The sequence below is a fragment of the Micromys minutus genome (assembly GCF_963924665.1).
Source record: "Micromys minutus genome assembly, chromosome: 3".
In the NCBI taxonomy this organism is placed as follows: domain Eukaryota; kingdom Metazoa; phylum Chordata; class Mammalia; order Rodentia; family Muridae; genus Micromys; species Micromys minutus.
The window spans coordinates 15,635,774-15,707,862 of NC_137972.1; the positions used below are offsets into that span (position 1 = coordinate 15,635,774).

General features: G+C 34.3%; 3 protein-coding genes and 1 pseudogene across 4 annotated transcripts; 2 read left to right on the forward strand and 2 right to left on the reverse strand.

The window, feature by feature from the left end:
* Positions 1–18,619: 18,619 nt before the first annotated feature.
* On the reverse strand, positions 18,620–19,579 carry LOC308418621 (taste receptor type 2 member 117-like; the record flags this gene model as incomplete). The annotated part of the gene is made up of 1 exon (XM_080914022.1): positions 18,620–19,579. One exon carries the CDS (start codon positions 19,577–19,579, stop codon positions 18,620–18,622), a length of 960 nt encoding a protein of 319 aa, XP_080770148.1.
* Positions 19,580–25,122: 5,543 nt separating this feature from the next.
* Positions 25,123–26,093, forward strand: LOC308418623 (taste receptor type 2 member 136-like; the record flags this gene model as incomplete). The annotated part of the gene is given in 2 exon segments (XM_080914024.1): positions 25,123–25,150; positions 25,153–26,093. Coding segments are annotated over 2 exon segments (969 nt in total), but the record flags the coding sequence as incomplete, so codon positions are not given.
* Positions 26,094–39,448: 13,355 nt separating this feature from the next.
* LOC308418382 (taste receptor type 2 member 124-like) lies at positions 39,449–42,399 on the reverse strand (annotated as a pseudogene). The gene is made up of 2 exons: positions 41,642–42,399; positions 39,449–39,686 (listed from the first exon to the last, which is right to left on the reverse strand). The product of its transcript is annotated as a taste receptor type 2 member 124-like (transcript).
* Positions 42,400–57,664: 15,265 nt separating this feature from the next.
* Positions 57,665–58,582, forward strand: LOC308418383 (taste receptor type 2 member 13; the record flags this gene model as incomplete). The annotated part of the gene is made up of 1 exon (XM_080913738.1): positions 57,665–58,582. The coding sequence occupies one exon, from the start codon at positions 57,665–57,667 to the stop codon at positions 58,580–58,582; it is 918 nt and encodes a 305-aa protein (XP_080769864.1).
* Positions 58,583–72,089: the final 13,507 nt, after the last annotated feature.

Sequence of the window (72,089 nt, forward strand, 5' to 3'; positions counted from 1 at the left end):
CTTCCAGCAGGTCTCGAACTAAGCTAAACTATTAACTTCAGGTGTAGGGCCCCAAGTGCCTTCTTTCTATCTTTATTTTTACCTTTCTAGACATAAAGTAGAACTAAAGAGATGAACATGTATCATTTTCTTTTGAACATGAAATACAAGAAAACACAAATTGATACATATGGATAGACAGACAGCTTGGTGTGCCAAGGGACAAACACACAAGAGAAGAGAACTACATGTATTGAAGGCATCCTGTTATCTTTCCTAATGGGACCCAGAACTAGACATTTCTCCAGTGAGAACCAGAGAGCCAGGATGTCACCTGACATTCTATTCCTGCTTGAAGAGTTCTGAACAGTTTACATTCTTTTTCCTCCTCTTTCACCAAACCATCTCAGAAAAGGAAGAGGACTGATTCCCTGTTGATCCTGCCTTTCAAAAACAGGGCACTGTAAAACTAGGTTTTAAAGTTAGAGGTTTCCCCTCATTCATGTTACTCTTTAGGGTCACTGGGGGGGGGGGCAAAGTCTATACTTGACACCACTACTGGCATGTCCTCATCGGAATCTGAACTTGAGCTACTCTCCCGTTCTCTGAGGACTTGCAAAAGCCTCTCTACAAGCTGAGCTAGCTCCTTTTCTTTCATCTTCTTTTGTCTCTGAGATATCCTTGCCTGTTCCTTTGCAAAAGATACATTGGCTTATCTTTGCTCTGATGTTCTGTGGCCTCTTCCTCTGATTTGATTTTGTCTTTGGGATTAAAAGGCTTACCCCTCTTTTCTGCCTTATCTAAAATTTAGCAAATAGGGGGTGCAGATGGAACAATTTCATCTTTCTTATAACTATTTGCATCTCTCAATATCTTATTTAATTTCACACTATCATGTTTAGGGTATAAAGTATCTCTAATCAAGGTCCAGAGGCTAAAAGACATCTACAGGAATTTTTTTCAGGACCATATGTTTTATAATATTATTTTATCTTTTCTCCTACTTTCTCCTAGGTTTGCAAACTCACTGTTCCCTTCTCAGGGAACCAAGGAGAAACTTCTATAAAAATCAGAAACTAGATGAGATTTTTCTGACTTATTTTTGCTTCTCTACCTTTCAGCATATTCATATGAATATATATACGAAGAACATCTTACTGCTTTGTTGTCCCATTCTCGTTGGGATGCACGTTACCACTAGCCCCAACTTAATCTCTATACATGCTTCTTTCCCGTGGTGTCCTTCACTGTATCCAGCTTGCTGGATACCTGTTGAGGGTGCCACTGTCGGAGACCAGCTCGAACTCACCAGAGGTCCACCCGGAGCTGGAGTGAGGATTAAAAGAAAAAGACAAGTTAAAGCTGCAATGTGACTTCAGCCAGCATTGAGGTTGAAAAATTGTGACTGAAGCAAAACAATTTTTGTCCTCTTTTAAACCATTTTAATTACATGCAAAAATGGTAACAACTGTTCAGAGACAGGGATCAAACAAATTAACAGTCTTGAAGGTCAGGTGAAAAGGTCAGAGACAAAAATAGATACTGCTGTGCCTACATTCCAAAATCTACCCTGCCCTGAGCTGCATTTCTAAGGATGCTGCCTGGAGCTACAAATACGAATGTACTTCCCTATACCACATGCTAAAAGGCCCTGTAGATTTGCTTCCTTATTGCCTGATTCTTAGAGCCTGCCTGGAGCTTCAGACGTAGATGTGCTTCATAATAGCCCTCAGAGAACGTAGCACAGAGGTCAGATTTTTGCCTTGGCTAGTCTCACAATGTCCTGGGATAATATAAATATTACACTGCCATTAACTGTTCAGAGGTACAAAAACCACTCTCCACAGAACACATATGGTACTGTCTATCATTTACAAAAGTGGGACTTCAGGTAATATCACTTTTGGGCCTTGAGCCTTGTTGATGGATCAGTGCAGACTTGGAGTTTCTGCATCACAGGTGTTCCCTACAGCTTACATTGCTGTTAACTTTGACATGGACTTAATGGGTTTCTACTCATTTACCATTCCTGAGTATATAATGGATAGTCCCAGATTTGACAGGTGGAAATCACTGTTGCAGGACTTTCAGGTATGCCACATTACAACAGAGGAAACAACTGAAAGTGTTTTATTCTAGTAAAAAACAAATTGTACACACTTTGTGTCCAAAAGACATCACTTCTACAAGAAAAAAAAAATCCTTGACAATTTTTAAACATTTTATCGGTCATTTTATTTATTTACATTTCAAATGTCATCTAATTTTTCAGTTTCTCCTTCACAAATCTTTTATTCAACCCTCTTCCCTGCTTCTATGAGGGTGTTCTACCATCCATACACGCACTCCTGTTTCACTGACTTAGCATTCCCCTACACTGGTGCATCAAGCCTTCACAGGAACAGGGGACTTTTCCCATCTATGCCAGATAAGCTTATCCTTTGTTACACATCAGCTAGAGCCATGGATATCTTCATATGCATTCTTTGTTTGATGGATTACACCCTGGGTGTTCTGGGGGAGCCAGGTGTTCTGGCTGGTTAATATTGTTGTTGTTTCTATGGGATTGCAAATCTTTTTAGCTCTTTAGGTTCTTCCCCTATCTCCTCTATTTGGCTTCCCATGATGAGTCCTCTGCTTAGCTGCAAGAATCTGCTTCTGTATTGGTAAAACTGTGACAAACCCTATCAAGACACAACTATATCACGGACCTGTCAGCAAGCACTTCTTAGCATCAGCAATAATGACTGGATGTGTTGGCTTCTTAAGGGTTGGATCCCCAGGTAGGACAGTATCTGGATAGCCTTTTCTTCAGTCTCTGCTCCACTCTTTGTCTCTGTATTTCCATTATGCTTAATCCTTACACACCATGAAAACTTTGACTAATTCCAGGTTACTTTCTGTTTTACATGTACTTTATGCTCATTATAACTAGTAAGATCTTAATGCACACTATCAGACCTTTAAAAAAAAAAGCACTGACAAAAATGTATTCATATTCTTTTATGCAATAATGCTTAAAATTTATACATTTATCTTTGTTTTTAATATAACATTTTTCAGGAAAAAAGAAAATAATTATAACCTTTTAACGTTTTTTCCCCAATACTCCCACCCTTTTACTTAGAATTGCAGGCTCCTGGGGACGATCCCCTCTGGTTCTTCTCAGTTTCCAATCTTGGTGGGACCAACAGCTGAAGATCTCCATGCCGTCACTGTCACCAAGCCTTGGAGAGAGGCCTGGAGGATTGAAAAAGAAACACACACAGTCACACACATGGGTCACTCAGTAATGTGTGAATGCTAACCAGGCTTTTCTAGGGACTCCATTCATACGGGGTGGACTAAGAAGCCTGGGGAGGTCAGGTGCATTAACAAGTTTACAAAACAGAATGTCTTCAGGGTAAGGATAGCTGGGATGGACAGTTCTAGAGTGTGGTTAAGAACCACAATGGATATAAGGAAGGAGTTCTTTAGCAAGTGGGAGAAGGTAAAATATGGCTAGGCTCCAATGGTGGGTTACAATTTTCTGTGCCTCTTCTGCTGTTGTGTGATGTCTGGGTTATTTCCAGCTTCTTCATATTATTTAAAAAAAAAAAAAAAGGTTCTCTGAATGCAGTGGAACATGTGTCCTTCTCAAATGTTGGAGCATCTTTTGGGTATATGCCAAAAATGATACTGTTCTCCATTTTCCACCACAGATCTATCACTTTTTATTCCTCATCTTCATTCCTCTTCTGCCTCCTCTTTTTTTACTTTTCAGTTTCTTCGTCATCTTTTTCCTCCTTTGTCTTCTGTCTTTCCTCCTTATGCCCCACTTTTTCTCACTGTTTCCTTAGTATATTAACTTTTTCTCAGTATTTTCTTGGATATAAAATATATTTTATATTTTGATATGTTTTAAGATTTCTACTCCATTTCTGAGAAAAAAAATTCTTAGGAATTTTGATCACAATAATCTGTAGATAGCTCTTTTTAAGATATCCATTCCCCCAATGCTAATTCTGTTCACGCATGATCACTGCCTGTTTGATCCTGTGTGGTTTTCTTTAATTTTTTATCACTATATTTTTAATGATTTTCACATTACACATTGTTTCTCCTATTGAATAGTTTTGATACCAATGTGGATGGTTTGTATTGCTGATGTTTTAGGTAAGGATGATTTTTGTTGGGGAAAACTAGATTTTCTTTCGAAGCTGGTTTGCATTGCTACTTTGAACAATTTGCTTATCATATTTGAAAATCTACTGATAAGGCATTTAGGGTCTTTGTCATGTAGAAGAAGACTTGCAAAGCATGATATTTGACTCTCTCTTTTATACCCCCTTCTCTTTCTTTATATTTACCTATTGTTTTCGGTAAAAATTTAACTAATAAGTAGAAGAGAGTTGGTGGCCTGTTTCTCTCCTAATTGCTGAGAAAATGCAGTGAGTCTTCTCATGCAATAAGAATTGACTTGCATTTTTTGTCTATCATGATGTTATTGCAAAGAGCTTCAGATTGTGAAGCATTCAAGTCTTTTTTTACAATATTAAATGTCATGATATTTTTCTCTGATTATATTTACACTTATACCCTGTAAACATGACAAAAATGTGAATGTTGAATAAGCATCACTGACTTTCAAAATTTTTACTCTTTAAGGATTTTTTTCTCAGAATATAAATTTAATATACTCTTTCTCTCCCCAACTTTTTTCACATCTTCTAAATCTTCATACTGACCCAACTTCATGCTATATTTTCTTTTACAAAGCAAAACATAAACACAAAATCCCAAAACAGACAAAGTAAAAGGAAATGAAAAGAAATAAGAAAAAGTGCTGAAAGAAAACAAAAAGTGATTGGGAAAAATCATAGAGTACATTTTGTGTTGCCAGCTACTGTATGAGGAGCATACCACTGTGCATATTACCAAGATTTTCACTTTCCAACACGTATCAATTGCAAATAGCTTCTTGATTTAGTCAGGACCTTATGTCCACTTTGTGTTCTCAATATATCACTGAACTTGACTTTTCTAATGAACTTTAATGAAAGCCTGATATTTCGTTATCTTGAGGACATAGAGGCTTGTTATGACATAAAGTTATTTAAAAGCATAAGTTGCATAGAAGAAAGAATGAAATCAATCTTTTTCCTTACATAGTACTAATTGCAAGGTTGTAAGAAATAAAACAGTATTTCCTCTTTCTTCCATGTCAATTTTATGTCATTTATGACAGTTAAAGTCTCACACACTTATATATCCACAGTAATCTAACTGAACTTTTTTCTTCTGACTCAAGTAGTGCATCACACTACTGCATCATACACAGAAAAAAGAATTTGAGGAAATATCTTGACATTGATGCAATGTCAAGGGTGCTTAGATGTGATCTAAGGATGCTTAGAATGGCATCAGGGAAAATGCTAATTTCAATAGTTTTGGTTATAAACATATTGAAACAAATCTTCTTTTAAATTCTGTGGCTAATTTCAATAAAAGCAGAACTACAATGAAATAACAAATAAACGATATGTACAGCTTTAAAATGTACAGTTACTCCAAACCTTTATTTTTCACTTATTAATATAGTGAAAAACACAGCAATCTGTATTAACAGACATTGGAGTAGAACCTAAATATATTTGCCAGCATAAGAAATAAGGCAGATTTTTTTAATTGAACAACGTTATTTAAAAAAAAAAAACAAAGTTAAATGTACAGATTTTAAGCATTTTTGCAAAAAGTATACAAATACATTTTTGTCAGTACTTGGTTTTTTTAAAGGTTTGATAGTGTGCATTAAGATCTTACTAGTTAAAATGAGCATAAAGTACATGTAAAACAAGCGTGGGAGATCTTTCCATTTTCTGAAATCTTCCTCAAATTCCTTCTTTAGAGATTTAAACTTATTGTCACACAGGTCGTTCACTTGCTTAGTTAGAGTCACACCAAGGTATTTCATATGGTTTCTGACTATTGTGAAGGGTATCTTATCCTAATTTCATTCTCCGCATGTTTATCCTTTGAGTAGAGGAAGGCTATTGATTTGTTTGAGTTAATTTTATATCCAGCCACTTTGCTGAACTCTTTTATCAGATGTAGAATTTCTCTGGTGGAATTTCCGGGGTCACTTAAGTATACTATCATGTCATCTGCAAATAGTGATGTTTTTACTTCTTTCTTTACAATTTGTATCCTTTTGATTTCCTTTTGCTCTCTAATTGCTCCAGCCAGGACTTCCAGTACTATGTTCAATAGGTAGTAGGAGAGTGGGCAGCCTTGTCAAGTCCCTTATTTTAGTGGAATTGCTTCAAGTTTCTCACCATTAATTTTGATATTGGCTATTGGTTTGCTGTTTACTGCTTTTATTATGTCTAGGTATGGGCCTTGGATTCTTGTTCTTTCCAAGACTTTTAACATTAAAGGTTGTTAAATTTCATCAAATGCTATCTCAAAATCTATTGAGATGACCATGTGGCTTTTTTCTTTGAGTTTGTTTATACATGGATTACGTTGATAGATTTCCATATATTAAACCATCCCTGCATCCCAGGGATGAAGCCTACTTTATCATGGTAAATGATTGTTTTCATGTGTTCTTAGATTCTGTTTGCAGGGATTTTGTTGAGTATTTTTGCATCAATGTTCATAAGTGAGATTTGTCTGATGTTCTATTCCCTTGTAGGGTCTTTGTGTGGTTTAGGAACGAGGGTTATAGTGGCCTTGAAAAATGAGTTAGGTAGTGTTCAATCTGAATCTATTTTGTGGAATTATTTGGACAGCATTGGTATAAGGTGTTCAATTAATATCTGATAAAATTCTGCACTGAACCCATGTAGACCTGGGCTTTTTGTGGTTCAAAGGCTTTTGATGACTTCTTCTATTTCTTCAGGTGTTATGGGATTATTTAGATGGTTTACCTGGTCCTGGTTTAACTTTAGTATCTGGTATCTGTCTAGGAATCCATCTTTTTCTTCCAGATTTTCCAGCTTTGTTGAGTATAGTCTTTTGTAGGAGGTTCTGATGTTTTCTTGAATTTCCTCAGTTTCAGTTGTTATGTCTTCACTTTCATTTCTAATTTTGGTATTTTGGGTACTTTCTCTTTGCCCTCTAGTTACTCTGGCTAAGGGCTTATCAATCTTGTTTTTTTTTTCTCAAAGAACCAGTTCTTGATATATTTTGATTCTTTGATTGGTTATTTTTGTTTCTATTTCATTAATTGCTACTGAGTTTAAGTATTTCTTGCCATCTACTCCTAATGGGTTTGTTTTCTCCCTTTTCTTTTAGAGCATTCAACTGTAATGTCAATTTGCTAGTGTATTCTCTCTCCAGTTTCTTTTTGAAAGCACTCAGAGCTATGAGTTTTCCTCTCAGTACTACTTTCATTGCATACCATAGGTTTATGTATGTTGATTTATTTGTTTTCATTACATTCTAGAAAATCTTTAATTTTTTTCTTTATTTTTTCTTTGATCATGCTATGATTTAATAGAGAATTATTTAATTCCCATGTGTATATGGGCTTTTTGTTGTCTTTGTGGTTATTAAAGACCAGCGTTAGACCATGGTGGTCTGATAGGATGAATGGGAGTATTTCAATCTTCTTATATTTATTGAGGCTTTTTTTGTGACCTATTATATGGTTAATTTTGGAGAAGGTGCTATGAGGTGCTGAGAAGAAGATGTATTCTTTTGTTTTAGGATGATATGTTCTGTAGATATCTATTCCAATTGGATGATAACCTCTGATAGTTTCACTGTGATCTTGTTCAATTTCTGTTTCCATGATCTGTTCATTGATGAGAGTGGGTTGTTGAGGCCTCCTACTATTAAGGTTTGGGGTGTGATGTACTTTTTGAGCTTTAGTGGGGTTTCTTTTATGAATATGGGTGATCTTAGATTTGGAACATATATGTTAAGGATTGAGAGTTCCTCATGATAAATTTTCCCTGTTATGAGTAAAAAGTGTCTTTCCTTATATTTTTTGATAACTTCTGGTTGAAAATCTACTTTATTAGATATTAGAATGGCCACTCCTGCTTGCTTCTTGGGTCTGTTTGCTTGGAAGTTTTTTTTTTTTTTTTTTTTTTTTTCCAATCTTTTACTCTGAGATAGCATCTGTCTTTGTCTCTGAGATGAGTTTCCTGTATGCAGCAAAATGCTGGATTCTGTTTATGTATCCAGTCTAATAGTCTATATCTTTTTATTGGGGAACTGAGTCCATTTATGTTAACAGATATTAAGGAATAGTAGTTGCTGTTTCCTGCTATTTTTGATTTTAGAGGTAGAATTGTACCTGTGTGTTTTTCTTCTTTTAGTTTTTTTTCCTTAGGTATTTTCTTGTTTTTACTAGGATGTAGTTTCCCTCCTTGTATTGGGTTTTCCACCTATAATTCATTGTAGTGCTGGGTTTGTGGTCATATATTGTGTAAAGTTTGTTTTGTCTTGGAATATCTTGGTCACTCCATCTATGGTGATTGAGAGTTTTGCTGGGTATAGCAGCTTGGGCTGACACTTTTGTTCTCTTAGGGTCTGCATGATATCTGTCCAGAATCTCCTAGCTTTCATAGTCTGTTGAGAAGTCAGGTTTAGTTCTGATTGGTCTGCCTTTATATGTTACATGACCTTTTTCCCTTACTGCTTTTAGTATCCTTTCTTTGCTTTGGGCACTTGGCATTTTGACTATTATGTGTCGGGAGGAATTTCTTTTTTTGTCCACTCTATTGGCAGTTCTGTAGGCTTCATTCATGCTCATGGTCTCTTATTCTTAAGGGTAGGGAAGTTTTCTTCTCCGATTTTGTTGATGATATTTACTGTGCCTCTAAGTTGATATTCTTCACCCTCTTCTATTCCTATTATCCTTAGGTTTGGTCTTCTCATTGTGTCCTGGATCTCCTGGACATTTTTTGTTATCAGCTTTTTGGCTTTTGCATTTTCTCTGACTGTTTTGTCTATGTTTTCAGTATTGTCTTCGGCTCCCGAAATTCTCTCTTCCATCTCCTGTAGTCTGTTAGAGATGCTTGCATCTATTACTCCTGATTTCATATTTAGGTTTTCTACCTCAAGGGTTGTCTCTTTTAGTGCTTTCCTTATTCTTTCCATTTTAAAATTCCTTCTTCAATTCCTTCATCTCTTTGGTTCTGTTTTTTTCTCATTCTTTGATTTCTTCGAGTGTTTTTCTTGTTTCTTCTTTAATAGCTTCTATTTCTATATGCTTTTCTTCCCATTCTTGTTTAAGGATTTCTATCATCAACTTGAGGTATGATTTCAGGTCTGAGTCTTCTTTTTCTGGAATGTTTGGCATTCCACTGTTTGGTGTGACGGGAGAGCTGGGTTCTGGGTGTTGCCAGGTTGTCTTGGTTTCCCTTGGGTGAGTTTTCTCACTTTCCTCTTGACATCTTATTGTCTGGGATTATATTTGGTCTTGTTTTCAGTGATTGGATCCTGTCTCTCCTGTGTACTTGGCCTGTGTTTCTGGATCTCTGCTGTTTCCAGTGTCAAATGACTTGAGCGTTTTTTTTTTTTTTTTTTTTTTTTTTTTTTTCTGCATGCACAGGCCCTACAGGTGGAAACCAAGTCCCTATGGCAGAGTTCCTGCTCCCCTGGACCAATGGGGGAGAGTGTGGCTTTCTGAGTGGTTGGCCCAGACCTCTCTGTGCACCTGCTACTCACAGTGCAATCTCACCAGGCCTGTGTCCCTTGATCTCGGCTATTCCTGGTGACAGATGGCCTGAGTGCCTGTTCTACACGCAGTGGCCCTCTGGTTGGAAACTAAATCTCTATGGCAGAATTCCTGCTTCTCTGAACCAATCGGGTGCACGTGCTTCCAGGCACTTGGCCCAGACCTCATAGTGCACCAGCTACTCGTAGTGCAGTATCACTGGGCCTGTCTCAATCAGTATCTTAAGACACTAAAAGAGTCTCTGACAAGCCAATCTAATTGAAACAGGCCACAGACAACTGAATCACTTGGAAAGGAAACCATTCAACTTATTGAGCTGTGGGGCCTGATATTTATGCAATGCTCACCAATTATCCAGCTTTTTTACTCATGCTATTGTGAATATTGTGTGTGTGTGTGTGTGTGTGTGTGTGTGTGTGTGTGATGTAGCTTTCTTTGATTAACCTTTTCTTATCTGTTATTCTTTATATGTATTTCCATCAGTAACCAAATAGAACTAATTAGGTGGCCACATCAAAATTTGGGACTTTAATCTGTAGTCATTTCCAAATATGTCTGTGTAGATGAATGTTCATTTCCCCACAGGAGTATTTTCAAATCACAGTATTTAAATCCAATCATAATGTGATTGCTTACTCCCAAGTGTTTGTGGGCAACCTAAAATACAATTGTTAGTTTTGAGGAAAACTGATGACACAAAGTTAGATAGGTATAAAAATGGGTGACTTTGGGATTACTCAAGGGAGAGGGTTAAAAAGTATAAAAATACAATATATGATGTCTTCAAAAACTAGTAATATAGTTTTAAAATATGTTGCCTCAGTGATATCTGGTTACTTAGGCAAATCTGAAGTGATCATGATTCTTCTAATTCTTTTTCAATTTCCTGTTTTGTTCTATGTACTGATTTTCAAATTTTATTAGCTGATAAAAGAAACCCAAATTTATGCATAAATTTGAAAAACATAATTCAGTACAATGCAAGATAATATGCTTTATCCTCATGTTAGTACAAAAGATTACGAGCTTCAGTGAAACATTTAAGCTTGGAATATGGATAAATCAAAACATTGATTTCATGACTAAGGGCAAATATGTTCTCTTATTGGAATAATAAGCCAGCATTTGAATCACTCTATGTCACAGTGCTGTCCTTTTTTGTTTGAGGTTAGTCACCTAATTAAGAAAAAGAATTTTAACACATAACTAGTAACCAAATGGCAATCTTTCTTGTTAGACCATGAATCCCAATTGCATTACCATGGCTGGCAGCATCTTTCATACAAGAAATTGAATGCATTCTGTTTATTTGTTCTTTAGCTTCTGTTTTAGAAAAAAATTGGGGTATATTTTTATATATACAATACTAAAATATCTGAAAGTCAATATCTGAGTGGTAGTTTTTCTCTCTCGGTAAATGGAGTAGAAGATATGAAACGAGATTGCCTCTTGTTTTCCATTTATTTGTGCAAGACAGGCCATGCCTTTGAGTATGAACTTGTCTTAATTCACTTCTAATAGAGAGAATAAAACTATTTTATAGCGATTTAATTCCTGGAAGTGCTTGCTCTTTTAGCTTCCTGTCGGCAGAAAGGTCTCAAATCATCAAATTTATCTAAATTTCAGTTTCTCTAAATATAATCTGTTTTCTTCTGAAACGATTCGAAGAGGAATGAGCTGTGTGACAAGCGTAGCTTCTCTGGCCAAATCCAGTGGAGCTTTGCTTCCTCACAATGCACAAGTGTAGATTAATGTTAACATAATTGATGATTTGAGCCTGGAGAGGTAGATGAGGTAAGGGTATAAAAAAGGAAGAAGAGGTAGTAGATGGAGATTGAAGGAGAAATAGTGGCCATGACAAGATGGAGGCAGAAGTGTCTGTTTCTCTCTCGTGTTTGATAAGCTTTTTATTATTATTTCTAAGGGATTCTGTGTCTGTTTGTCTCATATGGAAGGGAAGTTTTTGTCTTTTTCCATTGGATATAAGGTTATTTTGTAGAGGGTTTGTAGATTATGGATTGTAAATATAAATATTTTTGATAATTTACCGGGATTTGGAGTCATTTTTGTGCTTGGCAGTGGACAGCGGAACATGCTGGAATGGCCGTTTCTGCTGCAGGTAGAAGCCTGAGGGTGGGCAAACTGAACTGAATTGGGAGAGAGCTACATGGAAAGGACAGCTTGCAGACTGAGAGACCATCAGTGAGCTCAGCTCCACATTTGAGTGGGGTCTGCTGAGTGAGTCCGCAGGGTCAGTAAATAGTTAAACCACCATTTAATATTTACTGCAATACTCAAGTGAACTTCAAGGTTGGTTAGCTTTTCCTTTTTCCTGAAATTAATTTCAGGGAGATTTCAAGTTTATAAAGAGGATGATGCTTGCAGCTAACCATCAGACTGAACATGAGGACCCCAGATGAAGTAGCTAGAGAAAGGACGGGAGGAGCTGAAAGTAACAGCAACCCTACAGGTAGAACAAAATTATAAAGTAACCAAACCCTCCACAACTCCCATGGGCTAAAATACTGACCAATCAGTTTGCATGTAAAAACCCAATGTGCATGTAAAAGCCCAATGGCCGAGGTATACATATCCAGGAGAGCATAGCATTTTCTGACACCAATGGGAGGAGAGGCTTTTGGTCCAGTGAAGGCATGTTTTCCCAGTTTAGGGGAATACCTAGATGCTGAGGTGGGAGAGGGAGGTTTGGAGAGGGAGCACCTTCATGGAGGCAATGGAAGTGGGAGGAGGGATGGGATTGTGAGAAAGGGATTACATCTGAAATGTAAATATGAAAATTTTCTTTTTTTTCTCCTAAATATTTATGGTTTATTTTTTTATTTAACATCTTTATTTTACAAAACAAAGATAAATGTACAGATTTCAAGCATTTTTTGCGTAAAATTATACAATACATTTTTGTCAGTACTTTTTTTTTAGATTTTAAAATAATTTTTACATAAATCTATATGAATAGTCAGTACTTGATCTTTTTAAAGGTTTGACTGTATGCATCGAAAACCGAATAGTTACAATGAGCACAAAGTACATGCAAAACAAAATGTAACATGAAAATAGTCAAAGTTTTCTTGTTGTGTAAAGATTTTTTGTTTTGTTTTGTTTTCTTTATTTCTTGGACTTCCTACAGTCTGTGAGTTGTTTCTGGGGCAGTGCGAGCCTCTGGGGGTTAGCATCCCATTATCAGTGACTGCATATTATGTCTGTTCTTTTGTGACTGGGTTATCTCACTCAGAATGATATTCTCTAGATGCACCCATTTTCTTAAGAATTTGGTCAAGTCATTGTTTCTGGTGGCTGAGTAGTATTCCATTGTGTAAATGTACCACAATTTTTGTATCCATTCATCCTCTGAAGGACATCCAGGTTCTTTCCAGCTTCTGGCTATTATAAATAGAGCTGCTATGAACATTGTGGTGCATATATCTTTGTTGTGTACTAGGAGTCTCTGGGGTATATGCCCAGAAGTGGAATAGCTGGGTATTCAGGTAGTATTATGTCCAATTTTCTGAGGTATCACCAGACTGATTTCCAGAGTGGTTGTATTAGTTTGCAACCCCACCAACAGTGAAGAAGTGTTCCTCTTTCTCCACAACCTCACCAGCATCTGTTGTCATCTGAGTTTTGGATCTTGGCCAATCTGACTGTTGTGAGGTGGAATATCAGGGTTGTTTTCATTTGCATTTCCCTGATGGCTAAGGATGTGGAGCACTTCCTCAGATATTTCTCAGCCATTCGATATTTCTCAACTGAGAACGTTTTGTTTAGTTCTGTACCCCATTTTTTAATAGGGTTATTTGATTCTCTGGTGTCTAGCTTTTTGAGTTTTTTGTATACCTTAGATATTAGGCCTCTATCTGATGTGGAGTTGGTAAATATCTTTTCCCATTCTGTTGGCTGCCGTTTTGTTTTCTTGACAATGTCCTTCGCCTTACAGAAACTTTGCAATCTCATTAAGTCCCATTTGTTAATTTTTGACCTTAGAGCTTGAGCCATTGGGGTTTTGTTCAGAAAATTTTCTCCTGTGCCTATATGTTCTAAAGTTTTCCCTACTTTCTCATCTAACAGTTTCAGTCTGTCTGGTTTAATGTGGAGATCTTTGATCCACTTACACTTGAGATTTGTACAAGGAGATGAGAAAGGGTCTATTTTCATTCTTTTGCATGCTGAGTGCCAGTTGGACCAGCACCATTTGTTGAATAGGCTGTCTTTTTTCCATTGAATGTTTACGGCTCCTTTGTCGAAAATCAGGTGACCATATACATGAGGGCTCAATTTTCCTTTTTTTTGTTTTTTTGTTTTTTGTTTTGGAAAAACAAGGAGAGGGGATTGTAATTAAATCAAGCTTTACTTCATTCTAATTGCATAAAGCTACCCTGTAGGAAGAATGGTTTGTTTTAAAGCCTTAAAATGTGCTTCAGAAGAGAGGGTCCGTGATGTATTTTTGTCAGTAAACTCAAATAGTAGATACAAAGATAACAGATAAAACTGATTTTTTATTATCATAGAAACTTTATATAAGAATTTATTTCTGAACTTGACACTCTCTGCAAGAGGTTTTACATTCAATCAATGTCAGACATGTCTCATAAGAAAAGAATATAGATAAACTAACCTTCTGTCATGACTTGGTCCCCATCACAGAGAGGGCACCCCTGTATATAATTTGTACTGTGGATATTAATTACTTTGTTGTCCAAAAGAAGTCTGTACACAATTTGGACAGCTGACATAGGAGAAAACCATCTCAGCAATTCTCATCAACACACAACAGGACACTAAATTATGTGCATTTAGTTTTCTACAATCAGAAATCAGTTCATAGTTCCTGAAATTCAAATTCTTCTACCTGGCCTTACATTCTACCTCAATTACAGTCAATGATGCAGAGACAATATTGTAATGAATTTAAATAATTGAATTGGTTCTTACTTGCAAATCTAGCTTTAAGAGCCTCCTCATTCTTCAAAATGAAATGTGTATTCTGATAACCTGGGAGCAGTGGTTAGTTTTATAGATAGATAAGGAAAACAAGGAATCCTAAATTTACATAAAAACCCAAAGAGAACCAAAAGTACTCATTTCAAGTATATTTGTGCAAAATTAAAATTTAAGGGATTTTTTTCTTTTAAAATAATATTTACTTCCTGTTTGAAGAACTTCAGGGACAAAAGTGGAGAAGAGACAGAGGTAAAAGAGGCAGAGTGACAGGCCCAAATTGGGGTCTAGCTCAAGGAGAAGCACCGAGGAGAATGTACAATATTACAGACTCTGGAGCAGTCCCCAAAAGAGATCTACCATGACTGCCCTTGGGGATGACCCAGCAAGGAGTTCAAAGAATCAGATGCAGATATTTGCATGCAACCAATGGACAGAAGATGCTGACCCCTGTTGTTGAATTACGGAAACGCTGGAAGAAGTTGAAGAGGAGGATGACACTGTATGAAGACCAACTAATCTGGACCCTGGAGATCTCTCAGACACTGGGACTCCAAGCAGGCAGAAAACATCTACTGATATGAGGCCTCCAACACATAAACAGCAGAAAATTGCTGGGTCTGTAGTCAGTCAGAATAGATGCACCACACCCTTGAGAAAGTGGACAATCCAGGCAGTAGGGAGATCTGGTAGGGTGTTGCTATCTGGGTGTAGGTTTATCCTCATGAAGATGGTGACAGAAGGCAATATGGGACATTTAACAGTTCTAGGTGGACCAGAGAGGGTTAAAATCTGGACTACAAATAAATTAAATAAAAATGTCTAAAAATATTTTCCTCTCTGCCTACCTCTCCCTCATCTTCTCTCCATGTCCCTCTCCATGTCCCTCTCCCTGTCCCTCTCCCTCCCGCCCTCCCTCCCTCCCTCCCTCTCCCTACCTCCATCCCTCCCTCTCTCCCTCCCTCCCTCCCTCCCTCCCTCCCCTCCCTCTCTCCCTCCCTCCCTCCTCCATCCTGTCTCTTTGATCTGCTCTCATGCACATTTCAACAACTCTATTTGAATGGCATGATGTGGAATTACAACATGAATAACTCCTGCTATATACTCTGTTGAGCCTGATGTAAGAGCTGAGTCGAAGCTTGTGGCAAATTGGCAGACTTATTGTCTGCTCACAGTATCAGCAGATGAACAACAGTATTAGGAATGCTTATTGAATCTCAAGACACAAGTCTTTTAGCCAAGTTTATTTAAGCAATAACTACCACTGGGAAGAGTAGAAATTTTTACTTTTAAGTTGCTTGCAAGTCATGCATCTTTCTTAACTGCTGACTGTTGCTGAGATAGATTCCTTATAGATGCAGTTACACTGAGACACCCAAGTCTATGTAAGTAAAGACCCCATATCTAACCTCCCATAAGGAACTCAAATAAAGCCAGTGGTTAAATAAGCTGGACATGAGTGAAATCTGTTCTTTGGTTTAACATTATTATTTTTCTGTGTTGAAAATCTCCCCTAGAATACATCACAGGACATCCTTCTGTAAATGTTGCTAATGACTAACTAATGGTGAAAAACATTCCCATGGGAGTTGATTTACACTCTACCTACTTATATGTGATTTGTGAAGTTATCAAATTAAAGTTCAAAATTTTGTTTTCTTCATAACTACATCTTCATCTTAATACATTATTCTATGACAACTACAATTCTTTCTAAATTTCATAATATTTATACCTCTTTATTTTTATATCATATATGAGAGTATAAAATATGACCACCAGTCTATAATACATAAAAATTAATAATATATCAAGGAAAATAAAATATATATAAAATATGTGTTCTATATAATTTGTAGTAAATTTTAAATGGCTCTAAAAGAACAATCTCCAGCAGAGTTATTGCCTGTAATTTCTGGATAAAATGAAAATGTTCTCTACATAAAAGATCTCTACAAGTGACAGGACAGTATGTGCAGAACTTTTAATATTTTAGAAAGCCAAGGAGACAATTTGTTATTGAACAGGGACAATGTTTCTGGAACATTTGGTATGTCCCTTAGGCCAGTAAGTTTGCAGATGTCAAGAAATAGTAAATAGAATTTCATAACATAGGAAAATAACAGCTATATATCATCTTATCAATTATATTTTAATATTTCATCTTACCTTGCTATCGGCAAAAGTTTCATTTATTGTTTAGCATTAATCGAAAGTCTTAAATAAAGATACATAAATTAATTGAAGATGAATCACAAAGAAATAATCACTGTTATGTATTAATTATTGTTTAGGTTTATGCTGGGTATTTCTTAGTAGCTTTCACTGAAATGAAACTCACTGTCCCACTGCCCTAGCCTAGAATTGTAATTTGTTTTCATTATCTCTTCCTTTCAAGTGTTAGAATACAGGCTTGTGCTATCACACCCAACAGCATTTAAAGACATTTCAAATTTCATATATGGTTTACTAGTCCAAACACAATTACATTTGTACATTTTGTAAGAAAATAATAATAATAATTTATAAGTAGTAAACCTGGACAAGAATTCTTAAAATTTTAGAATAATCATTTAAAACCTTAGAAAACAAAACCTGCCTACGAGCAGAATGTAACTTCCCTTAATACTTCATGTAAGAAATATTCAGTTTCTTTATTTTAGAGTTTGTGTTTCTCATTAAAATATGTTCAAATGGTAGAAAGAAAAAATATCAAATATAAACCTTTTATGAATATGTGGAAATTTTGGGAGTATGGAAAATATATTATTAATTTGGTCCAGAAAATTCTAATAATACAATTATGACTAAACAAATAATTCTTCATCTCAACTAAAATTCAGAACCATACAGAAAATTTAACTGCATGAAATAATGGTCACTTCAACAAGATCTACTCCCTCTATATCATATTGTAAACTAACTATTTGACATTACTTCATGAATTTATTTAATTTGATAGCTTTTTAAATTTTAAAGTACAATAAATAAGCAACAACAGGTACATAGGAGAATATCTGCTATTGATTGTGAGTCATCAATAAAATATTACACATGATCTTATGGATGAAGGAAAGCAAACATATAAAAATAATATTTCAAATTAGTATTTTGAACTATCATCAGCTTGTATTCCTTATAATTTTTCAATAAAATAAAATAGATTATAGTATGTTCTGAAATTTTACATACATTGAATTTAGAAATGTAAATTATATTATCTTAATAATCATAAAATTATAATGATTTTATAATTTTTATTTATAATGGTTGAGTATGTAACTAAAAACAAATAGATGTAACTCCAACAAAGTAGCCTCATGCCTCTGAAGAATTGGCAAAAATAATTGCAAATTGAGCCCTTAATTTAATCAAATACCTTTAATTCTAGTGTCCTATAATTCTATACTATATTATTCATTTCTTCTCTAAATTTTTGTTAATATACTTTATATTTTATGGTTACATTTATTTGCTTTTTTACAGTTCATTATGTAAATTAAAACACATAATATAGTGCATAAGTCATAATATCAGTGATTAATAGTTGATAGAAAAATTGTAAAATTTTGAAATATTTACATTTCAGTGGGTTACAACATTACAAAATAACCTTATAAACAACCAGCTAGTAGTAATAACTTTAGTCAGTGATAATTGCAAACAAACATCAAATTCATGCAGTCAACATGAAAGAATATTTAAAATGTACATTTTGCCACAAGACTATTATCTTAGCTCAGATCATTATGCTTAATCTATACTCAACAAGAAATCTGTTTTCATGTTACATTCTGTCCTAAATGTACTTTATGCTTATGGTAACTAACGGGATTTCTATGCATGCTATCAAACCTTTAAAAGAATCAAGTACTGACAAATTTATTCATATAATGTTATGCCAAAATGCCTTTAAAAATCTGTAAATGTATTCCTCTTTTTTTCAGTAAAGCAGTAAGGAATAATAAAAATGTACAATTTTCTAGGATACACAACACAATTTATAATATTTTAGAGTTCTAAAGTTTCTACATAATTTTGCCTAAATTTCTGCCTCCACATTACAGAGAGACAGGCCTGTCTCAATTTCATGTCTCCTAGAATCACAATATATGAATGGAAAGCAGGAAAAGCTATATTTGCAACCTCACAAAGTAAAATAAAAATGTTTTTCTTCAGTATTTTCTCTTTTGCAATTTGAACTATGACAGACAGAATGAAAATAGAGTATAGTAGGAGAAAAGCAATCACTATTGGCAATGCTTTGAAGTGTGCCTTGGTTCTGGCATCTCTGCATCCTTGAACATGCTGTTGCATCCTCTTCTGATGTGTCCACAGGGAGAAGATGAGCAAGAAAAAAGCTGACAGGGACAAAACAAAGGGGATGGACAAGAAAATAATGTCTATTTTTAACACATGCCTGTGACAGTTTGCATAGTAATGGGAACTGAAGCTGTATGATGTGTTTTTGTGATATTCTTTAATGCATACGCTAATTTCCAAGTTCATTATTAAAGTATTTACAGTCAAGAAGGCCAGTGACACCAGCAGTGTAAGTGAAACTACTTTTTCAACTTTCCACTTTAGGTAAAGAAAAAGAGAGTTAGGAAAATTGGCTATCTTGAGAAAATAAAGAACACTGAGGCACGTAGCAAGCCAGGTGTTGAAATGGTTGGCTACAATCCAAACATTATAAATGACATATATCATCCTTGAAGTATTAGTTAAATCATAATGTGAAAAAGAGATGACTAAAATTATGGAATATAAACAGAGATGAAAAATTCTGGAGATTGACAAAGCAGTGAGGATTTGATTAACTAATGACATTTTCTTTCTCTTGAGCCAGTCCATACAGTGAACCAGGGCCATTAAACCATTTCCTATAAATCCAATTATTAATTCAGTGAAGATAATTATTGTAAGTATGCTGTGAGAGATAACAAATATTGTCTTCAAAAGATGCTGCATTCTATAAATTATTTATAAAGATTTGATAACATATCCAGTTGAAATATAATTAAAAAAAATGCTATTTAGATAACTTTTGACTGTTTCTGAGTTGATTCATATATTTTGTTTTTTGTAACTTTCCCACACAAATGAACAGAGGAGCAAATATACAGGTTAGACAGTGATGGAGTCTGAATCTCTTTCCATGTAAATGTGTCTCCTCACACAGTTCAAGGTTGCCTGACCAGAACTGCTTTGCTCACATACAGCTCCTGTTATGTTTTCAGAACAATAAAGAAGGAAGGTTAGAAACTCACATGCTTGTGTGAAAATAAAAAGATATTAATTTCATCACTTATTTATATTGGCTTAAATCTATGCATTTTGTTATGACTGTGTTCTCTGCATGACACTTTTAGAAAGTCTCACATACATAAAAAACAAAAAATATATATTAACAGATATGGAACTTTCTTAGATATAAGGCTTTAAGTACAGACAATTACAGAGAACTTGTCATATGATGAAAATTATAGAGAACTTGTCATATGATGCCTTTATCTCTTATATTCTGATCTGTTTGACAATATCATGAGTTTTTTAATCTTCCAATGTTAAGTGGTATAAATAACATCCATTATTGTCTTACATGTATAAATATGCATATACAGTGCTCAGGAAAACCACATATTTATTGATATTCAAATATTTTTCTATAATATATCCATATTGTTCAGCATTTATTGTACAGGGAGTTCATGCTTAGTATTGGATACCTTGGTCAGGTCATGATTTTGATATGCTTTAAATGTTTCCTGATGCAATGGGTCTTCTCTATCCATGAATTAAAGGTGGAAAACTCTTCTGGTTCTCTGTCCAGTAAAGATTGAACATAAGCTAATCCACAAAGCAAGACACCTCCCTATTTCTGGACTTTTCTTAGACATCTCCATCCATTAGCAAGTTATGCTATCAGATTGTATCCAATACCAATCAACTGCTTCCACGGATCTTATGATCACCAAAGAAGATGAAGGGTTTTATACAAGCTTAAAAAGATGAACAATGGGCAGTTTGATACACTGATTCAAATTCTAAAGAGTAATACAGGATTTAATAAAATAAAATTAGTAATGGTATAGATGACATGGAACAAAATGAAGTGATTCAGAATCTTTGATTATACTATATTCAGTCCCTGATGGAATACTAAGTGAAGAGTTAAACAATTTGAAGAGTCAGAATTATTCATCATTTGCATGGTAAGATCCATCCATGTAGATAGCATGTTGATAACAGACTGGTATGGCATATATCAAGGAAACTTCAAACAATGGAAAAAGACACATACCTTCAGTGTAAAGGAAGGATGGTCTCTGTGGCTTCCCTTCTTCCAGGTAGTAAAATGAGCTCATGTATGATGAGAAACAAGTAGAAACAGGACAAGGGGTGGAGCTAAGTGGAATGGGTACTAATAATGCCACTCCATGGGCTTTAGGAATAGCCTCAGGACTTGTATTTCCAGCAAGAATTACAGTCACCTGCATAAACTCCTCCTGATAATTTTCATTCTGACTTGGAATCATCATAGTTTCCATTTGACCAACAATAGATTCTGGAGACAGAGTATCTATAAAAGCTGAGTGTGTCACACAGTATTATTCTACCACTTCATCTACAAAGAAAAATTAAAAGTCAACCTGAACTTTTCAAAACATAAAATACCATGCATTAAAAGGGATACACTTTTCTGGGTGTCAAACATCTGTTAACATACCAGAACTTTCTTTAAATGTAAGTGCCTCAGAGTTAACTTCACTCATTCATCACAAAACCAATGTTAAAAATATAAATTTATACTTTTATATTTTATATTATTTTTAATTATTACACTTAATAAACTGATTTCAGGAAATTTGAATATTTACAAGGAGAATTAATCATATGCAATAGTTTTTATTTCATGCCAAAGTTATTATGCACATAGAGTTATTTGAGGTATATATTTTCATGAATATTTACTACTTATTATTAAAGGTGCATCAAACGTTTAAGTGGGATACTAGAGCCTATTAACAACTGTGTCACCTGGAAAGTAATCTCTTCAACTTACAAGATCTAAGAAAGCCAAGGCTATAGAGGGAAATCCTGTCTAAAAAACAAAAACAAAAAAAAAAAAAAAAACAAAACCAACCAAACAACAACAACAAAACAAAACAAGAATAAAACACTCCCATGTAACAAACAAAAAGGGTTTTTGCTTATTTTAGGTATCAAAACTATATTATAAATTGATTAAACCATAGTGGATTTTTACTAATATCCAGAAACACAGTTGTTATATTTCTGTGATTTATGTATTTCTTCCTTGAGAGCTGTAAGAGTTGAGAAAGTTAAGGATCTTTGAACCAACCATATTTCTTTATATTTTATATTATACTCCAAGAGAGTCAGAGCTCTAGAAAAAAGATTTTACAAGAAACAAAGTTGTAATCCTGGCCTTAGATTCTGCCTCATTTGACTTGCATGATGCAAAGACAATACTGGAACACATTTAAATCGTTGAATTGGTTTTATTTGCAAATCTGGATTTGAATATCTCTTCATTCTGCAAAATTAAATATGTATTCTGATGCTATGAGAGTGGGTATGAGTTTCATAGACAGGATATATTTAAGAAAAACAAGGGTTCATAAAGAGAACTAAAAATCAAAAAGACAAATGAGATTATATTATATACTGTAAAATCTGTGGGACTTTTATTTTATCTTAAAATGGTATTTATTAAAACTCAAGAGTTGAGGGTATTCATGTCTCATTCTTTCTGTCTGTGTTTAATTCAGTATGTCTATATTTCTGAATGCCTGCCTCTCTCTCTCCCTCCCTCCCTCTCTCTCTCTCTCTCTCTCTCTCTTTCTCTCTCTCTCTCTCTCTCTCTATCTCTATCTCTGACACCTTCCACCCTCCTGTCTGAATGATATTAAGTGACAAGGGAGGTACTGTTCAATTAATCAGACTTATAGTAATCTTTTCATTTCAAATGTTTGGATACTGGTATGCATTGTTACATTTGACAGCTAGTGAAGATATTTTAAAATTCTTATTTTTTACTTGATCAAACATATTAATATTTGTATGTTTTATGAGGGAATTGTATAAATCCAGATGTAGTAAAACCTGACAAGAAGTGGTAAAATTTTAGGTGAGTGATACTAAACATTATAAAAATAAAAAGCTTGCCCCATTAAAAATGTAATCCCATTCTTCAAAGCAAATATGTTATGTATGTGTGGTATGTTGGGAAGATAATTATTTTATAATTTTATTACCTATATAAAAATCTTCTCCAACAGTATTTTCTATGCAGACTATTTTAAGAGGTTGTTTGTATACACCATAAATTTGGTTGTCAGTATTGTTGAAAATAAAAATGATTTTTTTTTGCATTTTCCTGATAATTATACTGTAAAAGCAAGCAGTTGTGAGAAAGTTCATAACACAGCTATGTAAATTAAAGGGCCTTGATTCATAAAAAATAAAGCCTCAAACTTAATCTACTTTTACATTTATTAATATTAGATTTAAAATCATAAAAATGAGTTACATAAAACTGAACATTTATAAATAGAGTGTTAACTTCACAGTATGCATTACAGATTCCTTTGATAAATATTTGGAACACTTTTGTGACTGTGAGGTTGGTTCAGTGATTGCATGCATTTGTTGTTCTTGCAAAGGACTCAAGTTTGAATTTTAGAACCCTTATGAGGGTTCTCACCTCCTCACAGGCACTAGCCACACATTTGGTACATAGACACACGTGCAGGGAAAGTACACACAGTCAGAAAAGTAAAAGGAAAATTAACAATGTATAAAAGAAATACTTAGAAAAGTATTGATTATTTGAATGCATGGATATTTATTAATTCATTTTATTAATCATGTTCTTTATTTATATTTCAAATACTAAATCCTTTCCCAGTTACCTCTTCACAAACCACCAAATCACACCCACTCTGGTTCCTCATTCCATTCACTCACTCCCAGCTCAACCCTCTAATATGCACCCCCCGGGACATCAAGCCTCCCTCCCCTTTCATTGATGTTAGATAAGTCCATCCTCCACAGTGTATGTCTCCAGGCCCATTGCTCCTCCATGTAAACTCTTTGATTGGTGGTTTAGTCTCTGGGAGATCCGGTGGTACAGTTAGATGAAAATGTTCTCTTATGTGGTTGCAGCCCCCTCAGCTCCTTCAATCCTTACCCTAGCTCTTTAATTGGGGTCACCAGGCTCAATCTGATGGCTGGTTGTGAGTCTCTGCCTCTGTACTGGTCAGGTGCTGGTAGAAATTCTCATGAAACATCCGTATCAGTCTCCTGTTATGAAAGGAGGCATCAGTGATAGTGTAGGGGTTTGTTAGCTACAGATTGGATGGATGCCTAGCTAGGCAGTCTCAGGATGGCCATTCCTTCAGTTTCTGTTTTAATTTTTTTCCCTATCTTTTCTTTTGACAGGAACATTTCTTAGTTAAAATTTTTGATATGCATTTGTAGCCTCATTTTTTAACTGGGGAGAGGGGTCAGTGCCTACATACATGAAGTGTTTTCTGTAAGTTGTATCCCCCGTCTATGCTTATTTCAAATAAAGTCATTGTCTTTGGCTCCTGGGAGCCTCTTGCTTCCATGGAGTCTGCAGATTATACCCAAGGTAATAACCACATAAATTTTAAGCATATATATGTGTGTGTTAATATATATTAAGAAAAATTTATTATGGATCAAATTGCTGAATTACAAAATAGGGTGCTCTAAATGACATAATATTCTTTGCAATATATTTCATTTTAGGAAATTACTAGGATATTAAAGGGGAATGAATGTTCTGTCAATGAGATGCATAAGAGATATGGGTATATGTGTGAGCACACACAAGCACCGTGCTCACAAGCTCCTCTCAGCCTTGAAAGAAAATAAATATGCATAGCTTTTTTCATCTGTAGTCAGACATTAGGAATGTATTTGGCTTCTTTATGGCCCTCTGAAAACAAAGTCTTTGACAATTTTCTTAGGACATTTTGGGATTTTTCTTTTACACATAGAGGTGGCAGGTAAGAATGAATCCACACTGGAAATAATTCTCTGTGTATAAAACCAAGATCAAACATATGATTTACAAACTCATTGCATATTCTGTGTACTGAGATTTAAAAATTATAATAGCAAATTAGTTAAAAAGATGAATACAAATTATGGAGGAGCTTAAGCAGGAAATTTTCTTTTTATTTGTAAAACTTTATATTTGGTTATTTGCATGCTTTCAAATGAGAATGCATGTTAACTCTAAACTCTGAAATACAGGAGCTCATAGAAGGCTGTGTAAATAAAAATTCATTTGAACTGTTTTATAAGCATTCCTGTTTCTATAAAACCTGTATCAAATTCATCCAGCAGCACCCAGGGTTGCTTCCCCACTGGAAAGTGGCCATGGGATTTCCACAAAACACGGTCTATATTGACCATATGTGAAGACCACATGAATCAGTGTTTTCATGTAATCCCAACCAGTGACAAAAGACCTACATTTTATCTTTCGTGTTTTAAAACTATTTATTCAGACATGATGCGTTTCCTGGTAAGCATTGTATCTTTTGCAATGCTGGCAGAAATTGTCCTTGGAACCTTTGCCAATGTCTTCATTGTTTTGGTGAACAGCACTGACTGCATCAAGAGAAGGAAACTTTCCTTAGCTGATCGAATTCTCACTTCTCTGGCCTTCTTCAGGATTGGCTTGCTTTGGACAATATTAATGAATTGGTGCTCAGCTGTGTTTAATTTACCATTGTCTTTGCAAGTAAGATTTAGTATTTGTGCTCTCTGGGGAGTAACCAGCCATTTTAGTACGTGGCTTGCAACTATACTCAGCATACTTTATTTGTTGAAGATAGGAAATTTCTCTAATCTTATTTTTCTTGGCCTGAAGGGAAAAATCAAGAGTGTCCTTATATTTGTATTTTTGGTGAGTTTGTTGCTTTTATTTCCTAGTTTTATGATGTTAACAATATGTGAGGCAAACCAAGTAAATGGACACCAAGGAAACTTGACTGGGAAGACCACACTGACTTATTTCATGAACCTTACAGCTATGATGACGTTCACTCTGGACAATGTCCTTCCCTTTACCATATCCATGATCTGTTTTCTTCTATTAATCTATTCCCTGTGTAAACACCTTAGGACAATGAGGCTTTATAGAAGGGGATCCTGTGACCCAAGTGCCTCAGCCCACATTAAGGCTTTGCAATCTGTGGTCTCCTTTTTGTTGTTATTTGCCATGTTTATTCTGTCTGTAATCATATCAAGTTACAATTATACAGAGCCTCTGGATGAAGCAGTTCACCTGATTTGCCAGGTTGTTGGAATCTTGTATCCTTCAAGCCATTCTTATATCTTGTTATGGGGAAATAAAAGAATGAAACAAGCATTTATGTTGTGCATGATACAGGTGAGGTCAAGGATTTGGTTGAAAGAATAGAAACCTTGAAACCCTTCAACCAGTTTACTTGACTTGGTGTGACTAGTAGTAGGGTCTGTAGTACTTCATGATTTCTGTTGCTTTCAAACTGGACTATGTATAAATTGTTTCCTGAGTAATTTTAGAAAGCATTCTGTCTCAGCCTATTAAATTAGTGAGAGTTTGTCTTTGTAAACATGTTCAAAATATAAAAAAAAAAAAAACTGTCTATAAAAGTCTTTTAATATTGTTTTTGTAAATCCTATGCAATCATTCAAACTATGCTTACAATTTTCCAGAATTATGAAGTCAGGCATAAGTAAGATGAATGTTTGTTTACCTTCAACATAATAAACTATGGAGTTATTTTATGCATTATGAAAAATTGTTAACTTGCTTTAAGAAGTTATAATTTTCCTATTATTCTTTACACCACTTAGATGTATTTAGTATATATTTACCAAATATTTTTGTATTCTGTTATTCAATTTTGTTGAAACCTAGATATGTGTATATAAAAGCAAATTTAAATGGACTGAGTTGGTTTTGTGAGTGTGCAGATGGGTGATAATTACCCTGAAAACTCTTAAATTTAAAAGAAAGTAGGGAGAAGAGAAGTAGAGGCCTAATGAAAATAATATGGATAAAATACTCATTGTATAGATGTGCATATTTCATTCTTACACCTGAACGTCCCTCAAGGATATATCAGTAGCTTTGCTCTCATTTTCATATTATACATGAGGCCACCAGATCCTTGAGAAACAACAACCAGAATATTTTGTATAAATAGACAATTTTCAATAAAAGGAACTGAAAGACCCCCAGAATTGGGGTAGCCCCTCACTCTAGTACCGGAAGAACGTGAACCGAAGAACCCACAGAGAGCCTATCTTGCTGCAATCAGACAAGAGGTTTATTGGGGGGGAAGCAGGGGAAACACAGCTCTGGGGATGACACATATCTTACGCAGAAGATAGAAGAGTCGACCCTGAACTCAATTAGGGGGACATACTATAGGGGAAATTACATAGGCAGTTAGCAATGGGTGCATAGTAATTTTATTGGTTTATTTAAATTGGAACACTCTGTCTGCTTTTGGACATGATTTAACACTAGGTTACTCTATTTTGAGGCACACTAACCTTGAATTTGTTTTATTTCAGGACTGCAGAGCCAGACCCTATCTAGTCTAGATGGTCTGGCTTTGGGCCATTTGTTTAAACATGTTATTTTGTTTTTAGCCTTAAAGCATAAGTACTCTCAAGGCAGGGTCAGTGGGCTCAACTTAAAATTTTAACTCTTTTAGAATGATATAAAAAAATGCTGCCTGGACACCCCAGAAACAACTCACAGACTGTGTGTTCAAGAAAAAAAAGAATATATTTTAATTAAAATAGAACTGTATCACATCCCCATTTCCTCCCTACAGCCCCTCCCAGTTTCTCTCTTATCCCCTCAAATTAATAGCCTCTTTTCCTATATTATTGTTACATATATGCATATGTGTATGTATATGTGCTCACAAATACTTAATTACAACCTTAAAAACGTATTCCTATACTTTTATGCAAAAATCCTTAAAAATTTGTACATTTATCTTCGTTTTTTAAAATAAAGTTTTTCAATTAAAAAAAATGCTGCCAAGGGAACTAAGTGAGAAATACCATCAGCTGTGTATCAATTTTTATGAGATTCTAGATAGAAGTGCTAAATCTAACATTGTCAAAACTAGTAATTACATGCTATCATCATAAAGCAATCTAGAATTGTATACATCGGTAAATCCCTTTCCCTTATACAATCATTATTGGGAAAATAAAACAAACAAACAAACAAACAAAAATATTTCTTGATATAGACATGAGTCTCAGTTCCAGTGAGCATCTGACACCAGAATTTTCCACACTTTGAATAAGCTACAAAACTCTTTTAAGTCTTTACAAAATATGATTAATTCTAATAGCATATTGAAAGTTCTCCAGATGTGGGTTTGTTTATCTTTAATAATTAAAAATTTTGATTAGCTCCACATGGTTATATCTTAAATTTTTCATCATGTAATATCAAGGTATCTTACATGACCCTCAGTGTTTGTGATCTCTTTCTCCAAATTAATAATTACTCATATAATTTTAGAAATTCTCATAGAATCATTATTCAGATGGATTTATTATTTATGCCAATAATTTAGAAAAAGGACTCAGAAGAAATTTATTCTGGAGAGTGAATCTGGACTCTCAGTGACCCACCAAAAGAGCTTTCTTCTCTTGACCCAGTCCATGCAGCTCACAAGTCCTATAAATCTATTTCCCAAATTTTTAGTTATATATCTCAATATGAAAATGACTCTGATGTACGTGACTCTTAATCCCTAGGACAATATCTCAATATCAAAATTTCCTGATGGATATTACTTAATGAGTTCATCAAAATACGAAGTGTATCTGATTCATGAAATTCAATTATTTTTGCCATTCTGAAAATGAACACATATAATATCAAGATTAACTTTTTTCACAAAGTGTATTTTATACATAGGTTTTATGTTTGACCTTCTGGCCATTGAGGAAAGAAATCCTGAATTCTTATGTACTGACAAGCAAAGAAATCTCAGTTCATTTGCAATTTTATTTTGTCTAAATAATCTGTTTACATTTTGGATAAAGCACTGGTAAATACATTTTTGTATGGAGTAAATAAATTTGTTCTTTTCTAATATGATCTTTTAGTCTTGGAATTTTTTAAATCTTTGAAAGTTTGGTCAATAATGTCAGTTGTACATACGTCAATCAATGATATTCCAACAAACTTTGTCATCTAGCACCATTGTATTATTTCCAAGTTCTCCAAAGTATAAAAAATTCATGTTGTAGACCTCAGTGTGTGTGAAGACATGCTTGCTCACACATTACCAAACACATAAAAATGCAAATACACACACTTCCTTATAAATTCTACATTTGTTTGCATCAAATTTCCCTATTTTGTTCTTATTGAATCAAATTAATCTCATATTCAACATACATTATTAATCTGCTTCATACTTACTGTTATATTACAGTATAAAATACATGGAGGTTCACATTATAGAAAAAAAATGTAAATGATTAGAAAACTTGACTCATTTTCTGGGAACATGAGTCCAGGAATAAAACAATAAAATGGATGAGTTTATCCAAGTATAAACATCCTTGTCACTATGTCCCCGTCTTATCAGCAGATACTGTCTTCCATTAACATCAATGATAATCAGGGCTTTTCCTATCTACTTACCAGAAACATCTGCTTCAGGATACCTATTACAGAAGGTGAGGTAGATAAATTATGTTGTTATAGATACTCAGTTAAGACGTCAGAGTAACAGCAATATACTAAGGATCCCCTTGCAATGAAAGAAATACAGTAGCATTTACCAAAATAAGATATAAGTATTTGTGTAAGAATCTGTAGTACTGCAAGGAAAATGCAAGTATTTCAGGTAAATTGTTGTTTTGTTTCTATTTAACTGAAGTAATTTTGACCAAAGGAAATAAACACAATATACCTTGACTCTTATCTCCACTGTCCATTTTAGAAGGGAATATACGGTACATTCACAGGATATTAGCTAATAATTTTAAGGGTGAACTAAGACTGGAAGCACAACACAACTTATCAGATTGAATTTCCTCTAAAAGTAGTTTACATCAAGTAGAAGAGAGGGTGGTTTTATAGGTATAATTTAAATATAGAGCTGAAGAAATCAATAATGTCAGAACGATTGCAGACAGGTAAAAGGTCTCTAAGTTTTGTGCATAATGTTTGCTTGTTGAGAATATAAATTATGACCAAAGTTGAATTTATAGACAAGAAAAAAAAAGCAGGAGAAGATTGTATTACAGAATCCTTTGATCTTCTTTTATCGCTCCTAATATATTAGGAAGGATGAGTCTTAGCAAGGACAGCAATGACTCTGATGCTGTTGCCAAGGTCAGGCACAGGGAAGTGGTAAGACTAAAGCTTCTTAGAGTGGCCTCAGATGGAACTAGCTAATGATGCTTTGAAGTGTAGAGGATACTTTAAAGTAGGACAAAGGCAAGATGCTTCCATTTCTTAGTGTGATCAGTAAGTAGAAAGACTGTAGTGAATAAAATCTTTCATGCACATTCAGCAAAAACAACTCAGAGATTTATACCTCAAGATGGATTTGAAAACTTATATCTTCATAAAAAAACAATGAATATGGTGGGTATTTTAAGGATATTTTCAAAAGAGCCATAAATATCACCCCAATACATGATTCAGAACTGAGAGCATGTAATGATACTGTCTAGCTCTTACACAAGTGGGACTTCATGTAATATTATCTTTGTGCCTTGAGCCTCGTGGATGGATCAGTGCAGACTTGGAATTTCTGAACAGGTATTTTCTAATCTTACATTACTGTGAACTTTGACATGGACTTAATGAGTTTCTACTCATTTACTGTTTCTGATTGTATAATGGAAAATCCCAGATTTGACAGGTGGAAATTGCTGTGGCCAGGTTTCCATCACGTCACATTATAAGAGGAAACTACTGAAAGTGTCTCATTCTAGTGAAAAACAGTAAATTATATACATTTTCAGAGAAATTAACATCACTTATAGCAGAAAAATCCCTTTACAATTTATAAACATTTATTGGTTATTTTATTTATTCACATTTCAAATGACAAAGAAAAGAAAAATATACAATGAAAAAACAAGAAACAATCTTCAATAACTGGCTATAAGTATACAGAAAAATGAAATTAGTATCTTATTTGTCACCTTACACAAATCTCAAGTTCAAGTGGACCAAAGATCTGAACATGAAACCAGATACTCGAAACTAATAAAAGAGAAAGTGAAAAAGAGCCTTGAATTCATTGGTACAGGGGAAGTTTTCTTAAACAGAACCAAAATGGCTCATGCTCTAAGATCAAGAATTTATAAATGGGACCTCATGAAACTGTAAAAAAGGCAAAGGACATAGTTAATAAGACAAATCAGCAACCTACAAACTGGGAAAAATATTTTCATTAACCCCATATCTGATAGAGAGGTAATAACCAAAATATATAAAGAACTATTGCACACAAGGCTACAGAATTTTGTAAACACAACTATTATTTTAAATGAGAAGCACCCTTCTTTTTTTAAACTTTATTTTAAAAAACAAAGAAAAAAGAAAAAAAACATTTTTGCATAAATGTATAAAAATATAATGGTGTCAGTGCTTGGCTTTTTTTTTTTTTTCTTTTTTATAAGGGCTGGTACTCTGCATTAAGGTCTTACTAGTTAAAATGAGCAAAAAGTACATGTAAAACAGGATGTAACCTGGAATTAGTCAACATTTTCTTGCTGTGTAAGGATTGGGCATGACAGTTTTTTTTTTTTCTTTTTTTCTTGAACTTCACACAGTCTGTGAGTTGTTTATGGGGCAGTGCAAGCCTCTGGGGTTAGCATCCCACTATCAGTGACAGCATATTATGTCTGTTCTTTTGTGACTGGGTTATCTCACTCAGGATGGTATTCTCTAGATGCAACCATTTTCTTAAGAATTTGGTTAAGTCATTGTTTCTGGTGGCTGAGTAGTACTCCACTGTGTAAATGTACCACAATTTTTTTATCCATTCATCTACTGAAGGACATCTAGGTTCTTTTAAGCTTCTGGATATTATAAATAGAGCTGCTATGAACATTGTGGTGGATGTTTCTTTGTTGTATATTGGAGTGTCTCTGGGGTATATGCCCAGAAGTGGAATCGCTGGATGAGAAGCACCCTTCTTAAAATCAAAAAAAAAAAAAAAAAAAAAAAAAAAAAAAAAAGAGGATCCTGTCTTCAAACGTATCATAGAATCAGTAATAGTGTGAGGCTTTGGTGACTCCCCATGAGATAAATCTTAAATTGGAGTAGTCACTGAACTTCCATTTTTCTCAATTTCTTCTCCACCTGTATGCCTGCAGTTTCTTTTAGAGAGGTTCTGGATCAAACATTATGAATGTGGGTTGGTATCTCCATTCCCCCAGGTGGGGTCCTGTCTATCTACTGGAAAAGGGCCTTTTGAGTTCCCTCTCCCCAATGTTGTGCATTTCACCCAAGGCTTGATCCATTGAGTCCTGAGAGTCTCTCACCTCCTAAGTCTCTGGTACGTTCTCAAAGGTTCCCACAGAAGCTGTAGAATTCTATTTAATTTTTTGACCTTCTGGCTTTCCCTCCCCCACATAACTAATTGTGTTCCCCTTTACCCTTATCACACTCCCTCCTTTCTTTTACCCAAGTCCCTCTCTCCCGCTTCCTCCCAGGATTGTTTTTTTAACCTTTCAAGTATCATTGAAGCTGCCTCACTTGGGTTTTCTTCCTGCTAAACTTCTTTTTTTTTTTAAAGAACATTATTTTACAAAACAAAGATAAATGTACAGATTTTAAACATTTTTTGCTTAAAATTATACATTTTTTGTCAGTACTTTTTATCAGATTTTAACATAATTTTTATATAAAACTATATGAATATATTTTTTAGTCAGTACTTGATTTTTTTCAAGGTTTGGTTGTATGCCTTGAAAACTTAATAGTTACAATGAGCTAAAGTACATGTAAAACAAAATGTAACATGGAAATAGTTAAAGTTTTCTTGTTTTGTAAATATTTTTTTGTTTTGTTTTGTTTTCTTTATTTCTTGGACTTCATACAGTCTGTGAGTTGTTTCTAGGGGAGTGCAAGCCTCTGGGGTTAGCATCCCACTATCAGTGACTGCATATTATGTCTGTTCTTTTGTGACTGGGTTATCTCACTCAGGATGATCTTCTCTAGATGCAGCCATTTTCTTAAGAATTTGGTTAAGTCATTGTTTCTGGTGGCTGAGTAGTATTCCATTGTGTATATGCACCACAATTTTTGTATCCATTCATCTTCTGAAGGACATCTGAGTTACTTCCAGCTTCTGGCTATTATAAATAGAGCCGCTATGAACATTGTGGTGCATATATCTTTGTTGTGTATTAAAGTGTCTCTGGGGTATATGCCCAGAAGTGGAATAGCTGGGTCTTCAGGTAGTACTATATCCAATTTTCTGAGGTATCGCCAGACAGATTTCCAGAGTAGTTGTATTAGCTTGCAACCCCACCAACAGTGGGGAAGTGTTCCTCTTTCTCCGCAGCCTCGCCAGCATCTGCTAAACTTCTTACTGACTGAGGGCTGTATCCTGGGTATTTTTGGCTAATATCAACTTATCAGTGAGTACATACCATGCTATTACAGACAAGAATTTATAAACATATTGGAGCATGTGTCCTTGTGGTATGGTGGAGCAACTTTTGAGCATATTCCCAGGTGTGATATAACTGGGTCTTCAAGAAGATCTCTTTCCAATTTTCTGAGGAATTGACAAATTGATTTGAATACTGGTTGTAATAGTTTTCAATCCTGCTAGCATCTGCTGTCACTCTTGTAATTGAAATTAACTATTCTGATTGATGTGTAGATGAATCTCTGGGTCATTTTGATGTGCATTTCTCTGAAGCCTAAGAATTTTTTAATTCTTTTTTTAGTGCTTTGCAGCTATTCAAAATACCTCTGTTGAGAGTTCTGTTTATCTATGTACCTTATTTTTAAACTGATTTATTTGGTTTCTTGCGGTCCACTTTCTGAGGTCTTGTTATATTTTGGATATTAGCTTTCTATAGGATGCAGGATTTGTGAAGATGTTCTTCCAATCTGTAGTTTGCTGAATTGTCCTATTGATGGTGTTCTTCGTCTTTACAGAAGCATTTTTTATTTTCATGAGATCCCATTTATTAATTTTGATCTTAAAGCCTTGTGGAGTACAATATGTAGTCTTTACACACACACACACACACACACACACACACACACACACACACACACACGTAAAATATCATTAGAAAAGAAGAGCCATGGTTATATTGTAGTTAAGTGCATTATCCTTTGTAATTTAATTAAAACTTTAATTAAAAATTTTAATAATGATAGCTTAAAAATGAAAAATAATGATTCATTAATTATAAATTATTATAATAATTTATTAATGATAAAATTTAGTAATTATAGTTTAAATTTTTAATATTAATTAAATTACCATACTTAAAGTATCATTATTTGAATTTTTTAAAAAACAGTATTTAGTGATCCCAGTTTTAAATAACTGCTCCAGATTTTCTTAATTTGCCAAGAAATCACAGGTTCATGGTACAGTCAAGTAAATTTTTACTTCAAATTCTCAATCAGTTAGTTTAAAATTGGTCATTAAGAGCCTAAAGTTACAGATTTGTAGCTAACAACTAAGTAATACTTGCATTCTTACTTTTGTTAAAATTACTTTCTCATAAGTTAAACAGACAATTGAATCTATTTTTTTCTGTCATGATTTCAAGATGTCATTATTACACATAAAATCATAAAAATTGTCATCAGCATGACTATTTAAATTACTTTTGAATATTAGAATTTAATAATTTAATTTGTTCTTTAAGGGTTGCATATTTTATGTAAAGAAACTTTCTTTTCTCTGTATTTAAAATGTATTCTTCTCTTATACAATGCTTGTGAAACATAGTCTCCCTTCCTCTACTCCTCCTATTTCCCCTTTCTCATATAAACCCTACTCCAGATCCATTCTTCCATTCTTTTCCCTCAGAAGACAGCAGAACCCCCCGACATATCAGCAGAACATGAAGTAACAAAATGCAGTAAGACTAGGCAGAAAGTTTCATATCAAGGCTAGATAAAGCAACTCAATATGTGGGAAATGGTCCAAAAGTGGGCATAAGTGTCAGAGACTTCCTTATTCACATTGTTAGGAAGCCAACAAAACTCCAAAGCTTAACACCTACAACATATACACAGAGGAGCTAGTCTAGATCAATGCAGGCTCTGTAATTTACACTTCAGTGTGCATTAACTGTGTGTGTGCTGCTCAATTGATTCTGTGGTCTGTGTTTTTAGTGTTATAGACTACTCTGACTCTCACAATCCTTTCTCCCACTCTTTTGTGGAGCTCCCCATGCTGCACTTAATATTTGGCTATAGATCTCTGTGTTTCTTCCTATCAGGTGTTGGGAAAAAGTTCCTGTGATGGGGATTACATTTAAACTGTAGATTGCTTTTGGCAACATGGGCATTTTTACTCTAATAATTTTCCCAGTCTGTGATCATGGGGGATCTTTCCATCTTCTGAGATCTTCTTCAATTTCTTTTTTCAGAGACTTGAAGTTTTGTCATACAGATCTTTCACTTGCTTGATTGGGATCATACCAAGGTATTTTATGTTATTTGTGACTATTATTAAGGGTATCACTTCTCTAATTTCTTTCTCAGGCTGTTTATCCTTTGAGTAGAGGAAGGACATTACTTTGGTTGAGTTAATTTTATATCCAGCTGTTTTGTAGAAGTTTGTCTCTTTGTTTGGTTTTTTGTTTTCATATTTTTAAGTCAGGTTTAGGAGTTCTCTGGTGTAATTTTGGGGTTCACTTAAGTATACAATCATATCATCTGCAAATATGATATTTTAATTCTTTTTTTCCAATTTGTGTCCCATTGACCTCCTTTTGTTGGATAATTTCTTTAGCTAGGTCTTCCAATCCTATATTGAATAAATACAGAGAGAATGGAGTGAGCATCTTTGTCTAGTCCCTGATTTTAGTGAGATTGCATCAAGTTTCATAACATTTAGTTTGATGTTGGCTACTGGTTTGCTCTACTTTTTTTTCTACTATGTTTAGGTAAATGCCTTAAATTTCTGATCTTTTCAAGTCTTATCAAAAAAGTATGTTGAGTAGGTCAAATATTTTCTCAGTATCTAATGAGATGATATTTTTCTTTTTGTTTGTTTATATAGTGGATTACTTTGATGGGTTGCTATATAATGAGCCATTCTTGCATCACTGGGATAAAGCCAATATTATCATGATAATCATTTTGATATGTTCTCGGTTTGGTTTGCAAAAATTTTACTGAATATGTTTGCATCTATATTCATGTGGTAAATTGATCTGAAGTTATAAATTTTTGTAGGGTCTTTGTTTGGTTTAGGTATGAGTGTAACTGTGGCTTCAAAGACTGAATTGGGTAGTATTCCTTTTGTTTCTATTTTTAAAAATAGTTTGAACAGTATTGGCATTAGGTCTTCTTTGAAAGCTTGAGAGAATTCTACACTAAATGTATCTGGTCCAGGCATTTTTATGATTGGGAAACTTTTAATTATCACTTCTATTTTTTTAGGAGTTATGGGATTGAACAGATGGTTTTTCTGATCCTGATTTAATTTTGGTACCTGGTATCTGTCTAGAATATTGTTCATTTTCTCCAGATTTTTCACGTTTGTTGTATATATACTTTTGTATTAGGATCTTATAATTTTTTGAATTTCCACAAGTTCTGTTTTTATGCGTTCTTTTTCATTTCTGATTTTGTTAATTTGAATACTGCTTCTGTGCCCTGTGGTAAGTATGGCCAAGGATTTATCTATCTTGTTGATTTTATTAAAGTACCAGATCCTGGTTTTGTTTGTATACTTTATATATTTTATGTTGTTTCTTCTTGGTTGATTTCAGCTCTGTGTTTGATTATTTGTTGCCTTCTACTACTCTTCAGTGTATTTGCTTCATTTTGTTCTAGAGCTTTCAGGTGAGCTGTCAACCTGCTAGTGTATGCTCTCTCCATTTTCCTTTGGAAGGCATTCAGAGCTAGGATTTTTCTTTTTAGCACGGCTTTCATTGCATTCCATAAGCTTCGGTATGTTGTGTCTTAATTTTCATTAAATTCTAGAAGTCTTTAATTTCTTTCTTTATTTTTTCTTTGACCAAGCTGTCATTTAGTAGAGCATTATTCACATTCACAGGATTTCTCTTCAGGGGACTCATCTCAAATTATGAATTGTATTACTTAAAACTTTATCGTATTTACAACCATATGTTTTTCTATGTACTATGCAGATTTTACATTTTTGCATGCAACATGGACCATTAAACATATTTTCACATTTACAAAGCCCAATTTTAATAATTATTATTGTATACATTTGAAATTAGAAGATGATTTAGATGAGAGTATGAAGAAATTTTTGTTTAATTTTTATTTAACATTGTATGTATTCTTTATTAAACTGGAACTTCCATGAACTCAAAGTAACTACGCTTTTTATATCTATTGGTATTTTGGCTGTGCATATTCTTTTAAGTACTAGAAAATAATTAGGCTTATTAGCATGCTAAAATGTGTCTTGTAAACAGCAGAGAAGTCATAACAAAGAGTTAAGGTTATATACTCATAGTCTAGTTACTCTACGAGTTTATGAGCGTTTCTGAGTATCCCACATTCTTTCTTAAGTTTACACATTTTCTTGTGAAATGTTTTAGAAAGAACCTGAGTGCATGTCATATTTCTGAATGATTTTAATCCCACAGCAAGTTCCTAGTTTGCCTTAACAATGAAACAAGTTCAGGGAAACATCATATATGTTTCCTACTCATGTATGTGTCTAACAGTACAATAGGGCAACCCACATAAACAAAAACATTATTTTTAAGCAAGGGGTAATGTGATATCTTGTTATGAAAAGAAGCATATAGTATAATAATTTTATCAGCATTTTTTAGGGTTTGCTATATGTGGTATTGAAATAAGCATATAATCAATACATTTAAATTCTACTTTAATAGTATGCAAAGTAATCACCTGTAACTTATTATAAATAAAATATGAAGAGAATAAACATTAAAATGTCACATATGACACTTATCACATAGGTGAGGGTTTTTTTATAACATGGGTAAATATAATATTTGGATAATATTAATAATAGTATGTCTGACTGCATTTGTTTTTAATTGAGCTCAGAAAAATATTAAATTCTTTTGATTAGGAAAAATATTAATCATTCCAGAAACAATTGTTTTTGTTTCTAAAATAATAATTTCTTTCTCAATATCAAATACTGTTTTGTTATTAAAGCTAAGTTAAAACTTAACCAAACCTCAAGACCATCTCTATAATGTGGAAAGCAATCCCACATTGATAATGATTAGGTTAATTTACATGTAAAGGTTCAGCTATAAGTAATTTTAGTCAATATCAGTATCAAGGGCTGTTGCTTGAGCTGAACCAATTTAATACATTGATATTTACCTAAATAATCTCAAGAGAAAGAATCTTTTTAATTTAATGTAGCCCTTCCATGCATTGTAGTTATAGCTTCTATACTATAATGATTAATGAAACAAACAAATCAACCCTTCACTATTTCAACTCAAAATAACAGCACTAAGTACCCTATTTCAATTACACAAAGGTTTATGATTTAACAAGAGAGTTACATCAATTATAATCTCAATGTATAATTTAAAATTGGTCACTTACAACCAACAGGATTGATGTTTACAAATAACATCTAAAAAAGTAATTGTAGCTGTTTTTAAATTGTAAGGAAATCTACCAATTATTTTTCTCCAAAGGTTTAGAAACTGTCAATAATATGGAAACATTCATTATAAAAATATAATGACTTTAGGCAAGGGGAAATTGAATATACACATTGTAAAATTATAGTGATTTTCATGTTGTAAGAAGCTGGAGGCAGGAATGAAATATCCTTGAAATGTGGGTTAAAATAAAACATTTCTTCCCTGTGTTGCTTTTGTTAGGGCATTTTGTTCCAGCAACAGGAAAGAAACCAATACAGATAAACAAGTAAATTATACTATTTTGAGTACAACACATATATTACCAAAATTTATATATTTGCTAGGAATAGAATATAAGTTTTAAAATAAGCTGTATTTCTCACAACCAGAATCAAGATTACCCAGTGTAGATTTGTAAGCAGATACCTGTTTCCAGACACCTTGATCAGGCTGATTTGTCTTCCTTATCATCACTCCTTTTCAGGGTGTATTTGTCTCCAGGCAGAATGGTAATAAGAAAACTTTGTTATTCTGTGCATAATTCTTGGCCAAAACTTTCTCGTACATGATGCAAATGATTCTGCAACATTACCTACATAAACATCATGAAATCTTCTTCCACGATTTGAATTTGTTGAAAAAAATTTAAAGACTGTGTCTCACTACTTATTCTCGATTTTCTTGGAAATGATCATATAAAATGGATGAACTCATAGTTATCCACTTTCCTCCTGAATGCTGTCTTTGAAGCTGTGTGAGTAAAGATAGGTGCTGACATTTCTGATTTAATTTAATTGAACTTAGTGTTTAGAATAACTATTAGATGTCCTTAGTCAGTGAGATAGTTTGACTAATAAAAAACTGTTATTCTATGGCAAGGGAAAAAGGTTATTGAACTACCTCCTCATAAATGTGTTTGTTATCTAAAACTCATTAGGTTGTTTGGATTCCTCATGTAGTTGGTGTATTCTGTCCTTTCAGTCTACATCCAGCCTGTTTCAGTATCCAAAGAGAAATCTGCTTTAATTCATAATTACCAAGAATCAGGATAGACAAGTGGGCTGAAGGATTCAGGAGTGAAGTTGTCATACAAAAAATGTAAACCAGATCACTTTTATTCTTCTGAGTAATCCATGATATAAGAAGTCCAAAGCTCAGCAGAGTAGGTGGAAAGGTCTTAATACCTAAACTAAGATAATGTCATTGGGAATAAATAGTTAAAAATTAAAGACAAAAGCAACCAAAAAATGTCACATAGACGTGGAGGTTTGTATTGAAGAGTCACTCTTGTAATTATCAGCTGAGTGCTTTTCCTTGGCAACAGGAAGACCACAAAGAAGGCAAACTGGTCTAATGACTGAATGTCCCATATTTTCCCTCTCCCTGACAGTTCTGAATGAGTCATGTCATCATGGACAGGACCTTAGACCCGCCCAATGGTCATCTGAGTGGAAAAGCTAGATAATGCAAAATTGATTTTTCTCTGAAGATGGTGAAGGGTGAATGGAGGTGAGGAAAGGGATGTGGTTCACCATAGTAGGTCCAGAAGATACTCAGTGTGTATCCATCACTAACCAAACTCTAAAACTTTCAGACATACTGGGTGAACCTGAATAGTTAGCCAGAGCCCTGTGTTGTGGGTCTTCTTAGTAACAATGGGGCTGTTACCAAAGAAGTTTAAGCAAAAGAAAAGCATTTATTGAGATACAATCCCTTTTCCTGATAGCTTGAACAAGTCAACTGCCAAATCCTTGGATGTGTGTACTTGTAAATTGCAATTTTGGTAGATGAAGATGAACACAAAATGTTTCAAATTTAGGTTATTACCAGACACAGACCAAGGTGGGAAAAACCCTCTAATGAACGAATGTAATATTGTGCTATCAGTGGCCCTGTCTCAGGAATAAATGATGATATTTCACAGCCCAGCTTCAGGGCTGGGGGCAGGGGAATAGATGATCTTACAACATCAGCTCTGATATTTGCAAAATGCTTTGGGATGGGGAAGCAGGGATTGAACAGAGCAACACAGACACAAAAATCAATCAGGAAGGAAAGGGGGAAGCCAAAAAGAAACCGCTCACAGAAGACAGACAAATCACTCCAAAGCAGAATTTTATTAAACGGTACTCAGCTCTGATCCACACAAGGCAACACACATAAGAATTCCCACAGAGGAGCCCTGGCCCAGGAGAGAGTACTGTTAAATCTCCTGGTAGGGTAGTACTGACCTTGAAGGGCTGGCAGCTCCTTTCAACTTTCTGGGGCACATCTCAAAACTGGCTTTGAGGAAGGCAGTGATTCTCAATCAATTCTCTACCCAATAAATCTTTGGCTTCTTGTGCTTTTAATATCAAAAGGCTTCCTCCAAAAAATCTACCAGTCAAGTTCCCTGGATCACACACGGGCTGAGCTTTTTGATCAAGGGTTCATAGTTAATGCCTTGAGCTTAACAAAAGGATGTGCCCTGTCAAATCCACACACATTGCCAGTCTTCCTCAAGAATTTGAATGCCAATGGTACCTTCATTTATAATTAAACTAATGAAACTCATCCTGATGATTATTTTCGCACCGTGTACCTTTCTACGGATGAAGTAAAACCCATTCAATACAGAGAATGTGAAGCAGAGACCCAATGTTAGACACAAAGCTTTAACCTGTATCAGTTACTTTTCTCGGTGCCTTGACAAAATACCCGAGAAGGAGCAACGTAAGAGAAAAAAAAAAGGCTTATTTAAGCTAACCATTCGGTGGTAGAGGGAAAGCAAAGGCAACAGAAGTGGGAGGCAGCTGGATACACTGTGTCCACCATTGGGATGCAGAAAGAGATGAACACCAGTCTCCTTGGACTCTCCCCTTTTTATTAAGTCTGAGACCTCAGCCCTGAGGATGATGACATTCTGGAGAGGCCTTTCCCTCATTAGTTAAACTTTTCTGAAAATATACTTCTAGACCCAGCCAGAGTATGGTCCAACTGTGATGCTAAGTTCAGTCAAGCTTGCAGTGAACTTTAACTGTTACAGGCACCATCAGAGGAGAAAAAAAAAAAAAACAGATGAGAAGAGAAACACATTGCAAAGACTATGGCGAAACTAAAAATAAAATATTCAATTACAGTAAAAAATAAAAAAAAAGAAGAGACACAAAATACATAGTATAGAGCAAGATGAAGGAGACCATAACCCCCAAGGCATTTCTGTGAGCCTAAGAACTTAGGTCTCTATCTCCTCTGGAATTGAGCTGCATCCTGTGAAGATGTTTCCACAAAAAAAAAAAAAAAAAAAAAAAAAAAAAAAAAAAAAAAAAAAAAAATCAGCAGAAAAAATTAAATTAAGGCCAATGAAAATGGTATTACAGAGAACATAGTCATGTTAAATAATGTCAGCAATTTCAAAATTGCAAACTTAGTCTCTATGGAATTCACACTAGTGTTCCCTCCATATTGATAGAACCTCTTTTCCAGAGTGATGGTTATTTGTGTCATATTTGCAACCTAGAATAACAAGCTTCCGAGCAGTATCCTCACAATCAGTGGTTTTAGTCTCCATTTCAAGTAGAGCAAGATCTGCCAGGAACAGTTAGCTATCATGAATAAATAGAAGATGCTGAGAGCTGTAGCAATCCAGAGACTGAAATGACTAAATAATATAAAACTGAACACAATTATTTTTAATTTTACAGTGGTAATAGATGAAATTAGTTCATCTTTAACCCACATATGTAGTGTTTCCCAGATAAGACTATTTCTGGAAATTGCTAAGATAATGAATATATGATCAGCTGTGGAGAACAATTTTTATTGATCCACTTCTTCAGCACTATTAAACTATTGCTTAGATTTCCCAAAACCATCTCTGCAGTTACTATTACAATGGAGATACTGTGCATGACAGATACCATAATCAAACAGAACCCAAAACCTAATATCACTGCCTCACTTAAACTGATTTAATGCCTGGCATATTGTCTACTATGTAGTTAAAATATTTCTCCTCTATATTCTCCTCTTCTAAATGCCTGATTAGGAGAAAAACCAAACACCTCCCACCTCGCATTCATTCTTCCTACATTCTTGTTACAGTTTATTTTTCCCCAATTTTCTGTTGAGTTCTAAATAATGTTTTTATGTGATCACAACTGGCTGAAATATTCAGTAGATTCTTTAGAAACAAAGGCCAACCCATATTTGCTGGTATGAAAATCTTCTTACTGTTTTGCATTACTGAATTTTTTGAGATTTAAGAAATTTGTTTATAATGTTTTAAGTCCTTATATACAAATATTACAAAAACCTTTTTCAATAAATATAAAGTTAAAGAAGGTTTTTTATTTCTGCTCACCTAGGAGTCTTTCCACTGAAGCATTAAAAGTCATTTCGAATCATGTATGTGTTGTTGACATAAAACATCAATTTCCCCTGTGTTCATGCCCTGTCTTTTCTATGCTGAGAGTAGAAGCTGAATTAAAAGAAAGAAAGATGGATTTATTGTGAATGGTCAAATTCTCTTTATGCTGCAGAAGAAAATAAAAGGGCAGAAATCAAAAATTTAGACTGGTTTAAGATTGTTAATTTAAGTAACTGGAGCCATGTGTTTCTTTGGTGGTTTAGCCTATGGGAGCTTCAGGGGATCAGGTTCATTGATTATGTGGTTTTTCCTATGCTGTTGCAAACTCAGCATCTTCAGTCCTCCCCCATCTCTTCCATTGAGATTCACAATCTCAGTCTGATGGTTGGCTGTGAGCATCCAGATCTGTATTGTTCAGCCTCTGGCAGAGCCTCCAGTCTTTCAGGGGAGAGTCATAACAGGCTCCTCTCAGCAAGCACTTCATCAGAATATCTGCCATTGGTGGGAGGGGAGGCCTTGGGTCTGTGGAGACTCAATAACCCAATGTAGGGTAATGCTAGGGCGGTGAGACAGGAGTGGGTGGGTGGGTGGGTGGGTGAACTTCCTCTTAGAAGCAGGGGGAGGGGAATGGGATAGGTGATTTATGGAGCGGAAACAGGAAAAGGAAAAAAATCATTTACAATATAAATAAATAAAATAACCAATAAAGTGGGGTTCAGAGATAAACATTTTATTCATTTAAAATTCATGTTAATAAAGTACTTTAAAAACTTTTTTAACTTTTAATATATATCATTGTATCTTCTGATAAGAGGAAAAGATCATTTGCTAAATTAGCAATTACACATTTAAAAGCATTGCATTTTATTAATCTCTCAGACTTTGTCAGATGGTACACAAAAGGTTTAAACATTCACAATTTACTTAAGTATTTATCTTTGACAATTTTCAAATTTGATTTAAAACATAAAGGATTTATATTGTTTCCGATAATATCTATATATCTTCTTTTATTCTAGTTTCTTTCTGTTTGCTTATTAGCCTGTTTCATTTCTTAAGAGTGAAGAAAAAAAGAAGGTAGGGAGTTTAATGCACAGGGAAATGAAAAGTAACTGTGAAGAGACAGATTGAAGAAAACCTGTTGAAAATATAATATATAAAAACATCTCCAATTAAAAAATAAAGATTAAATTTCATATTTGAAGTGTTCCTTAAAATTTGGATTTTTTATGGAATGTGTTTGTTAGTTGGTTGTTTTTGTTAATTTTTTAATTTTATTTCAGAAATTATAGGATATTTTATTTTTTATTAAAATATTTTACTAGAATATTATAATTCGTTAAAATATATATTTTCTTATTTAACATAATCTGATTTAATTTTTTCCTCTCTTCTCTTTTCAGTTCACCTTTTCACCTCTCCTCCATCTGAATCCAGATACTTCTGTCTTTAGAAAAAACCAAAATATAAATTCATCAGTCCTTTTTAGAAGTGGAAACAACATACTCACAGGTGGAAATACATGGACAACGAATAGAGCAGATACAGAAGGAAAGGCCATCCAGAGAATGTCCTATCTGCGGATCTTTCCCATATAAAGCCAACAAACCCAGTCACTATTGCTGGTGCTAAGAAGTATTTGCTGACAGGATCCTGATATGGGTGCCTTCTGAGAGGCTTTGCCAGAGCCTTACAGATAAAGATTAAGATGTTTGCAGCTATTTCCATGTTGCATTTTGTTTTGCATGTACTTTACGCTCATTGTAACTATTAGGTTTTCAATGCATACTGTCAAGCCCTTGAAAAAATCAAGTACTGACTAAAAAATATATTCACATAGTTTTATGTAAAAATTATTTTAATATCTGAAAAAACAGACTGACAAAAATGTATAATTTTAAGCAAAAAATGTTTAAAATCTGTACATTTATCTTTGTTTTGTAAAATAAAGTCCTTTAAAAAAAAAGATGTTTGCAGCTAACCATCAAACATAGCACAGAAACCCCAATGCAGAAGTTTGAGAAGGGACTGAAGAATTTCAAGGGCTTTGCAACCTTATAGGAAGAGCAACAATATAACAATATCAAAAAACCAGTCCCCCTTCCAGAGCTCCCAGGGACTAAACCACCAATCAAAGAGTACACATGGGTGGACATGGCTCTAGCTGCATATGTAGCAGGGGATGGCATTGTCTGGCATCAATAGGAGGAGAAACCCTTCGTCTAGTGAAGGCTCATTTCCCCAGTGTAGGGTAATCCCAGGGTTTTGAAGTGATAGTGGGTGGTTTGGAGGTAGAGCATCCTCATTGAAGCAATAGAAGATGGGATGGGAGCAGTGGTAACCTGGTAAGGGACAACACTTGAAATGTAAGTACATAAACTATCAAATTAAAAAAAAAAATAAAAGGAAAAAATGAAAAAATAAAGGTAAATAAATAAAACATCCAATAAACACACACACACACACACACACACACACAAATACACACACACACACATAGCTATGGGAATCTACTAAATAATATTGAATTAAATTATAGTACAATAAAACAAAACAACCAAATAGAAATAGGTTAAAAATAAAACAATAGAAAAATAACAAAAGTAATTATAAGAATCACATATACATGCAAAGATATTTTGTGTATACACAAAAATCACATAAAAACAAAAAGCAGGAAGCCTATAAATGTATATATATTTATATTATATACATATACATATATATATAGTTTTTAAAAAGTACCACTGCAGAATATTATAAGAATAAAGTCAAAGTTTGAACTTCATTTTGTGTTGCAAATGATTGTCAATTAAGGGTGCCTTCTGGGCAAGAGACAGAGGCATGTATCTACATTTTCGTTCAGCTTTGGAGCCCCTTCTTGCTCATGCCTGCTCTGTTCATGCTGCTACAGTTCCTGTGAGTTTATACATGTATTTGTCCTTTTATGTCTAAAAGGACCAGTTTTGTAGCGTCCTTCTTCAACTTTCTGATTCATCTTCTGGAGACTACCCTTATCCCTATGTGTAGGGATTTCATGGATACATGTGGAGTAATATTTCATGTTATATTCTTACTAATATTTTTCAATTAAAAAACATGGTTAAAGTAGCAAAGAATGTATGTTATTATCTTAATTATTTCTGAGGAATAAAGTTACAATTACATATTAGATATCAGCAACCACTTATACATAAGATTAGATTTTCCCAAGGTTCATAGGAAAAATAATAACCTTGAAAGAAACACTGTTTAACATTTAGAAACAATTTTCTTTAAACTTAATTTCTCCAATATTTTTGTTAAAGTAGAGGCTGGTTGTTCTTAAAAAGCATACATGTTATCTTCATGATTTAGTGTCTAATGATTTAAGTACTTGCTGAAAGATGTAATGTTTGGCCTTTAAGTGAAACACTGACCCAGACTGGGCTTTCTATAAAATTTAACTGGAAGAGAAAACAAGGCCATAGACCGGCAGGCAGACTGACAAACTATAGCATGGTAGAAGCTGAAAAGTGAGATCATGCCTACAGGACAGAGAATAGAGAGTAGGGGGAAATTGAATGCTTCCCCTCTTTCATGACACAGATGGCTGTTGCAAGGAGTGACAAGTAAATGTTCAGTTACAGAATTTTATCTGTGACCTTTCTCTTTGTAAGCAAATATTGGGAGTGTGTGGGTTTAAAAATTCTCTTGAGAAACACTTTAGTTTCTGAAGTTACAATTTAACCAAAGTCGAAGAACTTTATATAATGGTGTGGATAGGCTATAATTCTCTGTAAATGATTGTATTAAATTTAAACATTTTAATAGCTGTCATGCAAACTTGATACATCCAAATCCTGTAGAACATAAGCAAGTCAAAAATGTGCAACAGTTCGCAGGAGAATAGATCCTCATTTCCATACTAGCAAATAAGGATTCAGCATCACTTCCATTTATATCTTAATGATTTCTTCCTATGAAAAGGCAATATAATATCCATTATGACTTATTTTGTACTGTTAAAGGAATAAACATTTTTTTTCATATAAAATGTCACAAAATTCCTTGTTTAATAAATAGTATAGCACTTCTGATTGGCAACGGTCACAGAAAGTTAATTAGACTGAGAAATTCCATATACATCAACCCATCTAAAAACCAGACATTGGAAAAAATTTCAGTCAAAAAATAGGTCACAATCAGGAAATTAGGCATGAAAACTTTTCTTTATTTCTAAATTAACTCTTCACTGTAATCCTAGTAGTACTTAAATTACTTCTTGAATTTTGTCATTGAGTTCAGGACATTAGTGAATTACATTTAGTGGCAAGAACAAAATAGTTCTTCATCCGATTTTCTCACTGCTTCTCCCAATTTTTCCATGGCATTATACTCATAGAAAATTGTAAATCTATTGCACTCATTACTTGAACAGTAACTATCTGTATTAGTGCATGCCTTCCTACTTTTTCACCAATGACTGTTGAAGATATCCAACTTGCTAACTGTATTTTAATTCTATTGAGAAATAAGAGAGTCATTTAGCTATTCTGATACAAACTGGGACTCTTCAGACTATTCTTGGCGTCATATATCAGATAGTCTGCACATCAAATATTTACATCATAATTCATAAATGTAACAAAATTATACCCAATAAATAGCAACAAAATAATTCTGTGATTTGGGGCATAACAACATGAGGATTTGTATAAAATATGGTATCATTAGGAAGACTAAGGACCACTGTTTTATTTGACCTTATGGCAGCAAACATAGTAAAAGTGGCATGGTTATACAATTGAAAAACACTGAAAATCCTTCAAAAAAGCATAGGTATACATGTATCTAATATAGAGAAATATTCACCTTTCATTATATTCCTTATTGGTGTTCTACTTTACACTACTGTTAATGTAAGTTTCTCAAGGAGATATAGATGCATTAAAAAATGCCTAAGATGTCACCACTACATTGCAAACATCATCTCTTCTCTTGTTAGCTATCACATGCTAACTGTCTGAAATTACATCAATTTCAAGGGAATAAGATTTCATTGAAATATTATTGTTTTGCTCAATAACCCTCATACTTTATTTCATAAGGCAGTTATTTGTTTTGGTTTGGGTAAGCAAGAAGCTAAAACAAACTCCAATTTTAATTACTTGGCATTAATGTGTTGAATAAGGATGTAAATAATTGAACAAAATTAAAGACTTATAAGCAGGATATGGTGAATCTTCTGACTGAGTCCTATTCTTCAAGTTTTTTCTCATATCTATCCCATACTATGGTGAAAACTTCGCTTATAAAACCTTAAAAACGACTTCTGCATCTACAGCTCAGGGATCATTGTGGAAGAGGTTTCAGAAAGACTGTAGGAACCAAAACACCATGAGATATCTATGAGATTGTGTTTTTCATTAATGTTAGAAGCTACACCCATAAATTATCACCCACCTGACTGTCCTAACATGAACTGAGCAAAGACTACAGTAAATACATTCTAAAGTAGACCAAGTAAAGACAATAATGCCTCAACACTAAATAAACAGCTACAGGCAATCAAGAAATGCTGAGGATGGGAGAAATAGTCTTATGCAGGGAAGAGCATACCAACTTGTTTTCTAATGCCATAGAGACATCTATACAAGTAACATTAAGAAACACCACATACACACAGAGAGACACAAAGGCACACACAGATGAACACACACACAAACACACACACACACACACACACACACACACACACACACATACACACATTCATGCACACACACACATACTAGGAATAAATCTAGCTTAAACAAAGAAATAATTCCATACTAAAATGATAAAATATAAATGTAAAATAAATTAAAAAATCAAAAAATCAATAGACAACAAATTGAAAATCAAAATTTATTTTAAAATATAAAATATGACAAAGACATGCAGAAATTTGTAAAATACCACAAAGACCTAAAATATCTGTGCAAAAGTACCATTTTAAGGAATTTTTAATGCATTGTTAGACCATAATAATAAAAAAGAGAATATAAGCATTTATATATGAGAAAGTAGATGATGGTAGTATAGTTATATCATAATATGAATGTAATAAAATTTTATTAATGATAATGTAATTACAATATAACATAGTTTAACTATTAACACATGTAGGGATGCCTACCACATTACTATTAAGGGTTCTGAAAACATAAACCAATGATATGGCATCTTGTTCTCAGGAACCTGCATTTTTCATGTTTTTTAAACTAATTAAATATAAATTAAGAAAAAATAAAGCATGAGAAAAGAAGTATCTTGCAAAGTCCAACATGGCTACAGAAGGGATACCTTGACAGAGTTCCTGAACATGGAGCAGAGACATCGGGGCACAGGACTCCATGAGTATTGAAGGTTTCTAGGCATAAGTCTCCCTTGTACAATAATGTATATATTTTACTTTATGCTTCTTCTTTGGGGAACACCCTCTTTACTAAGTATAATGCCTCTTTGATAATTGGGAACATCATGATCCTGGGAAGCAAGAATGTGTTTCTGTTATGCTAAGAACTTCAGAACACCTCTTAAGGCTGAAGGAAAAAAACTCTCAAAATGGGTTTAAGAATACATAAATTGGTGTAAATTTTCTTCTATAGGATTTCGCAGCTACGCAGAATGTAATGGTATAATATGAATTGAAAGAGACTTTATGATCTTAAAAATCAAAGACAGCAGCAGTTATGATCCAACTTGTCAAAAAGATATTGAGGAAGGAGATAAGTAAACGTAGGAATGGTGATTGCAGGGCAAGCTGCCAGTTAGCTAAACTTATTGTTTGGGATTACAAAGGCAGGCAGATTTTCAATTTCAAGGTCAGCATGAGACAGAGCAAATTTAGGTCCAGGCATGATAGTAATGGCGAATTAAGAGTGGGATTTCACCCAGTTAACTTATTGCTTGTGCTTACAAATGTAGGTGGATCTATGAATTCATTTGCAATGTTTAAAATAAAACTGTGCTTGCTGTTTTTACCTAAGAATCAAGAAGCAAAAAAATTAAAATACTGATTTGTGGGATAATCAAACAGAATTTATTTCCTTCAATGAGTGTTTTGTTCTACCTTCTAAAAAGGACTGAAGATTTCTACATTCTGGGTTTCCTTCACTTTGAACATCACAATTTCTGTGAATTGTTTCCTGAGTATTCTGAGGCTTTTGGGCCAGTATCTGCTTATCAATGAGTTTATACCATGAATGTTCTTTTGTGACTAGGTTACCTCACTCAGGATGATAGCTTCAAGTTCCATCCATTTGCCTATGAAATTCATGAAGACAACATTTTTTGATAGCTGAGTAGTACTCCATTCTGTAAATGTAGCAGAATTTCTGTATCTCTTCCTCTGTTGAAGGACATTTGAGTTCTTTCCACCTTCAAGCTATTATGAATAAGGCTGCTTTGAAAGTGATGGAATATGTGTCCTTGTTAGATGTTGTAACTTATTTTGGGTATATGCCCTGGAGTGTAATAGTGGAACCTGAGGTATTCCTATATCAAATTTTATGAGGAGCCGCCAGACTTATTTACACACTGGTTGTACCAGCTTACAATCCCACCAAAAGTTAAGGAGTGTTCCTCTTTCTTTACATCCTCTCCAGAATCTGCTGTCACCTGAGATTTTGATCTCATCTATTCTGTCTGGTATGAGGTGGAATCTCAGTCTTGTTTTGATTTGCATTTCTCTGATGACTAGGGATTGTGAACATTTTTTTTTTTTCTTTTATGGTTTCTTTCTTTTTTTCAATTTTTTTGTTTGTTGATCATGTTTCTACATATGACTGCTTTATTTGTGTTCAAATATACATAGAAAAGTGATATTCTCTCTAAACCCAACATTTAAATATATTTTTATAATGACTTTACATTAGCTTACAAAGTTAATAAAACACATTTTCTTTAGTTTCTATTTTCTTACTCTTTTTTTCTGCGTATTCATTGTAATTTATAACACACATATATACTGTTCAGAACAATTTAATTACTGTAATTGTAGCAAAGAAGACACGTAGAAATTGTATTCTATTACTGCCAATCCACTCTTCAATAAATTTGTTACTGTCATCATAAAATTATCTTCTCAGATTCACATTTGTATGCACCCTGTCTACCTCTCAGTTGTTTTTAAATACTGATTTATAAAATATATGGAAATAGAGATATTTATTACATTACTGAAAGTGTGTCTATATTATATCATATTACTATATTAAATCATAAGTATTGAGAAACAACTGAAGTGTAAATAAAAATATCTGTAATTTTGTGAAAAATATGGTAAGGGAATTACAGGAGTAGACTATTCTATTTTATTTCTGGAAATTAGATTCCTATTGTTTTTACTGGATATTTTTACATGTAGATTTATTTTATTTTTTTTCCACTTCTGGCCATATACCCCAGAGAAGCTACAATATACAACAAAGGCACATGCACCACAATGTTCATAGCAGCTCTATTTATAATAGCCAGAAGCTAGAAAGAACCCAGATGTCCTTCAGTAGATGAATGGATAAAAAATTGTGGTACATTTACACAATGGAGTACTACTCAGCTATCAGAAACTATGACTTTATGAAATACTTAAGAAAATGGATGCATCTAGAAAATATCATCCTGAGTAAGATAACCCAGTCACAAAAGAACAGACATAATATGCAGTCACTGATAATTGGATATTAATCCCAGAAATCTCAGAACACCCCAGAAACAACTCACAGACTATATGAAGTTTAAGAAAAGAAAAAAGAAAAGAAAAGAAAAACATTATGCTTAATCCTTACACACTAAGAACACATTGAATACTTCCAGGTTACATCCTGTTTTACATGTACTTTATGCTCATTTTAATTAGTAAGATCTTAATGCACACTATCAAACCTTTAAAAAAACCAAGCACTGACAAAAATGTATTTCTATACTTTTATACAAAAATGCTTAAAATCTGTATGTTTATCTTTGTTTTTTAAAATAAAGTTGTTCAATTAAAAAAACAAAATAAATCTTTGTTTCAATTTTATTGGATATTGTCTGTATTTACATTTTAAATGTTATACATTTTACCTCCCACTCGCTGCCCCCTCCACTTGTTTCCATGAAGGTCCTTCCTCTCTCACTCTCCCTCTCCACCTCAGTGCCTTGAATGGTTGATGATGTTGTTCTTCCCATGAGTGTGCAAACCTTTCAATTTTTTCAGTATTTTCTCTAGCATTTCACTGAGGTCCCCTTGTTCAGTCTGATGTTTAGCCACAAGCATCCTTTTCTGTATCTATATGACTTTGGGAGAACCTCTAAAGAGACATCCATATCTCGTTTCTGCCAGTAAGCACTTCTTGGCATCAGCAATAGTGCTTGGGATTGGTGGCTGCATATGGAGTGGTTCTCCATGTGAGGCAGTGCTTCTCGGCCATTCAATATTACTCATTTGAGAATTTTTTGTTTAGCTTTGTAACCCATTTTTAATAGGATTCTTTGATTTTCTGGAGTCTAACTTCTTGAGTTCATTGCATAGCCCTCTAACAGGAGTAGGATTGGTAAAGACCTTTCCCCAATCTGTTGGTTGCTGTTTTGTCCTTTTGAGAGGGCCCTTTGCTTAACAGAAGCCTTGCAATTTCACAAGGTCACATTTGTCAATTCTTGATCTTAGAGCAATATCCATTGCTGTTCTGTTCAGAAAATTTTCCTCTGTGCCTATGTGTTTTAACCTGTTCTCCACTTTCTCTTCTAGCAGTTTCAGTGTACCTGGTTTTATTTAGATGTCTTTGATCCACTTGCACTTGAACTTTGTACAAGGAGATAAGTAAGGATCTATTTGCAATATTCTGCATGCTGACTGCCAGTTGAACAAGCACCCTGATTGTTTTAATGTGTTCTTGGATTCTTTTGCAAGAATTGTATTGAGTATTTTTACATCAATGTTCATGAGGGAAATTGCTCTAAAGTTCTCTTTCTTCGTAGGGTCTTTGTGTGATTTAGAAATGAAGGTAATTGTGGCTTCAAATAATGAGTTGGGTAGTATTCCTTCTGTTTCTATTTTGAATAATAGTTTGTAGAGTGTTGGTATTAGGTCTTCTATGACAGTCTGATAGAATTCTTCACTAAACCCATCTGATCTCGATTTTTTTTTTTTTTTTAATTTGGGAGGCTTTTTATGTCTGATTCTATTTCTTTAGGGGTTATGAGGCTTTTGATAACTTCTTCTATTACTTTAGGGGCTGTTGCATAGTTTAGAAAGTTTATCTGATTCTGATTTAATTTTGTTGCCTAGTATCTGTCTAGAAAATTGTCCATGTCCTCTATATTTTCCAGTTTTTTTGAGTATAGGCTTTTGTAGTAGGATCTGATGACTTTTGAATTTCATTAGTTTCTGCTGCTACTTCCCTCATTTCCTTTCTGATTTTGTTACTTTAGATACTCTCTCTGTGCCCTCTTGTTAGTGAGGCTAAGGGTTGATCAATCTTGTTGATTTTTCTCAAAAAAAGAGCTAATGGTTTGTTGATTCTTTGTATGGCATTTTTTGTTTCTACTTGGTTGATTTCTGCTCTGAGTTTAATTATTTCCTGCTAGATTCATTGTGTCTCTGTTCAGTTTCTGCTTTAATGATTTGTCAATTGAAAAGAATGGTGTGTTCAAGTTTTCAACTATTATCGTGTGTGGTATACAATATATTCTTTGAGCATTAGTAAGGGTTCTTTAAACAATGCTGGTGCCCTTGTATATGGAGCAGAGATGTTCTGGATTGCGTGTTGGTCTTGATAGTCTTTTTTTTCCTGTAATGAATAAAAAGTGCCCTTTGTTATGTTCTTGATAACTTTTGGTTGAAAATCTATTTTATTGGATATTAGAATGGTAACACCAACTTGTTTTCTGGGACCGTTTACTTGGAAAGTTCTTTCTCAGCCTTTCACTCTGAGGTAGTGTCTGCCTTGTTGGTGAGATGAGTCCATTTATGCAGCAAAATACTGAATCCTATTTATGTAACCAGTTTGATAGACTATGTCTTCATATTGAGTAATTGAGTCTATTGATCTTAAAAGATATTAAGGACTAGTGATTTCTGTTTCTTGTTATTTGCATAGTTAGTGGTAGAATTGTTTGTGTGCTTTTCTTGTTTTGGTTTTCTTGCAAGAAGGTTCTTTTCTTGCTTTTCTCAGGGTTCAGATTCCCTCCTTGTGTTGGAGTTTTCTGTGAGCTCAGGTGGGAGAGCACTTGTGGGGCTCTTTATCAGGCTCAGAAGTCTGTACGCAGGCCTTGAATCTGCATTTTATTCTTGATTTCACTTCTCAGTTATCGATATTTTCAGAACTCTAGTGATTATATTTCTTGATGTTGCTTGTAGGAGATGTATGATATCGTAAAAACAGATGATACTCAGATCTAGATTTTCCCTTATTTTGTAGCATGCTATTTTATGATCATTTTTCAAATTCACTTCTAATTCTATTCAATATTTTCACAATTTTTTTTCATGGGATAAAAAATAACTCAAATACATTGTCTGTTTTCCCAGTCGTAGTGATACATTTTCCCAGTGATACATTTTCTTGCTTAAAATCAAATTTTTAAACAAAAGTTCTTTTTTTAAAATAATTATTTCTTTCACTGGTATCTCTTTTCATGATGCTAATACCATACTTACCAGAATTATGAACCCCAAAAGGAACACACAGTCTCAGTGATGTTATAGAGAATTGTGTAGTTTCTGCTTGGTATCTCTTCTGTTTTAGTGCTCTCCTCATTACAGGTATCTGGGATGGCAGGTATTCTTTTTGAATCTTAGAACTTAAAGTTGAGACCCATTCATTGTTTTACAGTTACTCAAAAGCACCATGCCTCCACACACTCTATTATGTTAGAGAATTTAAAGATCACATGATATTTTACAATATCAAGGATATAAAAGTATTCTAGCAACAATAATTTGTTTTATATTCTTGTAATATGTAGGATATTAGTGTGCTGTCTCTCTTCTAATTTCATTACTTCCCTTTTATTAATACATAGCCACATCTGATAAAAATCATATGTTCTGCAGTAGAAAACTCAGAGGAAGAGAAAATAGCTTCATTTGAATGTTAACAAATGTGGTTTTACTTCTTGATCTTCTAGAAAATATTTTAGTCAGTGTGAGTACATAAGTATGCTGGCTTTTTCAGAGAAATCAGAAAATAAAAAAAGTTCTATGAGACTATTCTTAGGTAAGTCAACAAGCCTGCAAACCTCTCATTCATCTTTTGTCAATTACTACAGAAGATACAAGCATAGAATGGAGGTTTGGCTGTGTATCTAAGACTATGCAAGGCATTCCAATTATGTAAGTAATAAATACTGAATTTTCTTTGTCTAGGCATAGAAATCATTCATTTTCATTTATAGATGGAAAAGAATTAAGAATTTTTTTAATATTTTGGTATTTTTTCTTACTTATGTTTTTACAATGCAGTTATTAAACCCCAGGTCTGCCCTCTCTCAGTTTCTCATCCCATTCCTCCTCCTGCCTGTATCCAACAGTATGACCACATCCCATCCAGGCCAAGCCTTTCCATTCAATGGAGCCTTAAGTTTCTAGAAGTTTAGGCACTACTTCACCCATTGAGGCGAGACTAGCCACTGCTCTGTTGTATGTGTGTCAGGGGCCTCTCTCCATCTAGTGTGTGCTGCCTGGGTGGTGGCTCTGTGTGGAGAGATTTCAGGGGTCAAGTTAGTTGAGACTACTGGTCTTCCTATAGGGTCATACTCATTCAGCTTCTCCAGTCTTTCAGTAATTCAACAACAGAGGTCCTTGTCTTCAGTTCATTGGTTGGGTGTATGTATCTGCATCTGTATCTTTCAGCTGCTTGTTGGGCCTCACTAAGGACAGCCATGTTAGGCTCTTTCTATAAGCATACCATAACATCAGTAATAGTGGCAGACGTTGGAGCCTGCACTTGATATCGAACCCAAATTGGGCTGGTCACAGGACTGCCTTTCACTCAGTCACTTCCCCATTTTTTCCCTGCAGTGATTTTAGACAGGAATAATTCTGGGTCACTGATTGCTTTCTTCTCCCTTTCAAGAAGGATTAAAGCATCCTCACTTGGGCTATTCTGCTTGTTAACCTTCTTGAGTTCTCTAGATTTTATCCTAGGTATTCTGTAGGTTTTGTGAGTAATATCTACTTTTATTGGGTATATATCATGCTTATACCTTTGGGTCTGAGTTACCTCACTCGGGATGATATTTTCTAGTTCCATTTATTTGCATGCAAAACTCATGGTGTCCTTATTTTTTAATAGCAGATTAGTATTACATGTGTAAATAAACCACAATTTCTGTAACCAGTTTACTATTTTGGAACAACTAGGTTGCTTTCAGCTTCTGGGTAACATAGATAAGGGTGCTATCAACATAGCAGACCACATGCTTCTGGGGCATGGTGGAGTATCTTTTGGGTATAAGACCAAAGGTGATATAAGTGGGTCTTTAGATAGGTCTATTTCCATCTTAGTGAGGAAGCTCCAGATTTATTTCCTGAGTGGTTGTACCAGTGTGCAATCCCACCAATGATGGAGGGGTTTTCCTCTTTCTCTACATCATCTCCAATATGTTCTCTCACCTGAGATTTTGATCTTAGGTATAAGATGGAATCTCAGGGTCATTTTGATTTTCATTTACCTAATGACTAAGGACTCTGAACCTTTCTTTAAGTGCTTCTCTGATTTGAGATTCCTCTGGTGTGAATTCTCAGTTTAGCTGCATACTGCATTATTTGATTATTTGAAAGGCAGTTTAGCAGAAAAGTGCCATATTCAAATATATTAATTGAAATTTTTATTTTTTATTTTCTTGTTTATGAGTGCTTGCCTAAATATATTTTGCCTACCACATTTTTAGAGCATGCAATGCTTGTGAAGCCTTAGGAAAACCATTGGGTGCTCTGGGATATGTGTTAAAGATGTCAGTAAGCTTCTATTTAATGCTAGTAACTGAAATTTGATACTTATCAAGACCTTCAAGTAATCTTATTCTCTGTGACATCTTAGCAATTCTATGATATAATTTTATTCATAAACACTCTTTGGAAGACAATAGCCCACAGCTTATGTTGTTCTGTTATCTCTTAATAGAACAATTATATTTGTCTTTTTCAGGTATATTGAGAAAGAAAGGTAAGTATTGTGAGGAGTATACAAAGTATAAAAGTATGTCATTCCTAGGTATCCAAGCAAACATTTGCATTAAAAGGCAGCAAAGAGAAAGTCCAGGGTTTTGGACAGGAGCTTCTTCCAACTCAAAAGTTGAAAAATTTGGACTACCACTGCACATAAAGCTGAGGATACACAGTTTCACAAAATGCTTTCTATGTTCTACATCTCATCAGTTACATTGATAGACCCAAAATGTAATATTTAGATAAATTTTCAATAAATCATATTGTTATGATTTTTTTCCTCCAGAACATAAGGTGATGAAAACAAATTTTCTTTGGCCGAGACAATGCAAAGTGATCATACAGTGAAAGAGAATACATCTTTATTTGCATTTTAGCAAATGACAGCTGCGTGCACATCATGATTTTCTGCAATACAATTTAGCCTCTAGAATGATATATATATCTTAGTCTTGGCAGAAAGCAGAAAAAGGATTTCACAAGAATGTGCAGAGTCATTAGCAAAATTTCAATATGGTCATTGACATTAGGTTAGTGACTATGAAAGAAGCAAGACTTGAACGGAAGCCTATTTGAAGATTTAAAAATACGTAGACACTTCAGCTTGGCAAATGACAATGTGAACTTTCTTTGTCTGGACATGGAAATCAATCTGTACGGTATTTTAACTATTGTCATGATTTTGGAATTTATATTTGGAAATGTGAGCAATGGATTCATAGTGCTGACAAACTGTATTGACTGGGTCAGTAAAAGAACTCTTTCTTCCATTGGTTGGATCCAGCTTTTCTTGGCCATTTCCAGAATGGTTTTGATATGGGAAATGTTATTAACATGGCTACAATATATGAAGTATTCGTTTTCCTTTATAGTTGGAAGAGAATTAAGTGTTATGATGTTTACCTGGGTCGTTTCCAATCATTTCAGTCTCTGGCTTGCCACCATTCTAAGCATCTTTTATTTGCTCAAAATAGGTAGTTTCTCCAGACCTGTTTTCCTCTATCTGAAGTGGAGAGTAAAAAAAGTGCTTCTCATGATTCTTCTGGGAAATCTGATCTTTCTGATGTTCAACATATTACAAATAAACAATCATATAGAAGATTGGATGTATCAATATGAGAGAAATACAACATGGAGTTCCAGAGTGAGTGAATTTGTGGGATTTTCAAATCTGGTCTTATTGGAGATGATTATGTTCTCTGTGGTACCATTCATAGTGGCCCTGGTCTCTTTCATTCTGTTAATCTTTTCCTTGTGGAAACATCTCCAGAAGATGCATCTCAATGCCAGGGGGGACCGAGACCCCAGCACAAAAGCACATGTGAATGCCTTGAGGATTATGGTCTCCTTCCTCTTACTCTATGCCACTTATTTCTTATCCTTTTTTATATCGTTGATTCCTATGGCACATAAGAAGGGACTAGATCACATGTTTAGCTTAACTGTTGGCCTTTTCTACCCTTCAGGCCATTCACTGATCTTGATCTTGGGGCATTCTAATTTAAGGCAAGCCAGTCATTTATTGGTGGCCTATCTAAGGTGTGGGCAAAAGAATTAGAAATTTACTATTCCAAAAGGCATTTAAACCACATGCTATTAGTTATATGACAATACTTAGTAGTAGAACCCTAGGCAAGCATTAACTTTAAAACTATATAGTTTCTAGATTCTTCTTTATGTGATAAATCACTCACAAATTTAGAATAATGAGAAATTAGTGTGGTATTGTATATGATTATAAGAATACAATTCAATTAATGCAGTTTAGGCAAGATAACATATGCATGTTGACTAAAATGTAGGTAGGCTGATACATTCATATTTGAATCCAGGCTGAGGTATATAGAGAGATGGCTGTGCTATAAATATTGTAATTTCTATCCAATTTTAAGTTATCAGAAATCAATGTCATTAAAGGCATAAGCAAGATTTTCACACACTGAAACAATTTCTTTCACTTTGCCATAGTTTTGGAAGTAAATTAGCAAATTTAAATAAACTTAATAGCAATCAAATTACAAAGTGTAAACATGCACAGCGTGATTAAAAGCTAACCTCTAGGTCCTGAGGGAATGATTCAGTAAAGCGCTTTCTCTGTAAACATAAGCAGCTGATTTTAAATTCCTGGATTCAGCTAAAAGTCTGGAATAGAGTTTCAATGAAAATGTGTATGTAAAATACAACTCATGCTCAAAGCACCAAAAAAACAAAAAAGTTGCCTTTGAATCATTAATTAGTATTCTTTTAAAAATTGTTATATATCTTTTTTTTTCTGCTTAAAGAAGAATTTTCAAAGGTTAGCTTTGACATTTATGTAAACTGAAGAAGGCAGCAAGTGTGGAGTCAGCTACTGGGGACAGTGCTTCCAGCAGTTGATGGAGCCCACTGCTGACTTTAGCAGGCAGTTTACAGGGTCAACCCTGTTACTACTGGCAGAAGGAAAACTCCGACCTCTTTAAATCATTAGGGGCTTCTGAAAAAGAAAATGAGAGAAAATCATGCACATACACACACAGACACACACACACACACACACACACACACACACACACTTGATAAAGCAAGGCAGTCTCTAGCAAGCAAATGTTTACAAATAAGCTCAAATAAATTCATACAAATCTGCATACATACACACACACACACACACACACACACACACACACACACACATACACACAAAGAAATACATAGTTGATAGATGGAGAGAAACCCCATATATATAGTGGATGGGAAGGAGCTCTGGGAGGTGACTCAAACAACTTTATTATGTTCTTTAGTCCTTTTTATAACTAGTTTGACAAGACTACCTACCAAAATAAAGGGCATTATCATTTCATTCAAAAACAAATAAGATGTTATATAAAAGGGGTACAGCAGGATTGCTACATATAACTTAAAAACAATTGTTTTACTCCTTAATCATTATATAAGCTAATTAGAGGTTCAAAGAAATAGTTAAATTTGTTCTTTATTGTTGGGCACACCTGTGATCTCATCCTTGGGTCTGATCTAAAATGAAAATTTAATCTCGATCATAAATCTATCACAAGACTATTTCCCTTCCTACTGTAATTTATGTAGATGTAATGTATAAAAGCTCATGGAACTCCTTTTATCACCTATGTAGCTTTTTCTTATTATTCAATGAAGAGGTGGTATAGTCTGTTCTTGATTCTAAATTATATAGATACTTCTGGCAAAACAACTTAAATTATCTCTTAAAACTTTCTACCAAATACTCTAACATACTGAAATTATCTAAACCAAATATAATAGTTCTGTATACTGATGCATCTATACTTCATAAAAATCATTATTTCAGGACAATGTAGCATTGCCTGGGCCAGGAGTTAGAAGAGTTCAAGAGTTGTGTTTATTGTAATCTGCACTTCTAACTCAAGGATAACTTTTCTGTGTACAGTAACATTGTGTATCACCTTTGATGCAAGATATGGAAAAGCACTGTGACAGTTTCTAATTTTTATGGAAAAATAGGCTAATATTTTTATACAAATTGTCAAAAATAAAAAGAACTTGACATTTTATTTTTTGGAGATCCTATATGTTTCCTTACCATATCACTTCTTTATTAACTTGATTTCAATCATATTTTTATAGTTTTTGACTTTTCTTTTTCTTCTAATTTTGTTATGTAGCAACACCAGGTGAATGAAACAAAAAAATGGCATTTATTCTAAGGATGGGAGAAATAAGGCCGATAAGAAAGCTGTGAACAATGTGGTCTCACTTCTATTCTTTCTTATTAAGTAAGCATAAGCAACATTCTGATTGTTTTCTTGCCCCATGCCTTTGCAGACAGCGTGGTGGTGCTAAAGACATTTTTCTCATGTTCTGGTATATTTGTACCCATCTGGACACCTATTTCTTCTTATTTCATGAGGGAAAATGAAGAAAGAATGTTTGTACACTGGAACAGCTAAAATGGGCCAAGGGGCAAGTATTCTCTCTGTATTGAGGTCAGGGCTAGAGTGACTGCTGATGCTCTCATGAAAAAAATAGCAAGAAGAAGAAGAAGAAGAAGACTTTACATGCATCATTCACCACTGCCGTCCTCCCCACCTTTTGAAACATCTATCTATATACACATAGCTAACCTGGAATCCACTAAATAAACCTGACTGGCTTAAAGACTTACAGAAATTAAGCTAACTGTTCCATGATTGCTGAAATTAAAGACATGTGCCAACATACTGGGCACACCCATCTCCTTTACCTTCTGTCTTTTCTCTCATTCAGTCCTATTGGGAAGTATTTAAAATATCTGCTTGTTTTAAATAAAAGAAAAGTAGTTCTATATTACTTGCAATGATATTTTCATTTACAAGTGAAATTTTAAATGGTTAAAAACTTATTTTTGCATATGTACAAGATAACAGGATAAATCTTTTTAAAACAGCATTGATAAATTGAATAGATGTTAAACTAAGAAAATTAAATATTTGAAAGAATATGGTAAGAACTGTGTATGTTTACATATATTAATATATATGAATGTATCTACATCCTAAAAATTAGTTTTTTTTGCCTTTCGAAAAATGTATGTGATTTTATTTTCTGGTCTTGTATTCTGTAGCATAAGATATTGTATTTACATTTGAAATGTTAGATTTTTTAAAAGTTACATTTAATAGGGATTTTCAAATGCTTCACTATAGCTCACTGAAAAAAAAAGCATTAAAAAAAAGACGGTAAATAGGACAAGAGAATGTGGGCCTGTTTAGAAGAGTACTTTGTGGTTATTTCAATCCCTGTTTGCTAGTATACCAGCAGTCCAGTTCACTAGTGCTAGGACACCAAACACAGCTCAGTAATGGTTGCAAGTTTTAGAAGAACTAGCCAGGCCTCCACTGCATGTGTCGTGATGAAGGGCCCGGATCAGCTGGTAGACCAGGAGGATCTTTGCCTTTCCTGTCTCTGTGAAGCTAAGAATAGCAAAGACATGAAGACATGAAACCAGTGAAAAATTACAAAGCTAGCTACGCAAATGCATCATCACTGTTGACTAAGTCTTAGTTATAATATACCCAGACATGAAGTATTCTACCATGAGTGTTGCCTCAGCAGAACACCACATAAGTCTGCCATAGCAAAACACCAATGAGTCTGCCTCATATGATGTATCCAGTAACTTCCACTTTAGTATGCTCTTATATATTTTTGGCAAACTGCATATATTCTTCAGTGTATTTGAAAAGTATTTATTGTGAATATAAGATTAATTTCCTTTATACACATCATTGTAGATAAACACTTGGTTTGGTCATATAACTTACAAATTTTGCAATGATTCTTAATGTATGCACATCTCTATAAAGTTTTTAAAGACTCCAGTGGGCATGTAGAACTGGGTCACATGGTTGTGCTACTTTTTAGTTTGGAGGAAAAATTATATAGATTTCCATAATAGGTAGGATGATTTGCTTTATACCAGCACCGTATGTTTCTTTTATCCATCATCTTGCACTAGGATTATTGAGTTTACAGAGGTAGACAACATTGTACAGCATTGTTTTGGGGCTTTGGATACTTTATTTTGAATTTTGTCACTGATTGTATTTTGATGAGTTTTATAGTTTATATTCCTCTTGTTTTGGTATCAAGATATTTCTAACATAAGACTTATAGGTAGAAATCAAAGTTTTTAATTAGATATATTCTTTATTTAGATTTCAAATCTTATGGTCTTTCACAGTTTCCTCTCCAAAATCTGCCTATCTCATCCCCCCTACACCCTGCCTCTATGAGGGTGCTCCCTCACACATTAACTCACTCCCTGCCATGGTATTCCCCTACACTGGGCTTCGAGCCTTCACAAGACCAATGACTTCTCCTTCAATTGATGTTGAATAAGGCCATCATTTACTTCATATGCAGCTGGAGCCCTGGCCTCTCCGTGTGTACTCTTTGATTGGTGAATTAGTCTCTGGAAACTCCGGGGAGTCTGGTTGGTTGATATTGTTATTCTTCTCATAGGGTTGCAAACCCCTTCAGCTCCTTCAGTTCTTTTGAAAGGATCCACCTCTGTATTTGTCTGGCTTTGGCAAAGCCACTCAGAAGACAGCTATATCAGGCTCCTGTCAGTATGCACTTCTTGAAATCCACAATATTATCTGGGTTTAGTGCTTGCAAATGGGATGGATCCTCCAGAGAGACAGTCTCTGGTTGGCCTTTTTTCCCATCTCTGTTCCACATTTTGTCTCCATATTTCCTCCTGTGATTATTTTCTTCCTCCTTCTAAGACAGGAACATCCAGAATTTGGTCTTTCTTCCTCTTTTTCAGCTATATATGGTCTGTGGATTGTATCTTGGGTGTTATGAGCATTTGGGTAATATTCATTTACCAATGAGTGCATACCATGTGTGTTCTTTTGTGACTGGGTTACCTCACTCAGGAGGATATTCTCTAGTTCCATCCATTTGCCAAAGAATTTCATGAAACCATTGTTTTTAATAACTGGATAGTACTCCATTGTGTAAATGTACCACATTTTCTTTGCCATTACTTAAGCCAAGGGCAGGTTCAGAAAGTCCTGCTATAGATCATAATAGTGGGGAGCAGACAGACAAGGCAGTGGATCAATAGCTGACAGCTTTATAGCCTGATTCACAAGCATCAAGCAGGTAGGAGGGGGGAGGAATGAATCAGGGACATTGAGACTAATCTTTGCATCAGTTTTTCTAACCTCAGAGTCCACATCCAGTGACATAGAATCTCAAAGTAGGTCATATTTTCTTCTTCCCAAATAACTTATCAACTGAGTATTGACTGTAAAAATACATGAGCTTATGGGAGCTATTACAATGTCAAAAAGTAATGTTTTTGGATCGCTAAAACTACCTCTCTTAATACTGCTTCCTTCCCCCATTAAATTGAGCATTTAGTACTCTGGTTTTAATACATGGCTGTGTATGCTTCTTAAATACATTTTAGATCCAATCTTGATCTTACCTCTAATTTTTAGAATCATGTAATCAACTTGGGTATGGTGACACAGGTCTTAGGATGTTTGAGTTAAAGACCCCCTTCATCTACAGAGTGAAATCCAGCAAGGCCACAGAGAAATTTTGTCTTGAAAAATAATAAAAATAATAACTGAAAATGGATTCATGCAATCCACCATTTATTTCGTGTTTCCAGGTGTATGTAGACATGACATCTTACAGATGGTATATTTAACCAACATATTTTGACACAGCCCCAAAATAGATACTGATAAAACCACAAATTTCATCTAATTGAAAAGTAAATTTATACTTCCATTAATAACCAAAATATAACCTGCCGAATATCCTTGTCCTATCTGGTTTTCTCTTAAACTACACCAAATCCATGAGCAAATGCTCTTAACATCAATAAATGGGTTAATGTATCCATAATCCATTTAGTCTTCCTTGCCCTTCTGGCACACCTTCATCACACAAATTTATTCAGGTGTATTTTAATTGTTTTCTTTAATTTTTGAAATTATATTATTTTTCCTGTACCTCTGTTTCCACAAACACTTCCATTTGCAATCCCTTATCCCACCCCCACTCCAGATTCATGGCTTCATTGTGTATTGTTCTTTTATGCAAATACATAAATACAATCTATGCAATTAGTATGCTGTTACTTGACTTGTATTTGTGTTTTAAGGTTTGGCCATTTGATGTACTATACACAGTTGACCCTTTTCCTTTTCTTCTCCTGCCCTCTCTCCTTTCCCATCCACTTGCCCCTCTCTCTCACCCTCATCTTACATCATATTTTCAATGCATCTCACAACATATATCCCTGTATTCTCATCCTCAAGATCTCTAGAATTTATTTTCATCCTCAATTCAAATATTTATTTTTTATTGGCTATTCTCTGTATTTACATTTTAGATGTTATTTCATTTCACCAATTCCATCCCCCCTCTTACTTCCATTGCCTCAGTGAAGATGTTCCCTCTCCCAAACACTCTCTTTCACCCATCAGTGTCTTGGCAATTCCCTACACTGGGAAAACTAGCCTTCACTGGACCAAAGGAATCTCCTCCAATTGATGCCAGAGAATGCTATCCTCTGCTACATATGCAACTGGAGACATGGGTCTCCCCATACCAACTCATTGTTTGGTGTTTAGTTCCTGGGAGCTGTAGTGGGTTTGGTTAGTTAATAATTTTGTACTTCCCATGGGGTTAAAGAACCTTTCATCTCCTTCAGTCCTTTCTATAGCTCCTTAGTTGGGATTCACATGTTTATTCCGATGGTTAGGTACAAGCATTCTCCTCTGTATCAGCATGGCTCTGACAACCTATTTTCTTATATAACTTGACCTCTTAGCCACTTCTGTCCTATATGAATCATGCTGTCTTTTATTTTTATTCTCCCTTGCTCATTGTTGTCAATTATAAAGCTGGTGTCTGGGTACCTCTTATGCCCTAGAGTTAGAGTATTGTGTACCTGAGGGAGGTGTAGCTTGTTCTATTATGGACTGCAGGTTTTTGCTGATCACTGTCTTAGTGTTATTAGATTTCTACTTATTCTATTAGAACTTCTTGTTCCTTCCTAATGAACTTTCTATTTCCTGTTGGAATCTTTTTGTACTGTTGCATGCATGAGAATTTAATGATGTGATGATATTTTAAAAGTCATTTTTCTTCATGGGTTCATCTGTGCTCCTAGACATTGAAAAAGGCGGAAATATTGAGAGTAAATTTCTTGCCTGAATAAATAAAATATCTGATTTTACAGTTCTTTATCTTTTTATTTCTTTTCAGATATTTCAGTTTCAGAATTTCATTATAGTTCCTTGGGTTATTATTTTTTCAAATTTTTTAAAATTTCTTTTTTGGGTTATGTAGTTTGCATTATTGAAACATTTTATGACTATACATTTATATCTTATTATGTTTTGACTGTCATTTAATAATAGGAATCCTACATTATAAAAGATTTGCGGAAATTGAATTACCTCATATTATCTAAAATTTTAGCCTTCGCATTTTATTTAGTTAGTATGAATGTTGATTAAGTAGTTTTAGTTCAATGTATGTAAATTTTACAAAATATGGCAGTACTAATTCTTGTGAATGAAGTGAAGATACTACACATATCTTTATTGTATGTAACAGAAACTTGATAATTTGAGGCAAAAAAATGTTGTTAGTATTTCTGCACTACATAATTAATTTCTGAAAATGTATTTCTAAATGCATGAAATAATAACCATTTTACTATATCTTTGAGAGATTGGACAGGCCTTATCAGGATTGTTCTTTTATTGTACCTCAAGGCACACAGTATTGGGTACAAACACTGAAATAAAGATTAAACAAAGGTTATTTAAAAGTCTGAGTCAGAAATTATCATCACAGGGCTGGTAAATATACCATTTGGCAATCATAGAAATAATTACCTCTTAGTAGACATGAAATAGAATTTGAAATGTGTATACTGGGCACATTAAATATGGTTAGTTTTGCATTTTTCCTATTAATAAATGAATTTTATATTTTACATCCTAATTGTCCCCCCCAGCCTCCCCCTCTATGGAGTCCCTCCTGACATTTCTATCCACTTCTTCTCAGAAAGGGTGAGCCAACCCCCACCCCAAAGTATCTTTTCAGCTTGGTGCATCAAGTTTCTGCACTGTTAGGTACATTTTCTCCCTCTGAGGTCAGACAAGGCAACCCATTCAAGGATCAGATTCCAGAGACTGGAAACAGCTTTATAGACCTTCAGGGAGACTGAGCTGTATATTTGCTACATGTGTACCTGGAACCATGATCTAACCCATGTATATGCCTCGGTTAGTTGGGTTATTCTCTGACAACTGCCAGGGGTCAAGATTAGGTGACTATTTATCTGTGGAGAGTTCCTAGTTCCTTCAGGGCCTCCAATCCTTCCTACATTATTCCATAAAAGTACCCAGACTCTGTCTAATATTTGGCTATGGGTCCCATATTTGTTTCAGCTGATGGGTGGACCCTCTCAGAGGACAGTTATATTAGGCTCCTATCTGCAAATATAACAGGACATCATTAATAGTGTCAGTGATTGCTGTTTGCCCTTAGAATGTGTTTCAAGGTTGGGCTGGTTATTGTTTGATCATTCTCTCAGATTCCACTCCATCTTTGTTTTTACATTTATTTTACACAGGGCAGAGTAGAAAGTTTTGTGGGTGTGTTGGTATACTTATCACTCAATTGGGGTTCCTGCATGGTTATAAGAGGTGGCCTTTTCAGGTACTATAATTACACTGTTAGGCATCACATTGCTTAGATAACTGGCATTGACTCTTGGGAGTATCTCACATTCTAGATCTCTGAAGCAACATAGAGATTTCTTTACCACACCCTATCTCTGGCAGTTGCAGATTTCCATTCATTCTGTTGGCCTGCTGTCCCTCTTCTGTCTCTCCCCTTACAGCTTCTGACTCTTCCATTTCCCACTCAGTTCCCTTCCTCCCTCTACTTAATATGACTATTTTATGTTCCTTTCTCATTGAGATTCAAGATCCCTTGTTTGGGCCTTCTTTTTTGTTTTTTTTTTTAATTGTACATTTTATATATTTAAATTTAAAATATTACCCCTTTTCCTGGTACCCCACTCTCCTACCCTATCCTCCTGCTTCTGTGAGAATGCTCTACCTTCCATCTCACTACCCTGACATTTCCCTACATGGGAAATGAGACTTCACAGGACAAAGGACTTCTCCTCCCACTAATGCCCTACAATGACATTTACTATTTCACTTTTCTCCATGATTACTCTTTGGTTGATGGTTTAGTCCTTGGAATCTCTGGGGTCTGGTTGTTTGATATTATTGTCCTTCCTATGAGGTTGCAAACCCCTTCATCTCCTTAAGTCCTTCTTTAACTCTTTCATTGAAGTCCCTATGCTCATTCCAATGTTTAGATGTTAGCATCGTCATCTGTATCAGTAAGGCTCTGGCAGAACCTCACAGATTTCCATATTAGGCTCCTGTCAGCAAACATTTCTTGGCATCATCTATAGCTTCTTTGATCTATGGAATAGGTTGTGAGTATCTTATACTCGGTGGCTAATATCCATGCATTTCCTTTGGGTCTGGATTACCTCACTCAGAATGATTCCTTCCTGTTCCATTCATTTGTCTGCAAAATCAGAATTTGTAGTCGTTAAAAGATTCATCCATTAACAACATTATATTCATCATGACTATTCACTATTAACTCTCTCTAACTCTCCTTAGTGTCTCTACCCTATCTTCCAATCTTGTTTTACCCCTTTACTTTTTGTTTATTTCTTATTTTACTATCTCTTGAGTTAAATTAGAGATGCCCATTTGCACATGAGTGCATAAAAATATATCAGGGTGTGAGAAATCTACCGTAAGTAGCCACATCCCAAAACAAGAAAGACATTTACTATTTTAGTAATCACAAATAGTCAGATATGAGTGGGACCACAGAACTTATCTTTCATCAGTGCTGAAGTGTTGGATATCTTCATCTCATGTAGGTCTTGTGTAGATAACCAAAATTACTTAGACAATATATGTAACAGTCATGTCATGTCTAGAAGTCAGTACTTCTCTGTCTTTTTTTTTTTTTTACCCCCATGGACAAGTGAACATTTTCTAAACATCAGATGGTGAGAAGTTGATATAAATTATCCATCTCATAGCTCAGAACTCTGGGTTGTTTATACTAAACATGTTAGCTGATTTATGAGTACACACATAAACCATTTTCAACTGGGGAAAAAATTAAACAAAATAAACAATCAAATGATCAAAAAAAACAAGTTTTCCTGAACAAAGTTAAGGGCAGGACAGATCTTATCCTTCGATTTGTGAGTTTCACCAACCTGAACTTCTCACCCGTTTGTCCTTGACCATCTCTCTTTTTTTTTTTTCTACTAAGCTCTCTCCTCATTTTGATTAGTTTGATTTTAATTAATCTGGATTTGAATATTCATAAAAAGTAGTCTAATAGCTATAGAATGTTATCAGAAAATTCAAGTCCAAGGTTTTTCTACATTATAAGTCTGATATGGTACAAAGAAATAAAAGTAATATTCTCATGGCAATTTTGTCAAGACCAAAATGGGAACTTTTCAAGCACTTTTTATGTTTTTTTTAATTTATATTTTAGAGTATCTATATATAAGCTAATACTCCAAAACTAAATCTTCAATTTGTGGTGAAAAAATGACAGAGCTGCTTGTTATTTACTTTATGATTAAACATTTCTACCTCTTGGTAATACATGAAATAATGGACTTGTGTAGATTTTTAGAAGAACATAACTTTCATAAGGGAAAACTTCTATAACTTGTGACACATTAAAAAAACTACTGTTTTGATTCTTATAACAGAATGTAAAATGTTTACATTTTGCTAAGTTTTGAGTATTACATACGCTATTTATGAATTAAGTTAATGTAGAAGATATATGCCAAATACACATTCTATAACTTTATATAATGAGTGGATTTAACCCTTCTCAAATTGTTAGCCTAGATTATCTCCTGTCTAAAGAAAACACAGGGACAAAGAATGGAACAGAGATTAAAAGGAAAACCATCTAGAGACTGCTCAATCTGGAGATCTATTCCATATACAGACAACAACCGAGTCACTATTGTGGATGTCAAGAGTGCTTAATATGAATTTATCATGAGAGGCTCTGCCAGAGCCTTACCAATACACATGTGGTACTTGAATCCAACCATTAGATTTAGACTGAACACCAGGACCCCAATAGAGGAGTTAGGGGAAGGCCTGAAGAAGCTGAAGAAATTTGCAAACCCCACAGGAAAAAAGAATTTTAACCAACCCCCCAGAGCTCCCAGAGACAAAACCACCAACCAAAGAATAGAGACGGAGGGACCCATGGCTTCAGCTGCATATGTAGCCAAGGGTGGCCTTATCTGGCTGTAATCAATGGAAGGGGAGGCCCATAGTCCTATGAAAACTTGATACCCCTGTATTGGAGAAGTGAGGTGTGAGTGAGGGAGCACCCTCATAGAAGCAGGGGTGGTGAGTAGAGAGTTTTGGAGAGGAAACAGGGAATAGGAATAATACTTGAAGTGTGAACAAATAAAATAACCAACAAAGAATTTAAAACAAAGAAATTAATATACAAATTAAAGTGTATACTTCATGTAAAAGTAAAACTACTGTCAATATCAGCACATGACAGATTGTCTACCTTAAAAATCATAAGTTAATATTCTTACAAAAATTAGGTACAGAATTTACAATTTAAATATTTTGTTTAGAACATGTCTTCTGGGCTTATAACCAAAAAAGAAGAAAGACATTTATCACCCATCTCATCTTGTGCTATACCAGTCTAACCCCTTGCCTCTAGACTCATTATTGTATTAGAAAAAAGATATGTGTCATGCCTTATTTCAAAATAATGAAATTATTCTTAGTAGCAAACAGTTCCCATAGAGTGGTAAATAGGTGGAAATAAAGCCAACTAAGGAAAACTTTCACCTCTTACCCCAGTCAATATATTTTATCAGTAAAATAAATCCACTTCCAGAAATCCCTATTATGAGTCTTACAATTGAAACAATAAAAGACTTTTTTCATGCAAGTCACAAGGATCTATTAGAAAAACATTAGCCTAGAACAAAATTAGAATGTATGAAATCTTGTGATGCATATTGTATATCCCATCTACATGAGTAAAAATATTCCCATGTGGGGAAACAGCAATTTAGTGTAGGAAATGTTCTTTAAAATAATCGACCCAAAATGTTAATTAATTGAGACATAAAAATTCAATTTAGGATTTCTAGTGTGTTTATACCTTTACTAAATCCTTTTATATATTATAAAACTGAGTTGATTTATATAAACTCATCATTAAAAATTATATATATATATATATATGCTTAAGAACTTCAACTATTTTCACCAAAAGTAATCAATCATTTCTAATAAATCATTTCTAAATAAAACATACAGTGCTACTTCCTTCTGATCTGCTCCCCCACCTCAGCCAAGTCAGTCACCAAATATATTCTCACACCTTATAGCCTGTCTACTTCTCGAGAGGTTTGGACTAACTAGGGACACAGGAGTTCCAATCTAAGTAGAGACAACACTGCCTGCCTCCAAGGAAACAGCTCTAAACCAGACAACAGAGATTTGCCTGCCTCTAAAGGGGCCAGCTTCAGTCATAGGCACTGAGACCAGTTAACACCAAAGATAACCAGATGGCAAGAGTCAGCCACAACCACATAAGAGACAGAACCAAATGCAATTTAGCATGAGAAAATAGTTATTTAACCACAGAATATCTTGGATAAACTAATATGCCTATAAAGAAAGCTTCTAACCAAAAATCATAACTCATATAGATGATAGAGTTCTTTAAAGAGGGCATAAAGAACTCCTTTAATGAAATGTATGAAAACACAGGCAAACAGGTAGAAGCCCTTAAGAAAGAAACACATAAATATCCCAAAGAAATACAGAAAAATACAATATAAGAAGTTGAAGAACTAAAATAGAAATATAAACAATAAAAATAACACAAAGTTAAGCATCTATGGATGTGGACAACTTAAGAAAGAAATTAGAATCTACAGATGAAAGTATCACAAACAGAATACAAGAGATAGAAGAGAAACTCTCAGACATAAATGATATCATAGAAAATATTGACACACTGGCCAAAGAAAATTAAAGAGTTAAAAGATACTCACCCAAAATATCTAGAAAATTCAGCACATGATAAAATGATTAAATCTGAGACTCACGGGACTAGAAGACAGTACAGAATCTAAACTCAAAACTCAGGAGATCCCTATGCTAAAAACAGAGATTCCATAAATGTACAATAAACCTACACAACACCAAATAGATTAGACCAGAAAAATAAACTAACTCCTTTTGTCACATAATCTAAACACTAAATGCACAGAACAAAGGAAGCTCGAAGAGAAATAGATCAAATATTGTATAAAAGAAGACATATCAGAATTATATCAGACCTATCAAACAAAGACTCTAAAAGTCAGAAGATCCTAAACAGAGGTCATCCAGAACTTAAGAGAATATAAATGCCAGTCC